This window comes from Stomoxys calcitrans, chromosome 4 (genome assembly GCF_963082655.1).
Source record: "Stomoxys calcitrans chromosome 4, idStoCalc2.1, whole genome shotgun sequence".
Classification (NCBI taxonomy): domain Eukaryota; kingdom Metazoa; phylum Arthropoda; class Insecta; order Diptera; family Muscidae; genus Stomoxys; species Stomoxys calcitrans.
The window spans coordinates 178,383,469-178,455,557 of NC_081555.1; the positions used below are offsets into that span (position 1 = coordinate 178,383,469).

Genomic DNA, 72,089 nt, shown 5'->3' on the forward strand with positions numbered 1-72,089 from the left:
CCGCCTACAATGCCACTTGATCAGGCTTGAGACTTGAGTATATCCTTCTTAGTTTCTTTGCATCCAACAACGGGAATTAAAAATTCCTCGAATTCGGCTGTTCATTAAAAATGCTAAAAGGCAATAATATGAGCCAATTATTCTGTATGTTTTCACTACACTAGAGTGCATAGCTTTATGGTGAACTTAAATTGGGGTGGAATGAAAATCATAATTGGGTTGCCCAAAATGTAATTGCGGATTTTTTAAAAGAAAGTAAATGCATTTTTAATAAAACTTGGAATGAACTTTAATCAAATATACTTTTTTTACACTTTTTTTCTAAAGCAAGCTAAAAGTAACAGCTGATAACTCACAGAAGAAAGAATGCAATTACAGAGTCACAACCTGTGAAAAAATTTTTCAAAGCCGACTATTTTCAAACGTTAATTTGGCTCTCTTAGATGTATACTAGATATTGTTGGAATATTCATCTGGTTTGTGAACAAAACAAAAAACAAAAACGAAAGAAATTTTAACCAAGCAAAGTAAAACAGATAAAAGCTAAATACCATACAACAACAACAAGGTAATAGAAATATTGATCATGTCTGAAATGCCACTCATAACCATTACAACTGAAAACAACAACAACGCATCTCCTCAAGAGATGTTGTTGATGGCGCCAAAAAGAATGAGAGAGGGAGTAAGCATAAGTGAGGGTAACCTCAACAAAACTCCGCGACTCTCCCAATACGATTCCCCTCAGCGCATAATTCATCTGATTGACAAGAGATTTGAGAGACAAACAGAGCTTCTTAAATCTTTGTTAAAAGAGAGTGAATCTCGTCTCTTAAGTGTCATTGATAAGAGTATGGTTGACATAAAAGAAGAGATTGGCAAACTGAATGAAAAATATGTCAAACTGGATGACAGGGTTCAAAAGCTTGAGACACTGGCGGATAAAATTGAACATAAGCAAAGTGAAATTACTGATCTGCGTAATGAGATGTATGCAATGAAGGCTAATCAGCAAAAATTTGAGAATCAACAGGTAGCGTGCGACCTGCGGATAAATGGTATACCGTATGATAACGGTGAAAACCTTTATCAAATTTTTGCAAATATATGTGATACAATAAATATTTCTATTCCTACGATAAAGGCGATGTATCGTATGAATAATATTCGTAACCAAAATAGTGCGGCAGATCCTGTGATTATTGTGAATCTAACTACTCCGTCTGACAAAAATTTTGTCCTGAAAAACATTGCACGTTTTAGAAAATCGAATAATTCGAAACTGATTTTAACTCATGCCGGTTTTGATTCAAATAAACCATTTTATGTAAATGAAAATCTTACGAGTCACAACTACAAGATTTTTCAAAATGCATTGAAATTGAAACGACAGAAGCACTTGGAGTCCGTTTTTTCACTTCGTGGATTTGTTTATGTTAAACGTACTGGAACAGATCCTCCTACTCTAATAGAGAATAACGAGCAGTTAACACAACTTTTTCGAGAAACACCAGATCGCACCATCAACGATAACTGAAATGAATCTTGCAATATCTTATAATAAGTCCCAATTAGTTTTGTTAATTTTATGTTTCTTCTTGTTATTAAGAATTTTTTATTATACTCAAAAATTTTATATGTGTTGTACAACTATATTTATTAATGCTAACTTTAATAGAGCTCATAACTACGAAGAACAAATATATACATTACCAGCATTGCTTATCCAATTGACTTGTGATGCCAAGTAATACTGCTTATGGTTCCAGAGATAATCTAAACTGTATGATTAGAATTCTTAAAAACCAGAAATCAGGATTAACGATTGTCCACATCAATGCCCAAAGTCTAAATAATAAATTAGATGAACTTCGTGATATATTTGTTAACTCTGATATACAGGGTGGCTGATGAATATTGCTACAATGATGAATATTGCTACATTTTTTTTTCGGTGTATGGAATACATTTTTCTTTTATTCATGTTAAATTAAATTATTAAATTAATTATTAAATTATTATTAATTAAATTAATTAATTAATTAATTAAATTAATTATTAAATTATTATTATTAAATAGAAAAAAAGTTATTACATTTTTTTTTGGTAGCGGCTTTCATCAGCCACCCTGTAGATATAATATGTATATCCGAAACCTGGTTCCATCCTGAAATATCTGACAATTTGTACTCTTTACCGGGATATAAAGTTTTGAGAGCTGATAGGCACTCCCATGCTGGTGGAGTTGCAATATATTTAAAAAACTGTATCCACGGTACTATAAAACTGAAGTCTGAGCAAGGCAACTGTATTGAATACCTCTTTGTTGAAATAACTGGCATTTCTAACTCGTCAATGCTTATTGGATGTGTATATAGGCCCAACAGCAGCACACCGTTTGACATGCTGATATCGTGCCTTGAAAGAATATCATTACGATATAATGATATTGTTATTGCGGGAGATTTTAACAGCAATATTTTAATTGAAACGCAATTTTCTGATGCTATGGAACTTCTTGATCTGGTACCTACTAACCGCTCTGTTCCAACCCATTTTACTAATCATTCGTCTACTCTTTTGGACATTTTCTTTGTGAACTGTGAGTCAAAGGTTCTTTTATATGACCAAATTGCTGCACCGGCTTTTTCTAAACATGACTTGATATTTCTTGTGTATGACTATCACATAAATCAACAAGACGAGGCAATTACATTCCGTGATTTTAAAAAACTGAACTATAATCTTCTTAATAGCCTTACTGATAATGTCGAATGGGATTCTATATATCAGTTAAATTCTGTGGATGACCAAACAGCATTTTTGCAGCATTATATTAGCTTAATATATAGTCAATGTGTTCCTGAAAAAACCATTACCATAAAAAATCAGCAACCCCCATGGTTTAATGAACAGCTACGTGCACTAATCGATGAAAGAAATATTGCATACAAACGATGGAAACGATACAGAACAACACAACTGCATGAGCGCTTTAAGTGTGCCAGGCGAAATGTTGGGAAAAGCATAAACGAGGCCAAAACGCTATTCTTTCGGAAAAAATTTCTGAATGCTGTTAACAGCAGATCTAAATGGAAGGAAATTCGTAAAATTGGCATAGGAGCGAAAACAAACACCAACTTTCCGCCCAATCTAAACATCAATGAACTGAATGAGCATTTTGTATCTGTTTGCTCTATATGTCCCCATGAAAATATATATGAAAATATGAACACTGTACAAGTGGAAAATCCATTTTCCTTTTGCTGTGTAGACCAAACTGACGTTTTGAACAGCATACTCTCAATAAAATCTGATGCAACTGGAACTGACGGAATAAATCCAAGATTTATCAAAATTATCATGCCAAAATTGCTGCCATATGTAACATATATTTTCAATACTGTTCTGACCAAGTCCACCTTTCCGCATGAATGGAAGCTCGCTAAAATCATACCGACTAGAAAATCGAATAATGAATACCGCCCCATTGCAATCTTACCGTTCTTATCCAAAGCGCTAGAATGCATAATGGCGAATCAAATCGAACAATTCCTGTGCACTCAAAATCTATTATCAGAATGGCAATCTGGTTTTAGAAAAAAGAGAAGTTGCACATCTGTCTTAATAGACGTTGTTGAAAATATTAGACAAAATATGGACAACAAGATGGTATCTTTTCTCCTTCTATTGGATCACAGTAAAGCATTTGATACTGTAAACCATCAAATTCTTGTAGTCAAGCTCTCAAAACTATTTAATTTTTCCCGAACTGCCTGTCAACTGATATCATCGTACCTGTCTCAAAGATCTCAGTCCGTATATTGTAATGATATCTGGTCAAATACGCTTCATGTTCCAAATGGTGTGCCCCAAGGCTCAATCCTGGGCCCATTGTTATTCACCATGTACATTAATGATCTGCCCGATGTACCTTTAACATGTAAGATACAAATGTATGCTGATGACGTTCAACTGTATACCTGCACGAAACTGAATGACTTTCAAACATGTATTTCTAATGTAAATAATGATTTGAATTTAATATATTGTTGGGCTGTTAATAATGCCTTACGTTTAAATCCTACCAAATCTAAGCTGATCATCATACACAAAAGAAGTGTAACAATCCCTGACCAAGTTGAAGTAAAGATTGAGAACACGATTGTAAACCGTGTTCAAGCAGCAACAAACTTGGGTTTAACATTCAACTCTACCTTAACTTGGACGAATCATATAAATGCAGCTGTGGGAAAAGTTCGTGGTATGCTGCGGAATATGTGGGCAGCTCGTCTGTCAACTCCTTTCGAAATTCGTATGCTACTTGCTAAATCTTACTTAATCCCAACTCTTCTATATAATTGTGAATTATTTGCAAGTTGCAGTGCTGATGACAATAGGAAAATCAAAGTTGCCTACAATGATATTGCACGATATGTATACAACAGACCACGGTATGACCACATATCACAATTTGCTTATCAGATTTTTGATCTTTCAGTTGAAAATTTACTAAATGTTAAATGCTTGCAATTACTACATAAGGTTATTTATAACAAAGAACCTGAATATCTTTACAAACACCTACAATTTGCTAGATCAAATCGAGGGCGCAAACTGATTCAACCTAGATTTGAATCTCAAATCACTGAAAGGCAATTTATTGTAAACAGTATTCGTCTCTGGAACACCCTCCCATCATATATACAACTCATAAGCAATGCTATTGAATTCAAAACGGAGCTACATGATTATTATAAGTAGAAATTGTATGTAGTCTAGTAGTATAAGTTATAATTAAATTATTTATTTATTTTTTTATAAGTTATAGTTTATAATGGAATTAATTGATGAAACTGCACTGTTGTGAACCAGCACAGTAAAATATAAGATATAATCTTGTTGTGCTTGGTGTTAAATAAATGAAATGAAATGAAATGAAAAAATGAAATGAAATGAAAAATCCGCAATTACTTTTTGGGCAACCCTCCAAAAATTTCTACTAAATTCACATTTTTATACCCACCACCGTAGGATAGGGAGTAAATTAATTTAGCCATTCCGTTTGCAACACATCGAAATATCAATTTCCGACCCTACAAAGTATATATGTTTCGGATCGTCGTAAAATTCTATGACGATTTAACGATGTCCGTATGTCTGGCCGACTGTCAGTCTATCCGTCTATCCGTCTGTCCGCCCGTCTGTTGTAATCACTTTACAGGCTTAAAAAATTGAGATATTGAGCTAAAATTTGGTACAGATGCGTCTTTTTGAAGCACGCTGGTTAAGTTCTTGAACGGGCCAAATCGGACCATATTTGGATATAGCTGCTCTATTGGGTCTTTATGGGTCTAATGCCCATAAAAACTTAATTGTCATCCGATTTTGCTGAAATTGATAAAAGTGAGTAGTTTTAGGCCTCCCGACCCAAATATGGTTCAGATCGAACCATATTTAAATATAGCTGCCATATAGACCGATTTGCCGATAAAGGGTTTGAAGCTCATAAAAGCTTAAATTTTTAACCGATTTCGCTGAAATTTAAAGCATTGGTTTATTTTAATCCTCCCGACAATCTGACCTAAATATGGTTCAGATCGGACTAAAATTAGATACTAGCCGAACCGTGCACACTCCGCTGCGCCTTCTTTAACTCTCTAATATCTTTATAGGGTGGAGACACTTTGCCCTGAAAGCGGATATCGAATTCGAGCCATTGTAGCCTATGACGCTGAACCGGTTCGAATCCTGCTTAGAACATCGGACAAAGCGATGTTTATCCCCTCTTAATGTTGGCGACAATGCAATGCATGGTCATTTAAAAAATTATCCCCAAAGATATGTCGCACTGCGGGACGCCTTTCGGGCTTGGCTATAAAAAAGATCCCTTATCATAGAGTTTAAACTTGAATCGGAAAGCACTCATTGATGTGTGAGAGTTTGCCCCTTTTCGGTTCCTTGTGGTAATGTTCTTCCTCAGGGTAATGTTCCAATTAGGGGAGTGATGGCACCTCAGACATTTCGATTGAAATATGGATATCAAATTCGTTCTTTACTCCCAAAGGAAATTAATTTCAGTTTAGGGGAATGCTTTGGGCGTACCCCAAAATACTGGGCTCCAAAATTGGATATCAAATTCGTTTTCTAATCTCAAATTACTTTCATGTCATAATGGGTCAAATAACCCATTTGACGTGTCTTTAGGAGAAAAAGCGGCAACTAGACTTGAACGCAAATTTAAATATTCATATTCGTAATCTGCTCCCAATTACCTTTCATTTGAGTCCCAAATAGCCATGGTTGGCTAATATGTCCATTTGGGGGTATTTCGGGGTTGGCGACCTCCCATTACTTGGACTTAATATTTTATGCCATATATGTAATCTACTGTCTAATACTTTTTATTTGAGTCCCATATTGATATGAACTTCGAATATATCTGCTTAGATGAGTTTTGTTGTAAGGGGGGCCCGCTGGGTACTTTGACCCAAATTTTACTATCATATTCGTTTTCTGGTCTCCAATACCTTTTATTTGATAACCTTATTGTGCCTATCGGACCACTTTCGGATATAGATGGCGTTTTTGGGATCAAGGGGAGGGTCCGCCTCCCCCCGATATCTAAAAATTATATAGCCTATGTTTTCTTCCAGACAAACGTACACAATCTATGAACATTTTAAGAAAATCGGTTCAGCCAAGTATCATATAGTCATAATGGGTCCAATGGCGTTTTTGAGGGGTGGCGTGACCCCTAATACTTCGATCTGATTTTGTATGCCAGATTCGAAATCTACTCCCGAATACCTTTAATTTGAGCCCCATATTCAAATTAATGTCCAATATGTCTATTTGGGGGAGTTTTGGGGTTGGGGCGGCCCGATGGGTACTTAGACCTACATTTTAATACCACATTCGTATTTTACTCTCCATTACCTTTCATTTGATACCTATATTGTCCCAATGGGTCCACTTTTGATTTTGGGTTGTGTTTTTGGCATAAGGGGGAGGCTACGTCCCCCTTCCGATACCGAAAAATAATATAGCCTATGTTTCCTTCCAGACCAACCTATACAATAAGCGAAAATGTCGAGAAAATCATTTCTGCCGTTTTCAGTCTGTAGCCATGTCCGTCCGTCCTCCGTCTGTCTGTCGAAAGCACTCTAACTTCCGAAGAAGTAAATCTAGCCGCTTGAAATTTTGCACAAATACTTCTTATTAGTGTAGGCCGGTTGGTATTGTAAATGGGCCATATCGGTCCATGTTTTGAAATAGCTGCCATATAAACCGATCTTGGGTCTATACTTCTTGAGCCTCTAGAGTGCGCAATTCTTATCCGATTGGAATGAAATTTTGCACGATGTGTTTTGTTATGATATCCAACTACTGTGCCAAGTATGGTTTAAATCGGTCCATAACCTGATATTGCTGTCATATAAATCGATCTTGGGTCTTGACTTCTTGAGCCTCTAGAGGTCGCAATTCTTATCCGATTGGAATAAAATTTTGCCCGACGTATTTTGTTATGATATCCAGCAACTGTGCCATGTATGGTTCAAATCGGTTTATAACCTGATATAGCTGTCATATAAACCGATCTTGGATCTTGACTTCTTGAGCTTCTAGAGGGCGCAATTCCTATCCGATTTGGCTGAAATTTTGCATGACGCATTTTTTTCTTACTTTCAACAACTGTGTTTAATAAGGTTCAAATCGGTTTATAACCCGATATAGCTGCCATATAAACCGATCTGGGATCTTGACTTCTTGAGCCTCTAGAGGTCGCAATTATTATCCGATTTGCCTGAAATTTTGTACGACGGATCCTCTCATGACCATCAACATACGTGTTTATTATGGTCTGAATCGGTCTATAGCCCGATACAGCTCCCATATAAATCGATCACTCTATTTTACTTCTTGAGATCCCAAAGGGAAAAATTCTTATTCGAATTGGCTGACATTTTACACAGGTCTCCAACATATGATTTAATTTTGGTCCGAACTGGACCATATCTTGGTATCGCTCTAATAGCAGAGCAAATCTTTTCTTTTATCCCTTTTTTGCCTTAGAAGAGATGCCGGGAAAAGAACTCGACAAATGCGATCCATGGTGGAGGGTATATAAGATTCGGTCCGGCAAAACTTAGCACGTTTTTACTTGTTTTTTGCAAATTTCATATGAGGCACTCTTTGTCTCACTTATGCATACAAGAATATGTTATATGGTTCGATAAGCACACAAAGAAATATAACTGTGAGCTCATTTGCATATGTATGTAGTTTATAAGTTGTGCAACAGTATGTGTTGGTATGGCAATAATTTATGATTGAAGCGAATTCATGCAGCGCTTGACTTGCACACTTTTCAATATCTCCACACAAATCAATACAAACACATAGTCAGTTATTCGGACGTAAGTGTGTGTGTGTGTGTGTGTGCTGACATTCGTTCATATTTCATAAAGTGTTGTTATTTCCTAGTCGCAGCTACTTTGTCTGAACTAGTTCATATCAGCCGGAGGCGAATAAAAACGCATCAACAAACATCAACTTCAAATTTACCCTACAGCCATGGTCAATCGCACATCAATAAAGGGCGCGCGGTTACAAGGATGCTGAGCTCTATTTTTAATCATTGACTTTGACAATATTCATAACAGACTGTCATTTGGAATTGTGATTGTTATGTTTGTGTCCGTGCTGTGTGCTGTGTGCATTCATTTATGCGCTCATGCAGCGGTCTATCTCCAATCATTTAGTCTCTTAGCAGCCACGTAGGCAGACAAACGACATTTGGTCACATCCACTTCAAATCAGCGAGTGTGTGAGTGAGTGAGCCTGGCACCACACATAAACACTGGATGTATATGGGAGGGTGCTAGCTTTCCATTTGACATTTAAATTGATCGACATTCTTGCATTGATTACGTTGCCGTGGCCATTGCCAATGTTGATGACAAGGCATTGTGAGGGTTTTTTTGTTTTCAAAGGACTAAAGTGCAAAGTAGCTTAAAAAAAATGTATCACTTTCACCACCAAAGTCCTCTACAGAGGACATGACTTTCAGAGTCATACTACTTTTATGATTTTTGTTATATTTTTTTGAATGTATTAACTATTCTTAATTTTAAATATAAATAAATAATAGTGGAAAGCTCAGTCTTTTCTCACAAAGTAAAACTAAGTAATTTAACTTTCAATTAACATTGTTTTTCTGTTATTACAAAAACTCTCTTAGTCTTTTTTGCTATTTAGCTAAACATTTGGTGAGTGCTTCTAATATTGACTTGCCTTTCAATGCAAATCAATTCTCTTCACTTTGCTCTCGCAGCTCAGTTGAGTTTCATTTCAGTTCACCGCTGATGTGAACCTGGACATGGCATGGCATTTTGTTTATTTGCAGCTGTCTAATTTGCCACAATTAAATCCCGGTGCACGCATCCCCCGCAACATCAACGAAAAGGCTTCGTTGCAAATATTTCCATATTATCATCGTTTGATTGGAATTGGATAGCAGGCCTTTTGGCCAGAACATAATGAGAAATTGTGTAAAGTAGATCTGCCACCAATAGCGATGCGTATGGTAATATTAGCCATAGTTACAGATGAATAATTTTGGAATTTTACATTCATTGTTGATGATGATTCGACAAGAATGAATGTTGTTTAAAATTTTAGGCCATTATAAATGAAGTGTTTTTGTTGTTGTTTTTGTTTATGGAATGTGAATACGAAGCAAACTGCCAAAAAGTCCCTTAAGAGGTTAATTGAGTCATGCATTGTACCCCTGCAAGAGTGCAATGTGTTATAAAATGGCTTTTATTTATTGATCATAGGCGTATTTTATGTTGAGGGCAAGGATGTAATAACGCAATTGTCAATACAATAGTGGAGTGGTTGAGAATAATTGTCAATGAAGTATATTTAAACAAGTAAAAGCGTGCCATGTTCCCTCCACCATAGATCGCATTTGTCAAGTTCTTTGCAAGGTATCTCTTTAAAGGCAAATAAAGAATTATGAATAAGAACTGTTATGTTAGTGAAGCTATATCAACTTATAGTCTGATTCGGACCATTAATGAATTGAATGCTGAACATTGCAGAAGTCGTTGTGTAATATTTCAGTTCATTCGGATAAGAATTGCGCCTTGTAGGGGCTCAAGAAGCAAAATTGGGAGATCGGTTTGTATGGGAGCAGTATCAAGCCATGGATCGATTCAGACCATATTAGACACGTATGATGAAGGTCACCAGAGAAGCCGTTGTACAAAATTTGTGCCAAATCGGATGAGAATTGCGCCCTCTAGAGGCTCAAGAAATGAATATCTGAGATCAGTATATATGGCAGCTATACCAGGTTATTTACCGATTTGCGCCATACTAAGCGCATTTGTTGGAAATCATAATAAAACACCGCATGCCACCGTAGCGCAAAGGTTAGCATGTCCACCTATGACGCTGAACGCCTGGGTTCGAATCCTGGCGAGACCACCAGAAAAAATTTTCAGCGGTGGTTTTCCTCTCCTAATGCTGGCAACATTTGTGAGATACACTGCCATGTAAAAGTTCTCTCCAAAGAGGTGCCGCACTGCGGCACGCCATTCAGACTCGGCTATAAAAAGGAGGCCCTTTATCATTGAGCTTAAACTTGAATCGGACTGCACTCATTGATACGTGAGAAGTTTGCCCCTGTTCCTTAGCGGAATGTTGATGGGCAAAATTTGCATTTTTTGGATTAAGTTAGGCCCCTCAACATTTTTGTTCACTTTGGTACAGATTGGTCCAGAATTGGATATAGCTGCCATATAGACCGTCCCTAGATTTGAGGTCTAAGGAATTTTTTGTCTGATTTACCTGAAATTTGACATAGCGAATTAAGCCTCTCGACACCCCTCCGCACAGTTAATCTGAGCATGTTACCAATTCGGCTACCAAGGCGATTTCTCTAAAAGTTATCAAAAAACACAAATGTTGGTATTCAAATTCGGGGAAGGTTGCCTAAGAGTCCTGCTCCAACTCCGAAACCCGCTAAATTGATATTTAGACCAATCATGCCAATATGGGACTCAAATAAATCATATTTGGGAGTAGAAAACATTATCTGATATTCAATTGTGGAGACAACTGTATTGGGGGCCGCCCCACCCTAAACAACAACCAAATCGGACAGTTTTACCGGAAATGGCAATGTAGGCTCAAATGAAAGCTATTTGGAAGTGTCCGAGGGGGCCACTCCACACCAAAATCTGACATATTTACCGATTATGGCTCTATGAGGCTTTGATTAAAGCTTTGTGGAAATACTGCATGAATTTTATAATTGATACAAGGGTCACCTCACCCCCAAAACACCAACAAATTCGTAGTTATTTTCTACCATGGTAAAGGTATTTGGGAGTAGAGAATGTGACATAATTTGCTGTCTTTCAACTCGAGTTAATTTAAATAAAAAGAAAAGAGAGATCTCGCTCTTGAATTTAAAAATAGCAAAATTGAATACAATAGTGTACTGCAAAAATAAAACAACATTTTATTTTTATACCCTCCACCATAGGATGGGGGTGTACTAATTTCGTCATTCTGTTTTTACCACCTCGAAATATGCGCCTGAGACCCCATAAAGTATATATACTCTTGATCGCCATGTCATTTGAAGTCGATCTAGCCATGTCCCTCCGTCCGTCCGTCTGTCCGTCTGTCTGTCGAAAGCACGCTAACTTTCGAAGGAGTTAGGCTAGTCGCTTTAAATTTTGCACAAATACTTTCTATTTGTGTAGGTCGGTTGATATTGTAAATGGGCCAAATCGGTCCATGTTTTGATATAGCTGCCATATAAACCGATCTTGGGTCTCGACTTCTTGAGCCTCTAGAGGGCGCAATTCTGGTCCGATTTGGCTGAAATTTTGCACGTGGTGTTTTGGGATCACTTCCAACAAATGCGCGAGGTATGATTCAAATCGCTCCATGTTTTGATATAGCTGTCATATAAACCGATCTTCGGTCTTGACTTGTTGAGCCTCTAGAGGGCGCAATTCTCGTCAGATTTGACTGAAATTTTGCATGAGGTGTTATGACTTTCCATTACTGTGTTAAGTATGGCGCAAATCGGAACATAACCTGATGAAGCTGCCATATAAACCGATCTGGGATCTTGATTTCTTCAGCCAATAGAGCGCGTTCGGATTTGGAAGAAATAGTGTGCAACGACTTCTCTCATGACCTTCAACATACGTGTCAAATATGGTCTGAATCGATCATTAGCTTGTTACAACTCCCATATAAACCTATTTCCCGATTTTTCTTCTTGAGCCCCTAGGAGGGGCAATTCTTATCCGAATGAACTGAAATATTACACAATGACTTCTACAATGTTCACGATTCATTTATGGTCCGAATCGGACTATAACTTGATATAGCTCCAATAGCATAACAGTTCTTATTCAATATTCTTTGTTTGCTTAGAGATACCGCACATAGAACTCGACAAATGCGATCCATGGTGGAGGGTATATAAGATTCGGCCTGGCTGAACTTAGCACTACTTAGCACTACTAAAACAAGCAAAAAGGAGTTAAGTTCGGCCGTGCTGAACTCTGGATACCCACCACCTCTGGTATATATGTAAACCTCATTTTATAAAAATCCGGTGAAAATTGCATACCTTATGTCCCATAGCAGTTAATCGAAATATGTTCCGATTTGGACCAAATACTAACGAGTAAAAGTCATTGTTCAATTGTGTATAACAAAATATTGGTTTTTTTAGTACATATATCTACAAATAAACCGATCTGAACCATATACAATATATATGTCGAAAAGCCTAACATAAGTCACTATGTCAAATTTCAGTGAAATCGGATTATAAATGCGTTTTTTTTTTGGGGCCAAGACTTTAAATCGAGATATCGGTCTATATGGCAGCTATATGCAAATCTTGATAGATCTAGACCAAACTGCTAAAATATGTGGAGGGGCTTAACTTAACTCTCCGTCCCAAATTTCGGCTATATCGGACAATAAATGCTCCTTTTATGGACCCAAAACAATAAATCGAGAGATCGGTCTATATGGCAGCTATATCCAAATCTGGACCAATCTGAGTGAAATTAAGGAAGTACGTCGAAGGGCCTAACACAACTCACCGTCTCAAATTTCAGCAAAATCGGGTAATAAATGCGCTTTTTATGGGCCCAAAACCGTGGGTTCGGTCTTTATGGCAGCTATATCCAAATCTGGACCGATGTGTGCCATAATGCAGATGTATGTCAACTTACTTAACTCGCTGTCCTAAATTTCAGCAAAATCGGGTAATAAATGTGGCTTTTATGATCCTAAGACCCTAAATAGGCGGATCGGTCTATATGGCAGCTATATCCAAATCTGAACCGATCTGGGCCAAATTGACGAAGGATGTCAGAGGGCTTAATACAACTCACTGTCCCAAATTTCAGCAAAATCGGATAATAAATGTGGCTTTTATGAGCCTAAGACTCTAAATCGGGGGATCGGTCTATATGGCAGCTGTATCCAAATCTGGACCGATCTGAATCAAATTGACGACGGATATCGAAAGGCCAAACACAACTTACTGTCCCAAATTTCAGCAAAATCGGAAAATAAGTGTGACTTGTATTTGCCTAAGATCCTAAATCGGCGGATCGGTCTATATGGCAGCTATATCCAAATCTGAACCGATCTGGTCCAAATTGTCGATGGATTTCGAAGGGCCTAACACAACTCACTGTCTCAAATTTCAGCAAAATCGGATAAAAAATGTGGCTTTCATTGGCCTAAGACCCTCAATCACTGTACCAAATTTCTGCAAATGGGATAATAAATGTGTCTTTTATTTGCATAAGACCCGGCGGATCGGTCTATATGGCAGTTGTATCCAAATTTGGACCGATCTGAGCCAAATTGACGAAGGATATCGAAGCGCATTACACAACTCACTGTCCCAAATTTCGGCAAAATCCGATAATAAATGTGGCCTAAGACCCTCAATCGGCGGATCGGTCTATATGGGGCCTATATCAAGATATAGTCCGATATAGCCCATCCTCGAACTTAACCTGCTTTTGGACAAAAAAAAATCTGTGCAAAATTTCAGCTCAATATTTCTATTTTTAAAGACTGTAGCGTGATTTCAACAGACAGACGGACGGACGGAAGGACATATCTAGATCGTCTTAGATTTTTACGCTGATCAAGAAGATATATACTTTATAGGGTCGGAAATGGATGTTTAGATGTGTTGTTTATACCCACAACATTCAACATTTTAGTTGAAACCTTCTTTACTACTTAACTACCGCAGGCAGAGTCGACATAATTTTCTTGACTCCGACTAAGGGCTAAGTTGCTCGACACCGACTCCGGAGTCCAGTTCGGAAAATCTAAGAAATTGTTTGTTTTTGGCAAGAAGTCAATGTGCCAAAAACCCGAAACATGGGGTCAAAAGGTCGTTAACTACAAAAATACCAAGACTTTTAAGTGGACCGATCTATGCGGGGGCTATATAAAGATATTGTTCGATATAGCGCATCGTCCAACTTGGTCTGTCTAGGGTGAATAAATGCAAAGTCTGAAGGATTTTAGCTACAGACAAACATATCCTCTCAACTACTTTAGTAACTTTTTAGGACAAGTACCTGATAGGGTCGGACTCGAAATTTCAATGTGAAACAATAGGATTGGAAAAATGAATTCACTTCTGTCCTTCGGAGGTAGGTATGCAAATGTAGAATGAGGCCATATGCTTGTTGGTATAGTTGGTGTTTACTCACCATCTTAAAGTGATTTGTTAAGAAATGAAAGCTTATTGAATGTAAGCCAAGGGCTTTAATTAATCTCAACCACAACCTCATTTAACTCCAGAGACACCGTCACATTTACCTCACCCTGTCAGGGTGATTAAGATAAAAACTTCGGTAGATGGTTATCAAAGGATAAGACTATACAGCAACTATGAAAATATGTAAATGTAAATAATAAAAATTCTTGTTGTTGTTTGCAACTTCAACCAAATAAAGTTGTTATTTTCGAAAGGACATCCATCCTTTGTTGGCGCAAACTTTTGTTCAATAATTTTCTTGTCATTCATGTAACTATGCATGAGTATGTGTGAGTGTGTGTGTGTGTGTGTGGTGTGTGTCTATGAGGATATTTAGGTTTTATGCGCATATATTATTACAACTCCTATCTCATTTTCCAAAAAGGCAATCTTTATTTACAACATAAACAATAAAAGATATATAATTAAGATATGTGGCGACGGGTAATTTATGCGCATATTCTGGACGATTCAATATGGACGACATTGTCGTTGTTTGGCCCAACGGAAAATGTCATTAATCTCAGGTGGGTACTTAGGTGAGTGTGGCGCTGTGTGTGTGCCAACTTGACCGAACATAATTTCCTTTTGCTGTCCTCTCTGTCTTCCTCTTTACTCAAATCTTATTTATTTTGCAGTCTTTTGAAACATTTGCCCATTCATTCTCTACGCAGCTGCCTATTCTATTCTCCCCTCCATCTACTAGCTGAAGGACTAATTTATGTTTGTTAAATATAACCAAGTGAAGGTACAAAATTCATATGTTTACACAAGATGGCTACATACTCATGCAAGCAAAGACAATTTTTATACCCTCCACCATAAGATGGGGGGTATACTAATTTCGTCATTCTGTTTGTAACTACTCGAAATATTCGTCTAAGACCCCATAAAGTATATATATTCTTGATCGTCGTGAAATTTTATGTCGATCTAGCCATGTCCGTCCGTCTGTCCGTCCGTCTGTCGAAAGCACGCTAACTTCCGAAGGAGTAAAGCTAGCCGCTTGAAATTTTGCACAAATACTTCCTATTAGTGTAGGTCGGTTGGTATTGTAAATGGGCCATATCGGTCCATGTTTTGATATAGCTGCCATATAAACCGATCTTGGGTCTTGACTTCTTGAGCCTCTAGAGTGCGCAATTCTTATCCGATTGGAATGAAATTTTGTACGACGTGTTTTGTTATGACATCCAACAACTGTGCCAAATATGGTTCAAATCGGTTCATAACCTGGTATAGCTGCCATATAAACCGATCTGGGATCTTGACTTTTTGAGCCTCTAGAGGTCGCAATTATTATCCGATTTGCCTGAAATTTTGTACGACGGATTCTCTCATGACCATTAACATACGTGTTTATTATGGTCTGAATCGGTTTATAGCCTGATATAGCTCCCATATAAATCGATCTCTCTATTTAACTTCTTGAGCCCACAAAGGGCGCAATTCTTATTCGAATTGGCTAACATTTTACACAGGTCTCCAACATATAATTTAATTGTGGTCCAAACCGGACCATATCTTGATATCGCTCTAATAGCAGAGCAAATCTTTTCTTATATCCTCTTTTTGCCTAAGAAGAGATGCCGGGAAAAGAACTCGACATATGCGATCCATGGTGGAGGGTATATAAGATTCGGCCCGGCCGAACTTAGCACGCTTTTACTTGTTTGTATTCAAACTCGTATGTGTTTGTGCGCAATGTTGCTGATGTTGTTCTAACCCCGGCGTTCTTCAATATATTTTAATTTGATCCTAATTAAATCAAGTGTTTCCTATGCCTCGCCCGTTTTGTAGCTTCCATCCACTCCAACCGAGCCTTGCTGCACACATCTAGGTTTGCACACACACACACACACACACATCCATAGGCTTAGATGAGGACATGTAGCACAACTTTGTGGCATTAGTAAGCCCTAAGTGTAAGTAGGCGTGAGTATGTGCGAGTATTAGAAAGATTTCCGTTTCCCCTGATGACGTTGCGAAGTGTCTGAGTGGAATAATGTCTGCCTCCTTGCTAGACTTTTTCTCACCATTTCCGTTGTACTCTGGAGTAGAGGCAAATGTTTGGGTTTAACAATAATCACCTGATGTCACTGATGAAATTTCACACCAATAAATCTTATTTTTACTGCTCCATTAATCTTTTTGCCACGGTAAAAACTGGGCTGTGTAACCAGTGCAGTGTTGAGCGAAAGCACAGTGCATTCAATAAAGGCTAGAGGAGACATAAGAAATTGTAAATGGCGCAGGGGGAAACTAATACACTCACATTCTGAATTTCTGAACGGCTCAGCACGAGTTTTCCGTACACTTGCAGACTTTTTACTATAGTATAATCCCGGGAATATTAATCTAGGCCCGTTTACGATCGGCGGCCACAGTTGTTGTAGAGGTAAGATCCGCCTATGGTAGAAGATAGTTTGAGTACCCTTTGGACTCAAGATGAGGTAGTTTTAGTATCTTGTAAACTGGTAAAGGGTAGTTTTAGTATTATTTTCCTTGGATATGGGTAGTTTTAGTCCCCTTTTAATTGGCAAGGGGTAGTTTTAGTACCCTTTTAATTGGCAAGGGGTAGTTTTAGAACCCTTTTCATAGGGAAAGGGTAGTTTAAGTAGGGTAGTATCAGTACCATTTTCATAGGTATAGGGTAGTTTTAGTACCCTTTGCCTTGGAAAAGGGCAGTTTTAGTATCCTTTTCCTTAGAAAACAGAAGTTTTAGTACACTTTCCGCGGAAGAGGGTAGTTTTAGTACACATTTCCTTAAAAAATGGTAGTCGAAGTGAAATTTTTCCTTGGAAAAGGCAATTTTAGTATGCTTTTCATTCGAAAAGGTCTGTTTTAATATCTTTCTCCTTGGAAAAGGCAACTTTTAGTACCCTTTGCCTTGAAAAAGAGTATTTTTAGTACACTTTTTCTTGAAAAAGGGTAGTTTTAGTACAATTTCTCACGGAAAGTGGTAACTTAGGTATCCATTCTTTGGAAGAGCATAGTTTGAGTACCTTTTTCCTTGGGGAAGGGTAGTCGAAGTAGTTAGTACCTTTTGGCTTGGAAGAGGGTAGTTATAGTACACTTTTCTTTTGAAAAGTATAATTTTAGTACTCTTTTCCTTGGAATGGTAGTTATAGTACTCTTTTCTGTGAAATTGGTGGTATTAGCGCCCTTTTCCTTGGCACAGGTAAATTTTAGTACTCTTTCCCTTGGAAAAGGGTTGTTTGGTATCCTTCTCATTGTAAAATTTTAGTTTTAGTATAGTTTTTTTGAAAAAGGGAAATTTTAATACTCTTTTCCTTGGAAAAGGTTTGTTTAGAACACTTTGCCTTGGAAAAGGGAAGTTTTAGTACCTTTTTCCTTTGGAAAGGGTAGTTTTAGTGTCCTTTTCCTTGGAGAAGGAAGTTTTAGTACATTTTTCTTTGGATAGGTTAATTTTACTACGCTTTTCCATTGAAAATATAGTTTAAGAACCTTTTCATTGAAAACGGGTAGTTTTACGTAGTACCCTTTGCCTTGTTTAAGTGCCCTTTTTGGTACCCTTTGCCTTGGAATAGAGTAGTTTTAATACCATTTTCCTTGGAAGAGTGTAGTTTTAATACCCTTTGCCTTGGAAAAGAGTAGTTTTAGTATTATTTTCCTTAGAAAAGGATAGTTTTATTACTCTTGTCCTTGGAAAAGGTCAGTTTTAGTACTCCCTTCCTTGGCGGAGGGTAGTTTTAGTTCTCTTTTTTCTTGAAAAAGGGTAGTTTTAGTACTGTCTTCTTGGAAATAGTATTTTTTACCCACCACCGTAGGATAGGGGGTACATTCATTTAGCTATTCCGTTTGCAACACATCAAATTATCAATTTCCAACCCTACAAAGAATATATATTTCGGATCTTCGAAAAATTCTAAGACGATTTAACGATTTCCGTGTGTCTGTCCTTCTGTCTGTTGTAATCACTCTACAGCCTTCAAAAATTTGATACCGATTTGTGACTTTACGCCCATAAAAACCGAATTCATATACCGGTTTCGAAATTTGGAACAGTGGGTTTACTTAGGCCCTTTGACACCCGAAACTACTATGGTCTAGATCAAACCATATTTCGGTATTTCTATTATATATGGCAGTCTGGCGATTTTGGCTCTTAAGCACAAAAAGTCCTTTTTATACCCTCCACCATAGAATGGGGGTATACTAATTTCGCCATTCTGTTTGTAGCACCTCGAAATATGCGTCTAGGATAAAGTATATATATTCTAGATCGTCCTGACATTTTATGTCCATCTAGCTATGTCCGTCCGTCCGTCTGTCCGTCGAAAGCACGCTAACTTTCGAAGGAGTAAAACTAGGTGCTTGAAATTTTGCACAAATATTTTTATTAGTGTAGGTCGGTTGGGATTGTAAATGGGCCAAATCGGTCCACGTTTTGATATAGCTGCTATATAAACCGATCTTTGGTCTTGACTTCTTGAGCCTCTGGAGGGCGCAATTCTGGTTTGACTGAAATCTTGCACGCGGTGTTTTGGTATCACTTCCAAAAACTGTACATAATATGGTTTAAATCGGTTTATAACTTGATATAGCTGCCATATAAACCGATCTAGGGCTTTGAATTCTTCAGCTTTTAGAGGGCGCAGTTCTTATCCGATTTGGCTGTAATTTTGCATGAGGTGTTTTGTTATGACTTTCAACAACTGTGCTTAGTATGGTCTGAATCGGTCCACAACCTGATATAGCAGGCATATAAACCAATGTTGGACCATGACTTCTTGAGCCGCTGGTGGGCGCAATTCTCATCCGAATAGACTGAAATATTACACAATGACTTCTGCAATGTTCAACATTAAATTCATTTATGGTCCGAATTAGACTATTACTTGATATAGCTCCAATAGCAAAACAGTTCCCATTCAATATTCTTTGTTTGCCTAAAAAGAGATACCGCGCTAAGAACTCGACAAATGCGATCCATGGTGGAGGGTATATAAGATTCGGCCGGGCCGAACTTAGCACGCTCTTACTTGTAATTATCTTAAATTATTACCAGAAGTTGGAGACTAGGACTTGTAACGGACTTCTCGACATCTGCACCAAATTCGATCCACATCGGTCCATATTTGAATATTAATATGGACCGATTATGTCTGTAATAAGTATTTCCTTAATTGGCATAAACTTTTGTATGTCATCCCTCTAAACACTGTTTGTCAATGAGAACCCGTCTGTGGCCTCATGTCCACATAAGCAACCACTTTTCTGTTTGCTGCCATTTCTTACATGTGAGCGAGTTATTATGAAGGTATAACTGTATGTGGCACTTCTTTTCTCCGCTTTATTGGTGTGTTGTAGTTACAGATGATGTTGTTGTTGTTGTGACTAGGGCTGATGTTAGACTGTTGTTTTTCTAAGTAGTGTGCTGTGCTGTTGTTGTTTTTCTTTGTTGGCCTTGTTTTTGGTTAGGCCATACACACAATCACACGCATGCACATATCTTAAGAAAAAAAAAAACAAAATCTATACAATAAAGCAGTCACCGACATGTTAAGTGTGCTTTCAAGGATTTTGGATTTTGTCAAACCATTTCTTAGTAAAAGTTGTTTGTTTATATTCCAAATGAAGACGGATTTTGTTGATTCTGGTGTTTTTGTGTTTTTGGAATTCAATTTTTATGAGGAAACTGGCCAAGGTTAAGAAATGCCTGCTGTGGTATCTTTTGGACATCTGAAGGTCTTCTCTGCCTTTCCCCAAGAAAACAGCATGAAGTTTAGTTCAGCTAACATTTTGCGAATTGGTAACTATGCTTTTAATTTTGGCAAATCAACAGTAGAAATCTGTCATATAACCCTAAAGGAAAACCAGTAAGGAAGAACAAAAGTCGGGCGGTGTCGACTATATAATAGCCTACACCTACCCTACAATTATAAATTCGGGCAATATATAAATATATATGAATATGAGACCTATATCTAAATCTGAGCCGACTATTAAACAGATCGTGGAAAATTGTTGTTACTACGGCCATATAAGTTCAAATCTGGCGATAAATATGTATGGGTGCTACATTCAAATCTGAAGCGATTTTGATGAAATCTCGCACATATATTAAGATCGGTAACAAAACAATCCATGCCAAATTTTGTGTTGATCGGTAACAAATTGTGTTTATTACAGCCTTATAAGTGTAAATCGGGCGATATATATATATATTGGAGCTTGCCTTGCCAAATTTTGTGCAGATCGTTTGAAAATTGTAGCTCCTATGGCCATTTAAGTGCTCACTGGCGATACATATATAGACAGCTATATCTAAATCTGAACCGATTTTGATGCAATTTTGCAAATATATTGAGATCGGTAACAAAACAATCCGCACTAAATTTTGTGCAGATCGGTTGAAAATTGTCCTTACTACGACAATTTAAGTGCAAATCGGGCGATACATTTATATGGGAGCTATATCTAAATCTGAACCGATTTGAATGCAAATTTGCACATGTGTTAAAATTAGCAACAAAACAATCCATGCCCAATTTTGTGCGTATTAGTTGAAAATTGTAGCTACTAGAACTATTTAAGTGCAAATCGGGCGATACATATATATGGGAGCTGTATCTAAATCTGGACCGATTTTAATGAAATTTTGCAGATATATTAAGATCGGTAACGAAACAATCCGTGCGAAATTTTGTGCAGATCGGTTGAAAATTGTTCTTACTACGGCAATTTAAGAGCAGATCGGGCGATACATATATATGGGAGCTATATCTAAGTCTAAACCGATGTTTATCAAAATCAATAGCGTTTGTCCTTGGGCCAAAAAAGTAATATGTGCAAAGTTTCGTGACGATTGGACAACAAATACGACCTGCACTTTGATTACAAGAATATATGGACTCACAGACGGACAGACGGACATGGCTTAATCGAATCAGAAAGTGATTCAGAGTCGATCGGTATACTTATCTTTGGGTCTAGCTCTTCTACTTCTTAGCGTTGCAAACAAATGCACAAATCTATAATACCCCGTACCACAGTGGTGGAGTAGGGTATAATGAGGGAGAGACTTATAGAAATGTGGAATTTAGAAAATTTTAATTTAAAACAAGTAAAAGCGTGCTAAGTTCGGCCGGGCCGAATCTAATATACCCACCACCATGGATCGCATTTGTCGAGTTCTTTTCCCGGCATCTCTTCTTAGGTAAAAAAAGGATAAAAATAAGTTTTCCTCTGCTATTAGAGCGATATCAAAATATGGTCCGGTTTGGACCACAATTAAAATATATGCTGGAGACCTGTATAAAATGTCAGGCAATTCGAATGAGAATTGCGGCCTTTGGGGGCTCAAGAACCAAGAATCAGACCATACTTAACACGTAAGTTGATGGTCATGGGAGGATCCGTCATACAAAATTTCAGACAAATCGGATAATAACTGCGACCTTTAGAGGCTCAAGAAGTCAAGATCCCAGATCGGTTTATATGGCAGCTATATCAGGTTATAAGCCGATTTGAACCATACTTGGCACATTTATTGGAAGTCATGACGAAACACGTCGTGCAGCCAAATCGGATAGGAATTGTGCCCTCTAGAATCTCAAGAAGTCAAGTCCCCATATGTGTTTATATGACAGCTATATCAGGTTATGAACCGATTTGAACCATACTTGGCACAGTTGTTGGATATTATAACAAAATACTACATGCCAAAATTCATTAAAATCGGATAAGAATTGCGCCCTCTAGAGGCTCAAGACGTCAAGATCCAAAATCGTTTTATATGACAGCTATATCAGGTTATGGACCTATTTAAACCATACTTAGCACAGTTGTTAAGAATCATAACACGTCGTGCAAAATTTCATTCCAATCGAATAAGAATTGCGCACTCTAGAGGCTCAAGACCCCCGGATCGGTTTATATGGCAGCTATATCAAAACATGGAGCGATATGACCCATTTACAATACCAGCCGACCTACACTAATAAGAAGTAAAGGGTGATTTTTTTGAGGTTAGGATTTTCATGCATTAGTATTTGACAGATCACGTGGGATTTCAGACATGGTGTCAAAGAGAAAGATGCTCAGTATGCTTTGACATTTCATCATGAATAGACTTACTAACGAGCAACGCTTGCAAATCATTGAATTTTATTACCAAAATCAGTGTTCGGTTCGAAATGTGTTCAAATTTTGACAAATTTTGTTCAGCGATGAGGCTCATTTCTGGTTGAATGGCTACGTAAATAAGCAAAATTGCCGCATTTGGAGTGAAGAGCAACCAGAAGCCGTTCAAGAACTGCCCATGCATCCCGAAAAATGCACTGTTTGGTGTGGTTTGTACGCTGGTGGAATCATTGGACCGTATTTTTTCAAAGATGCTGTTGGACGCAACGTTACGGTGAATGAACACATTTCGAATCGAACACTGATTTTGGTAATAAAATTCAATGATTTGCAAGCGTTGCTCGTTAGTAAGTCTATTCATGATGAAATGTCAAAGCATACTGAGCATCTTTCTCTTTGACACCATGTCTGAAATCCCACGTGATCTGTCAAATACTAATGCATGAAAATCCTAACCTCAAAAAAATCACCCTTTATATGTTCGTCCGATTTTCAGTAATAATGCAATAAAATGGTCATTTGTTAACCGATTCTCTCGAAATTTGGCACGAAGGACTTTTTTACGATTGTCGACATTACCGGTGAATTTCACGGAAATCGGTTCAGATTTAGATATAGCTCTCATATGTATCTATCGCCCGATTTTCAATCCTAGAGCCCCTGCAAGCACATTTATTGACCAATTTTGCCAAAATATTGCACAACGCTTTCCTCAATGACTATCACAATATACATAGAGTTAGGTCAAAATCGGTTCAGATGAGATATAGCTCCCATATATGTGTTTGCCCGATTGCCATCAATATTGCAATAAAATGATCTTTTGTTAACAGATTTTCTCGAAATTCGGCAGGAGGGATTTTCTCTTGCATTACCTGTGAATTTCATGGAAATCGGTTCAGATTTAGATATAGCTGTCATATATGTATATCGCCCGATTTTCATTTTAAGAGCCACTGTAAGCGCATTTATTGACCAATCTTGCCAAAATTTTCGACGACGACCACATTATCTGAGAAGTTTGCTCGGAATCGGTTCAGAATTAGATATAGCTCCCATAAATACGTTCGTCAAATTTTGGGTTATTTGCCATAATGTTGTCATTCCACACACCTAGCTATTTTTTAAATGTGTACCAGTCAAAAATTCTTCCTCCCTCTGATAATCCTATCGTGTTTTTAATGAAAACATGCTCAATTGGCCCGATTCAAAGAAATCTTTGGTTTGCCCTCGTCCTAAAATAGAGTACGAGTATAATAAAAGGTGTCAAAAACGAGTACAGTCAATGCGCTCTATGGGTGCTACCGGTTCGTTCGCCTTGGATGAGGCCTTCCTAGGATATTCGCCATCTTTCTTATTTCTCGAAATATTATTGTGTAAGGAAAGATTAGCTTTCCATACAAATTCTTAGCCATAATTTGTTGTGTGTTTCCAGTTGCGTCTAATTTCGTGCATTCCTATGAATATTTATTAGGTTTTCGCTTGTGATGAGTTCACAAAGTATCGTTGAAGGCCCACTTCCTTGAATCGTACCACTTCTTATTTGCCTTCTGGCCACATCATCTTCGAGTTTTGCTTTGATAACCCTGCCCATAAATCTTACCCCTCGAGATGAATGCATCCCGAGGGGTGAGATTAACATACGCCCATATACTGACAAGTCTACTCTCGTTTTTCCGTTTGTAACATCTATGGTCTCAGATCTTTGTACATATATACTCTTGATCGTTGTGATATACCATATCGATGCAGTCCATCCGTCGGACATTCTATACAAAGTCATAACGTTATATAGCGATTGTTACTTGTTTCAAACCTTTTGTTAAACTTTAATCACTTTGTATTGTTGTGCATTTGCATTTTAGAGAAATAGTGATGTTGAATTAACAACTCCTTTGCTGAGACAAAGAGATTACAAAGGCTGAATTGAATTAAATCTTAAATATGTTGTATAACTTCTAGTAATTTGGAGACAAAAGCTTTCAAGACTCAAATTGAGATTTCAAAATCTATTCTTTTAATGTTGCTGTTCATTGAATACAATACCTGATATGCCTTCAATGCCATTAATTGGGAAGCCCTTCATAATGCTAAGTTGGATTTAAAATGTATTGCATGGTTTTAAGCCTTATCCCATTTAGTAAATTTAGAGGATATCAAACATTTGTTACCGTTTCAGAAGAGGATTTCAACCGAAATACTCTTACACTGAGGTCCTGAATATAAGCTGAGCAGCAACCACAATAGAATGTTATCAAGTCGTTGTGTGGCTATGGATGTGCTGTCATCACTTTCTATTGCCTTAAGTTTGTAATGAAGAGGGGAGGGTTGGGAGATGCTGAGCACTCGTAGGAGACAATGTGGCACAAAATACATGCACACATGCATACGCAAACAACTACATTCATAAAGTTTGTGGTTGACTCTTTCAGTGAATGGTACTCACACGCTACATTAACGCATGTTGAGTGTGTGAGTTTGGGCATGGACATGGGCTTGGGCTTGGTTTCGTAAGCCTACTGCTACCAATATCTATAGTGTCAATCAAGAGGGTAGCAGCATATGTTCCAGAAGCATGGATAAAATGGGTCCAATTATTAAATCCTTTTTATGGCCACCAGAGGAGAAAGGGGGCTCATAGATTTTGTCATATCGTTTGCAACATATCGAAATATCCGGTCCCGACCCTATGGGTACTTCAGTCTGCTGAAAATGCATTACTGTCTTTAAAAAAAGATGGACTATATATCGATGCAAATTGCAAAATTTTGCCCCAGAACATTCCACTAAGGCACAGGGGCAAACTTCTCACATATCAATGAGTGCAGTCCGATTCAAGTTTAAGCTCAATGATAAGGGTCCTCCTTTTTATAGCCGAGACCGAACTGCGAGCCGCAGTGCGACACCTCTTTGGAGAGAAGTTTTACATGGCATAGTACCTCACAAATGTTGTCAGCATTAGGAGGGAAAAACCACCGCTGAAAAATTTGATTTTTCTGATTGGACAAAATTGAAGTTTTGTCCTTAACTATTTACATGAATTTGAACTATTTAAATGAAATTGAATTTCCTAACGTCTGTTATTGTGAATTATCTAAGAGATGTATTTAAATTTCCCTACCACATATGCTAAGTGGTAATAGAATAGGCACTTAGTTTGTAAGTACTAAAATATCTCCCTTTCGTATGTGAAGTTACACTTGCTTCACTTCTGGCACAACCACGAAAAGGTGAGCATCTCTTCTCTTCTCTACCTTTTTATTACTTTAAATAAAATTTATAACGTTGAAAGTTGAACTCATACGGCTATTGTTTTTTTGTTTTATCATTTTGGGCAACTGCTACAACGACGTTATTATTTCTCTCTATTGAGAAATAATAACTTCCAACAACAACAAACCCTACAGTCCACTCTTCTCCACTAGGAATCTTCAGAGTTATATTTGGTGGTTCCCATCTCTGCACACTGAAAGATCCCCCCACGTTTCTCCATGGTCCTTCGAGCCGGATCCATCGCAGCCGTCCATTGGAAACAGGCACAAGTTATTCATTTAGCATTGCCCTTAATGGTAATTAGTCGTATAACAACTGCGGTAAGTGCGCATTCACTCCCTTTTGTGTTATCTGCTGACCGTCGCGAAACAGTCAGACACACCCACGTTGATCGTCGTAAAATAGAACCAAAAAAAATCGGTAAAAATTACTAAAAAAACCAAAAAGAAGAAAAAAATTATTAATAAAATGCTCAGAAGATTTTTAAAATATTTGTTGTCAAGTTAAACATCAAAAAATATAATTAAGAAAAGAATCCACAAAAAATCGAAAAAAAAAAAAAAAAAAAAAAAAAATTATATATGTCTCCATTGGATATCTTTTACAAAGGTGTATTTTTTTTGTTCGTTAGAAAACCAGAAATTTTAAAAATCACGAAATTCACAAAAAATACCCTTTAAAAACAAGGAATCCAACAAAAAGAAACCCCAAGTGCAATATGATATCGAAATTTGTGATGTCCGTCCGACAGTCGTGTTAAAATTTACCCAATGTCTGAAAACGGGAAAATCCATATATTTTTTGTTGTTTTGCAAAAAATTTCATATTCTTCGCCAAAAGCCTAAAATTTTTTTTGTCTCAGTGATTTACTGCTCCTAACGGTTTTTTCTTTACACTTTAAAGAAAACAGATAAAAAGAAGTAATTTAATCCGGTCTTATGTATAACAGTTTTCCTATTGGTTGGTTTTTTCGAGTTTAAGCTCTCCTCTTTTAGTTGATTTGTAACTCGTTCGTCGTTTATTTTTCTCTCATTGGAAGCCAGTTAATAGGACAAAAAAAAAAAAGGAAAAAACCGCCCACGACATGGGAATAGAGAAAAGTACGACAATGCAAATTAAAGGAACGAGAATATTAAAATAGGAATAACGAGTAGTAACAAGACAAGGAAGACAAAAAGAAGTAAGAAAAAAGTGAACAGCAAAACAAAATAAAATAAAAAGAAAGAGATTAAAACTTTCTTTTCAATATTTAAACCCATTTGAAGATTTGAAGATACTTGGAAAATTTTTCTAAATATTTATTTTAGAAATTTGCCTAAATAAAATTTTGAAAAAAAAAAAAAATTAAAAGCAATTACTTAATGAAAATTTGTGAATAGTGTGAAAATCTATTTTGAACAGAAAACAGTTTAGGCTGAATGCAACAAAATCAAAAATATGACATTTCCAACAACCAGGTAAATTGTTTACATTTATCGCCTTATTCCTTATTATTCATCTCATTTATCGCCTTATTATGGCCTCTTTGCTAACAAATGTAGTTTATATAACATTAAAAATTTCACATTGAGACATCACATCATTAACGACATCACACATTTCCTCCCTTATTGCACTTCCCTCATATTTATCATATTGCACTGCCTTCATACATAATCAGTTCATGTAGTACTGCCATCATATTGGAATATTCCAAGAAATCATATTACAGAAAGTTATGATCAAAACAAATCATGGAGAAAGAATAAATGTAAACAAAATCGAACAATTTGAACATCGCTTAGATACATTTACTGTTGTTATATGATCAGCTGAGATGAAACTCTACCATACACTCGAACGAAAATCTCAGTTCGATTGAACATATGCATGGCCGAATAAACAAATTCGAAGTGAAGTTTGCACAGATAGTAATAAAATATAATTTACAACGCACCTACGAATAAATATAGAAATGTACATGCTTTAATTAGACGTCTTTGATTTATAGACCTTGAATGCTTTAAAGTGGCAGATTTTTGCCTGAATAACGTATACATCGTTAAGTACACTATCCTTATTGGATTTTGATTAGACTGAATGCAAATATTTATCACATTTAATTTATTCGGATTCACTTCCGCTAATTTGTAAAATTTTACTATTGAATCTGGATAATCTCATTTGTCCACGGTCCGGTCCGGCAGTCTTTACTTATATGAATTGAAATTCATTACTCAAACGTAACTTGGCCTCGAGTTTTTTGCTCTGCATCTCTACTCCGCCTTAAGTAATCATTTCCGACACATATCGTTCGGATTTGTAGTGGACTTCGTCGTTCTGAAATCTACGCACTTACGGCATAAGTTATTGGATATAGCTTCTTTATACTCATTGTGTTAAAAGAAAGTGCCCTGCTCTTTCTGCCAAGTTTATGTTTAGTTTTTTTTTTTATCTTTCTTGATAAGAAGATTTTATACCTACATATAGATCGATCAGATTGTCGGAACTTGCGTTCTATTTTTCTTTACGTTTGGGACACTTCAAACTTGTACGCTTCGCCAATCTTCTGCTGGCAATTTTTTTTTTTGTTGAAGAACGGGATTGTTGTGGTTCCTAGGCGTTTTATGTCTGTTGGAGACTGTGAGATTGTCTCGAATCATCGGTTTCTGTCTTTTCAATAGAGGCGGTTTTCATCACTATTCCTTAGGTACGCAAGATTTTCCGGACACCAAAAGATCTATTCGATTCTTCTTTTATTTTCCGTTGACGTTGCTTCGTATAGTCTTATAACGGAAATGAGCACAACAGAGGCGAGTTCCGACACTATGTCGAACGCAAACGCGTCTACAGATGCATCGGGATCGAAAGGAGCATTTAACAGAATTCAGGCTTCGCCCGATCAAGAGAAGTTTTTATTCAATTGTGACCATCTGGTCGCGTTTTGCACACAGTTCGAGCAAAGCGATATTGCGGATCAGACTGATTCGGTTTTAGAGGTGAAGCTGGAGGACTTGGAGAATCGTTGGAGACGATTGCAGGAGACCTATGAGGGTCTAATGTTGTCACCACGGGCCTCTAATACGAAGGATTTCCGGGAAAATGCAAAAATTAATTTTCATGCCAGTTCTGAGGCATATTATACCGCCAGGTCCCAGATTCTGGATATACTCAGAATATCCGGTGGGTATTCTCGTCAAAACACACGGCACAGTCTCGTTCCGGAATATATACCCCAAAACCAAAATGTGTCCCACAACTCGTCTCAAGATATTTCGAATATCTGCATTAAAGTGCCACCCTGTGACACAGAGGTGTTTAAGGGCGGATACGAGCAATGGCCCTCGTTTCGTGACATGTTCACGGCCGTATATGTGAACCATCCGAAATTGACCCCAGCTCAGAAACTTTATCATTTGAGGAACAAGACTCAAGGGGGGGCAGGCGCAATAGTTAAGAGATTCCCTCTCTGCGACGAAAATTTCAGTCTAGCGTGGAGCGCATTAAAATCCCGGTACGAGAACAAGCGTGTGCTGGTAGATAATCAGTTGAAAGTGCTGTTCAATATTCCTGTCGCAATGGTAGAGAACAGTGAATCTATCCAAAAGATTCAATCCACAACCAACGATTGCTTGTGTACCTTGAAGACACTCGGCGTGAATATTGAGAGTTGGGATCCATTGCTAATTTACCTAGTGTCTACCAAGTTGCCTGACGAGACTCTGGCACTTTGGGAACAATCCCTTAAATCCCACCGCGAGTTGCCAACTTGGAGCCAACTCGATGAGTTTTTGGTTAACCGATTTGAAGTGGTCGAAAGAATTCATAGTATAAAATCCACTAAACAAGGAAATACACCTCCTACCAAAAGTCCTGAGAAAATTCAGACATATCATTCACAGGATAAACTCGACCAGTCTCCGTGCCCCCTATGCGATTCGAAACACAGCATAAGATCCTGTCAGAAATTCCGGGAATTCACTGCTCAACAACGAGTTGATTTTGTTTATGCAAACAAAATATGTGGCAACTGCCTATCCTCAGCTCATCTCAAATCAAACTGTAGGAGTAAGAACAAGTGCATTATATGCCACAAGACTCACCATACCCTTCTTCACCTTAAAGGTAAACCACATAAAGATAGTGGCACGATAACTGAGAAATCAGAAACCGCCAGTGAAACTCGTCCTGCATCTAACGAGGTAAGGACAAATATCTCGTCTCAAGCTGAGGCTCCCGCTAGTTCACAACGCTCCTGCTCTGTCCAGGCTAATTTGGCTTCAAACAATGACATGATTCTTCTAAGGACTGCATTGATCCAGATTGCGCATCAAGGAGAGCATTTCACCATAAGGGCTTTGATCGATCCAGGTTCTCAACGAACGTTCGTTTCTGAAAAAATGCTAAACCGTTTACAAATTCCAACTTCAAAAGCCCATTTTCTGATAACGGGTATTGGCAATCAAGAGCAATCGTCCGAGAAAGAATGTCAACTGACCATTGTGTCAGAAAAGCATGGTATAGAGTTTGAAGTTTCTGCCATTGTCTTACCTAAAGTCACAAAGCGATTTCCTTTGAGATCTCTAATCCATCTGAGCTTGATGGGCTGGATTTAGCAGACCCTTACTTTAACAGATCATCTCAAATAGATCTCATTCTTGGAAACGACTCTGAACGTTTCATAAATCTAGAAGGTATTAAAAAGAACATTTGTGGCGAGACATCAGCCTACAATACCATATTCGGCTGGGTACTTAGTGGTCCAATGCGGACTGAAACGTATCACTCATTCTCTACCAACGTAATAGAATCGGAGGAGGTTGCGATCAGTCAACTCCTGAGAAGATTCTGGGAACAAGAACAAGTTCCAACCTCTCATCTCGTCTCTGAATCGGATTCATATTGTGAGGAACTATTCGAAAGAACTACCACAAGGTCCACGGACGGACGCTATATTGTTCGGCTTCCATTCAAAAAGGAATTTCCTGGGTCCATTCATCTTGGTTCGTCCCGATTTCTAGCTCTGGCTCAATTTAACCGTATGGGGAGAAATCTCTCTAAGGAACCCGATGTAGGATCTCAATACTGCTCTGTTTTGAATGAGTACATTTCCCTCGACCACGCGGAGGAAACTTCGTCACAGGAAATTTCCGAGAGTGGAAAGTTCTTTTCATTCTACTTACCCCACCACGCGGTAATTCGTCCCGAACATAGAACCACAAAATTAAGGGTGGTTTTTAATGCCTCTCGCAAGTCCAAGTCAGGCTATTCGCTCAATGATGTGCTACACACTGGACCGGCTCTTCAATCTGACTTGATCTCCGTTATTCTTAACTGGCGCAAATATCAGTATGTGTTTTGTGGAGACATACAGAAGATGTATCGTCAAGTCCTTATACATCCGCAAGACCGGCCTTATCAGCGAATACTCATCCGCCCGGGCATCAATGACCCCGTAAGAGATTTTCAATTGAAAACGGTGACATTCGGGATAAATTGTGCACCATTCCTGGCCATTCGCACTCTGCTCCAATTAGCCTCCGATACTGAAGGCCAGTTTCCCAAAGTTGCGGATATTCTTAGAGGCGAGACATATGTGGATGATATATTATCCGGAGGATTTTCAATTGATGAGGCTATTGATGCTCAGAATGATCTGAAGACAGTTCTATCCAGTGCCGGTTTTCCTTTAAAGAAAATTGCCGCAAACGATTCCAGATTGCTTTCTCAGGTGGCAAAGGAGGATTTGCTTGATTCTGAATTTCTTCAGTTTGACGAGTCCAGTTCTACTAAGACTCTTGGCGTTAAGTGGAACGCAATGAGCGATAAATTTTCTTATTCCCTTGGATCGATCTCTCCAGACCGGACCACTACAAAAAGGAAAGTACTTTCAGCTGTTGCACAATTATTTGATCCCGCGGGATGGGTAGCCCCAATTGTCATTAGGTCTAAAGTGTTGATGCAACAGCTTTGGCTGGAGGGGGTTAATTGGGATGAAACTCTCAGCACCGAATCTCAGAATAAATGGGATGCTCTTGTCTCTGATCTGAGCCACATCGACTCCATTTCAATCCCAAGATGGCTACAATATAACCCTACTGACATGGTGGACATCCACGGATTTTGTGATGCTTCACAATCTGCTTTCTGTGCTTGTGTGTACGTGCGGTGCACAGCTTCAAATTCTGTGGTTTGTACGAATCTATTGCTTGCAAAGAGCAGAGTTGCCCCCCTCAAGACTGTAAGTTTACCACGCTTAGAGTTAAATGGAGCGTATCTTTTGGCAGAACTTGTTAATTACGTCGTATCGACTTTTGACTTTCGAATAGGTGGTATTACCTTATGGACGGATTCCACTATAGTGCTAGGCTGGCTAATGAAACCACCATGGACATGGGAGACCTATATAGCGAATCGGACGTCCAAGATACACGATCTTATACCTGGTGGAACTTGGCGACATGTTCCTACCCATGATAATCCTGCAGACCTGGGAACTAGGGGATGCAGGCCCCGCGATCTGACTGATAATACGTTATGGTTCAATGGACCCACTTGGTTAAAGGAGGCACCGTCAGAATGGCCAAACAGGAGCCCATTGATCATCCCTGAGATAGGAAAACGTCCTAATGTTCGGGTCATGCATGAGGTCGTTGAGGACTCGGATATTTTGATTCAATTTTCTTCTTATTCTCGGGCATTGAGAGTTATTTCCCACATGTTTCGTTTTTACAATAACTGCCTAAGTAGATTCAGGGGTAAACCCAGGAACACATCTCCAGTCCTCATCCATTCCGAAGCTTTATTTACGAAAAATCGATTGATAATGTTGGCTCAGCTCAGGTGGTATGCCGAGGAATATAGACAGGTCAGTAAGTCTGAGGAGTTGTCTAAGAAAAGCTCCTTGAAATGCTTGAACCCTTTCATGGATCAGAACAATGTGTTACGTGTGAACGGTCGACTCGCCTCTTGTTCCCTGCCGTACAATGAAAAATTCCCTATCATTCTTCCTGGGAAATCACGTTTTTGTCAATTATATCTACTCTATTTGCACTCTATTCTTGTCCACGGCGAATGTATATTGATGTGTCGAATGGTGCAAACAGAATTCTACATCTCACGTCTCAAACCTAGGGTTAAAAGTATAATTCGCAAATGCAAGACGTGCATTATTTTCAGGAAAAAACCCTGTGTTCAAGTTATGGCTCCACTGCCTCCGGAGAGATGCGCATTAACTCCTCCCTTTCATGTCACTGGCATAGATTTTGCCGGGCCTTTTGAGCTTAAAAGTTCAACTCTACGGCGGTCTCCTCTCTTAAAGGGCTATGTCAGCATATTTGTATGTTTCGCCACAAAGGCCATACATTTAGAACCTTGCTCAGAGCTTTCCTCGCTGGCCTTTGAGGCGGCCTTTTTCAGATTTTTGGGGAGGCGAGGACTACCTCGCAAGGTAGTATCTGACAATGGAAGGAACTTCATTGGTGCAAGTCGGAGGATGCTCAGGGAATTCAGGAGCTTTATTCAAGTCACAGCTGTAGATATCTCGGAGAAATATTCGACACAGGGGTTTGAATGGCAATTTATACCCCCCCATGCTCCACATATGGGGGGACTCTGGGAATCGGCAGTTAAGAGCTTCAAACACCATTTTAGGAGGATAGCAGGGGCCCACTTGTTCACATTCGAACAATTTGCTACAGTTCTGGCTCGTATTGAGGGAGTTTTGAATTCACGCCCTATCTCCGCTGTGTCAGAAGATCCGAATGATCTCACAGCCTTGACTCCAGGCCATTTTTTGAAGGGGTCTCCCATAATGTCGTTTCCGGAACCGATTGCACAAGACATCTCTGTAATAAATAGGTGGCTTAAGCTAAAAGCTATTCATCACCAATTCTCTATACGTTGGAAGGAAGATTATCTAAAAGCGCTGCAGAAACGATATAAGTGGAGAACCAAGTCTCCGAATATAAAGATCGGCGAGCTTGTAGTCGTGATGGACGACTTGTTGCCCCCAAGTGACTGGCGCTTGGGACGTATTGTGAAGACATATTCTGGGTCTGATGACAATATCCGCATCGCGGATATTCGGGTATCTTCTGGGACGATAACCCGCCCCATCGTGAAGCTATGTCACTTGCCAATTTTAGATTAGCCTTTGACCGTTTTTTTTTTTTTTTTTTTTTTTTGCAATATTCTATCGCTTCATCCGATTCATTTAACATATCCAATAACATGTCATTTCAGACTCCCCACTCTAATAAAATTAGGCATTAACCTACTTTCTTATTTCAGATCATCAAAAGAAAGTTCAAAATGCGCGTACGTGATATATACACCTGCATGTTGTGCAAGATGCGTCACTCCTTACGGTACTGCCCTAAATTTGTAATGATGAGTGTGTCAGACAGAAGGATCGTTATCCGCAAATTTAAATACTGCATCAATTGTCTTGCGAGGAGCCACACGATAGAAAAATGCCATTCCGAGGAAACGTGCCGCAAGTGCAGGTATCAACATCATACTATGCTGCATCCGAAGCCTACTCGAGAGCCTAAATCCGAGAGGAGCACAGAAGTCAGCATAAATCTCCGTTCTAGACTGGGTCAGCAGTCACAAAAAGTCAATAAAACGTCGCCTCAAGGTCAACAACGATCTACAACCTTAAGAAAGACCAAACAACAACACAGCAAGGTACAAAAGACGGCCAAACGATACCCCAAGACAAGAAAAAATAATTTACCCAATATTATGCAACCAGATCCGATGCTTCTTTCTGAGGCCATAAAGTCTTTGGCGTCCGTGCTTTGTGCATCTTCTGTTGCACAAGTGCAAGGCCGGCGCCATGGACAAAATTGAAGTTTTGTCCTTAACTATTTACATGAATTTGAACTATTTAAATGAAATTGAATTTCCTAACGTCTGTTATTGTGAATTATCTAAGAGATGTATTTAAATTTCCCTACCACATATGCTAAGTGGTAATAGAATAGGCACTTAGTTTGTAAGTACTAAAATATCTCCCTTTCGTATGTGAAGTTACACTTGCTTCACTTCTGGCACAACCACGAAAAGGTGAGCATCTCTTCTCTTCTCTACCTTTTTATTACTTTAAATAAAATTTATAACGTTGAAAGTTGAACTCATACGGCTATTGTTTTTTTGTTTTATCATTTTGGGCAACTGCTACAACGACGTTATTATTTCTCTCTATTGAGAAATAATAACTTCCAACAACAACAAACCCTACAGTCCACTCTTCTCCACTAGGAATCTTCAGAGTTATATTTGGTGGTTCCCATCTCTGCACACTGAAAGATCCCCCCACGTTTCTCCACTGATGGTCTCGCTAGGATTCGAACCCAGGCGTTCAGCGTCATAGGCGGATATGCTAACCTCTGCGCCGCGGTGGCCTCTTTTGATACATCCTTTATAACGCAACCAATTGGAGATTTTTGCCACAAACGCCGCATTGATTATCCGCTTACGCTACATTTTTGAATAGTAAGGTCTTTCGAAGCACATTTCTATACCCATATAAGCTGACTTATATTCCATTCTTTCGACTTAAGCTCTAAAGGTGCGCCGCTTTAGGCGCAGGCGAAACACAGGATATATGTGGACAGGTTGGCGGCCCTCCAGGCCGTTCGAACACCTTCTCTACTCTATATAGGGGTACTGGCTATCTGTCCTAGGCGATATTATTAATGCTTCTCTGAGGGGTTTCCCCAGATATGACAGGATATGACAGGCTTGTTTCGACGATGGATGCAGAGAGTACCAATGCTTTGCACTTGGTGAGTGAATATTTGAGCGTGGGCCGACGCTCTGGGGAAGCAATTGTGTGGTGGCACAGTGATGAATAGGCGCATGCTTCCTATTTTATTCTTACTTTTCTTGTATTCATATCACGTCACACAGTGGGCCAAATGGCAAAAAAATTGGAAATAAGTCTACAACTTTTTATCTGTTGATTTTAGCCATACAAAATGTTCTAGACATTTGTAGAGGAGGACATAGGCTTTCAGAAAAGTGCTGTTGTTGGTCCATATCTTTAATACAGGGTGAGCTACAGGGTGTGAAAGTTGACCACTTTTGACTTCTCCAAGCTTCTGGGGGCCATAACTTTTGATCTACTCAACCGATTTACATGATTTAGGACTCTAGAGAAAGAGCTTGACAAGATCTAAAAAACTTATGCATAAAGTACCATGCCATCGTGTACTGTTAAGGAGTTATGAATTGTTTAATTTTAAAATATGAAAATTTGGCCTTGGTTTTTTTCAGTGTTTTTTAAATAACTCCGTCAATTTTAAAGCTATAAACTTCATACTTCACACAAATTATGCCAGCATATGTGTGCATAAAATACAAAAGGAATCACGTGAATATCTTTGGCGGTTTAAAAATGGCATCGTTTTCAATATGAAAAATATTTTTTTTGTCAAAAAATTGCAAAATTTTTCAAAAAAGATACTCCCATTTCCTTTAAGTTTTCGCAAACTTTGGCCGTCAAAGCATTATCATTTCTTTCCATTTTCACAAAGTCGAGGTATTAAGAAAAGTTTTAAGTGCTAATTTGGCTAATTTCGATATCAAACAACACCGTTATCTTAAGACCAAAATGGCCAATTTTTTTACTAAACTTCAAAAGTTTCTCACTGGAAAAAAAGTTCCACGGGGATTTTTTCGCTTTTTTTGAACTTAAATGAAAGCTTAAAATGTTCCCAACATTTTAAGGTATGTCTCGCCATATCCTAGCCATAAATGAGATCGTAGCGATCAAAATACTGAAAAAAGTCAATTTTCAAGTAGTGCTATATTCATTGCTAAAAAACAAGTATTACGTCACATTTTATTGCAAAGATGTTAAATAAACTTTTATTTGGTAACACTTCTTCTACAAAACACAAAAAGAATCATGGAAATATCTCTATTCTATTCCATTTTATGGAACCGGCAATAAAAAAGTCAATTTTTCAAAAAAGTCGAATTTCCCAAATTTTGTTTTTGTTGTCCTAATTGCACATGACACACTATAGCCATATTTACGCAACATACCTTATCGTAAAGGAAATTTTCATACCTTTCCAACGATGTATAAAACATTTCTCAACTCGGATTCTATCTACTCTAAAATTCATTTACACTTCATTAAACTCTATATAAAAATGTCTATTTGTGAAATGGAACCTTATATGGGGCCTACACTAAAACATTGATAGATTTGCCCAGGGTTTACAATACAAATGTGTTAGAATAAAAAAAGGTCTCCTGCCAAAGTTTAAAAAAATTGGAATAAAAATATGTGTTTTAGAGCGAAAACACTTCGCATCGGCGTGCGTTTGTATAGTACCTACATCTATTTTTAATGTAAGCTGATGATTTTTGAATAAAAAGTAACCTAGAAATATACCTGCATATATATATATATTTGTGTTAAGATTTGATGCAGACAAATGTTACCTGTTTCGCTATGTCGAATTCCCAGGAAATCCACCGTATCAATGAATGTGAAAAAACCTACCCATAAAAAATTCATTGTCATTTTTTTTAACCAAATTCGAGTCCAGGTAAATAATTATAGAAGAGTAAGTAAAAAGAGGCACTTTGGACCCCTTTTTACGATTGCGTCTGATACCTGAAATGGGTCATTAATTGTGAATATATTGCATAAATATTTGAACAAAATCCAAATTTTCTTCATTATATTTTGTAGAGGCGTAAAGGACATTTATAAGTTATGGAAGTCATACTGAAGTATTCCACTCTTTCGAAAATTGTATGGGACATCAAAAATGATTCCAAATCATACACGGAGTCATTTAAGGAACTTGTTTACACTTTGGACCACATATATGGAATAAGGCTAAATAAAGACGCTTTAGACAAACTTGAAAAATTCTACAAATCATTTGAGAGAAGGTTGCCAGAATGTTCATTCGCAAAAATCAAGTTTTTCAAAATGTATGAGAAGTGGCTGAAATCGGATCTACTTATTGAAATTAAACCGCTGATTCCCGGCCGGCCTAGCAAAGCATACGACGAAGTTACGGAGAAAACCAAAAAGAAAAAACAAGAGGAACTATTGGCGGCACATCCGCCAAATTTAATAAAAGATACGTTCAAAACAGCATTGTTAAAAACACAACCAAAAAATGTTGGACGAATTGTCGATGTTTTACCATTAGCATCTCCGAAAAGGGTAAAGAGAATGGTAGAAAGTATTCCAACTCCAAAATCGACTACAGAATTCACGGAGGAAGATGCACTGGCCCTGATTTTGAACCTAGGCCTCTCAAGAAACAAATACTCAACAATGAGGAAGGCTCTTCGTGAAAAAGGATGGGGTTGTTTACCCTCAAAACATAAATTGTACAACACCAGGACGAAAATGGTGCCATCAAATATATACGTGGACGAATTAAAAGCAAGAGTGAAACTTGCTGATCTTGTTGAAAATACAGCTGTTAGAATTATTTCTAATTTTACTGAAGAACAGTTGAACACATGTAATAATTCCGAAGTGGTTTTGATCAGCAAATGGGGTTGTGATGGATCATCTGGATTTTCCGAATATAAGCAACAAACAGAAATAGATACCAACTTCGCATCAATTTTCATGGCATCATTAGTACCATTGAGAATGAGATTGTACAAGGACCAATCTTCATCATCGGAAGAAAATGCATTTCAAGATATATGGATAAATAGAACACCTGGGTCAAAATATTTATGTCGCCCAATTCGGTTTGAGTATACAAAGGAAGACCGGAACACAACACGATCTTTGGTGAACGAAATAAAGGAAGAAATTGCTGCATTACCCATGATTGTTATAAACCAATTGGGAAGAAATATAAAAGTTTCGTTTCAACTACAACTCACTATGATCGATGGAAAGGTGGCAAACGCATTAACTGGCGTTATGTCCAATTGGAGATGCAATATTTGTGGCAAGAAGAATGGGCAATTCGAGGACAAGTCTGATGAAAATTTAGTAAACGAAAATGCGCTCAATTTCGGTATTTCGCCCCTGCACTGTAGAATTCGATTCATGGAGTATTGTTTGCATTTATCGTATGACCTTAAATATCGGACTAGCCCTGGAAACCGCGATGTCTCTGCTAGAAACAACCAAGATCTTCACAAAATGAGGCAGGAAGAGAAGAATCGAATCCAGTTGGAGTTTAAACAAAAGGGACTTATAATAGATAAACCTCTTTACGGATACGGAAGCACAAATGATGGCAACTCGGCAAGGCGGTTTTTTGAGGACCCCGTATCGACATCTAAAATAACCGGTCTTGATGAACACTTGCTAAGACGATTCAAAGTGATTTTGGCTGTAATCAATAGCAAAAAGATGATAAATTCAACCAAATTTGAAGCTTATAGTAATGACACAAAAAACATTTTATCTGATTTATATTCGTGGAAAGCTTTAACACCGACAGTACATAAAGTCTTACATCATGGCAAGGAAATTGTGGAATACAACATACTTCCGTTAGGAGAACTTACAGAAGAAGCTCAGGAATCCCGTAATAGAGATGTTAAACAGTTCCGGCTTTTCAATACCCGAAAGAGCACCAAATTTAACCAAAATTATGATTTACTTCAATATTTATTGTTATCGTCTGATCCGGTACTATACAGCATCAGAACTAAATGGCTACCAAAAATATGTGACGATATAGATAAGGACGATCCCGATGCCATTCAAATTAAAGAGCTTTTAAATTTTGATACCTTAGATTATTTGGTAGAGAATAAAATCAAATAATACAAAACTAAAATGCTTTTTTATTTTGGGAGTAGCTAATATACATATAAACGCACGCCGATGCGAAGTGTTTTCGCTCTAAAACACATATTTTTATTCCAATTTTTTTAAACTTTGGCAGGAGACCTTTTTTTATTCTAACACATTTGTATTGTAAACCCTGGGCAAATCTATCAATGTTTTAGTGTAGGCCCCATATAAGGTTCCATTTCACAAATAGACATTTTTATATAGAGTTTAATGAAGTGTAAATGAATTTTAGAGTAGATAGAATCCGAGTTGAGAAATGTTTTATACATCGTTGGAAAGGTATGAAAATTTCCTTTACGATAAGGTATGTTGCGTAAATATGGCTATAGTGTGTCATGTGCAATTAGGACAACAAAAACAAAATTTGGGAAATTCGACTTTTTTGAAAAATTGACTTTTTTATTGCCGGTTCCATAAAATGGAATAGAATAGAGATATTTCCATGATTCTTTTTGTGTTTTGTAGAAGAAGTGTTACCAAATAAAAGTTTATTTAACATCTTTGCAATAAAATGTGACGTAATACTTGTTTTTTAGCAATGAATATAGCACTACTTGAAAATTGACTTTTTTCAGTATTTTGATCGCTACGATCTCATTTATGGCTAGGATATGGCGAGACATACCTTAAAATGTTGGGAACATTTTAAGCTTTCATTTAAGTTCAAAAAAAGCGAAAAAATCCCCGTGGAACTTTTTTTCCAGTGAGAAACTTTTGAAGTTTAGTAAAAAAATTGGCCATTTTGGTCTTAAGATAACGGTGTTGTTTGATATCGAAATTAGCCAAATTAGCACTTAAAACTTTTCTTAATACCTCGACTTTGTGAAAATGGAAAGAAATGATAATGCTTTGATGGCCAAAGTTTGCGAAAACTTAAAGGAAATGGGAGTATCTTTTTTGAAAAATTTTGCAATTTTTTGACAAAAAAAATATTTTTCATATTGAAAACGATGCCATTTTTAAACCGCCAAAGATATTCACGTGATTCCTTTTGTATTTTATGCACACATATGCTGGCATAATTTGTGTGAAGTATGAAGTTTATAGCTTTAAAATTGACGGAGTTATTTAAAAAACACTGAAAAAAACCAAGGCCAAATTTTCATATTTTAAAATTAAACAATTCATAACTCCTTAACAGTACACGATGGCATGGTACTTTATGCATAAGTTTTTTAGATCTTGTCAAGCTCTTTCTCTAGAGTCCTAAATCATGTAAATCGGTTGAGTAGATCAAAAGTTATGGCCCCCAGAAGCTTGGAGAAGTCAAAAGTGGTCAACTTTGACACCCTGTAGCTCACCCTGTATTAAAGATATGGACCAACAACAGCACTTTTCTGAAACCCTATGTCCTCCTCTACAAATGTCTAGAACATTTTGTATGGCTAAAATCAACAGATAAAAAGTTGTAGACTTATTTCCAATTTTTTTGCCATTTGGCCCACTGTGCGTCATCTACCTGTCACTCCCTCGGGTAGGAGCAGGGGTCTAGTCTTGTTTTTATACCCTCCACCACAGGATGGGGGTATACTAATTTCGTCATTCTGTTTGTAACACCTCGAAATATGCGTCTAGGATCCCTTATAGTATATATTGGGTTGCCCAAAAAGTAATTGCGGATTTTTCATATAGTCGGCGTTGACAAATTTCGGTCGGTAGGTCGGTTGGGATTGAAAATGGGCGAAATCGATCCATGTTTTGATATAGCTGCCATATATACCGATCTTGGGACTTGATATCTTGAGCCTCTAGAGAGCGCAAGTGTTTTGCCATGACTTCCAACAAATATGTCAAGTATGGTTCAAATCGGTCCATAACCTGATAAAGCTGCCATATAAACCGATCTTAGGTCTTGACTTCTTGAGCCTCTAGAGGGCGCAATTAATATCCGATTTGAATGAAATTTTGCACGACGTGTTTCGCTATGACTTCCAACAACTGTGCTTAATATGGTTTAAATCGGCCAATAACCTGGAATAGCTGCCATATAAACCAATCTTGGGTCTTGACTTCTTGAGCCTATAGAGGGCGCAATTCCATTCCGATTTGATTTGCACGTGGTGTTTTGGTATCACTTCCAACAACTGCGATCAGTATGGTTCAAATCGGTCCATGTTTTGATATAGCTGCCATATAAACGGATCCTGGTTCTTGACTTCTTGAGCCTCTAGAGGGCGCAATTCTCATCCGGTTTGACTGAAATTTTGCACATAGTGTTCTAATATCACTTCCAACAACTGTGCAAATCGGTTCATAATCTGGTATTGCTGTCATATAAACCGATCTTTGATCTTGACTACTTGAGCCAATAGAGCGCGCACTATGGACGAACACCTAAACCAGTAATCGGCTTATTGTGCGCTCTAAATACAAAAAAAAAGTAACCTCGAAAAAGAAAATCCCTAATTGTTTGCCATGTCTCTCCCCTAAGTTGGTTCATATCTGGTATAGTGTCACCACCTAAGGCCGGTATCTGTTAGACGCGAAAGCCGGGTAATGACATAGGAAATGCACCAAAGTATAAGATAGCCATTTCGGCTATGAGACTAAGGCGATGGGAAAATGGATATAGGCTAAAAGCAGTGTATAGACACCGTGGAATAATCGAGGCGACGATAGTATTCTTTGATAGAATGGGAGAGATTAGCATATCTGAGGCTATACTTGAGGTCAAATCCGAGGCTTTGCTGCCAGCGACACTTTCTTGGATTGAGAGAGCGAGAGTTTTTTAATCTGAAAGTTCTTGCTAGACGGATCAAAGTTGGGGGACAGAATGGGCCTGGGATCTACATTTGCAAGCCTGGGGCTGAAATCTGTTTCCGACGGCCAGACCATAATATGGCTCTGCAAGTGGAAATCCCATTATTCAAAGAATGCGTGAGGAAGTACGGTCTTGATGTGAAGACATCGAGCGTGAACATCTTTGCAGGTGGTTAAGGTCTCAAACAGTATAATGCATACCGCTTTTTCTGAGGATGCTACGAATCGTTTGTTGGCAGGGTCATAGCGCTGTGTGAGAGGAACAAAAGGTCACATGAATTGACCAAAGAAGACTGCCAGCTGTAAAATTCCTGAATGTGAAGCCTTCCGAGGCTACGCAGCCTGAGTTAAGAGCGTTTGTGGCACTGTGGAACGACGGATTTTTTAGTGAGAAGACTAGGCTATTACTGACAGGAAGGAAGAAGGAGTATGGCTTTCGATGTCATAGTTTTGGGAGCAGCAAGTGAGAACGTGTGTAGAGCATGTGGGGAACATTTTCTAAACTTATATCTCTCCTACACTTGGGTGCGGATATGATACCAGACTTAAACAAACCCGGTAGCATTAATTGGTTAACGATTAAGGATTTTATGAGCGGCATGGAATTTCTGATATAGGTCTTTCTAGGTTACTTTTTATACCCACCAAAATAAAATGAGGGGTATATTAATCCATCTGTCCTTCCGTCTGCCATCCGTCTGTCTGTCTGTCCGTCCGTTCGTCCTTGAAAATCACGATTGCGGTTGAACGCGTAAAGCTAGCCGCTTGCACAGATACTTCTTTCTGATGTAGGTCGTCGGCGATTGTAAATGGGCCACATCGGTTTAGATTTGGATATAGCTTCCATATAAACCGATCTCCTGGTTTGACTGCTAGAGCCCCTGGAAGCAGCAACTATTGTCCAATTAGGATGACAGTTTGACTGCTAGAACCCCTAGAAGCTGCAATTATTGTCCTATTAGGCTGAAATTTTGTTATGACTTTCAATAATCTTCTTATTATGGTTCGAATCTTTCTATAGCCTGATATGGCTCTCATAAAAACCGATCTCCCAAATTGACTCGTTGAACCCCTAGAAGCCGCAATCAACTTAACCTTACCTAATCAAAATATAAATCTTTGGCGGTGGGTATCCACAGTTCGTCCCAGCCAAACTTAATGCGTTTTACTTGTTTCGTAACACAAAGAACTTCAAATTGTTTAAGCGACTCTGTAGCAGATTTCACCAATAGTTAAGTAACTCATAAAGTGTAACCTGAAGACAGGTTTGTTAAAAGCTTTATCCGATTGGTCTAGCTCAGTTTTTTGCTATCGCCAAGGCCTGTTAAGCATTTTTGTTTAGAAATTTCTTCGATGTTAAAATCTCTTATCAGCCCGTAGTGGGCTGTTTATAATGGTGATTCAAAGAAGTGGCAATAGGATGGCACCGGTGGCATGCCCTATGCGTTTTTATCCCTTATCCATATGTCATGGAACCGGCTTATCCAGTCTATAAGGACCCGCTCCATCCGTTACTGGTCTAAGGATTGGATCAGAGGGTCGGTCCTCATATTAAATATTAAAAGGCCATTGGATGTCAAGATATACCGGCAATGTTTACACCTTGACATCGAAAAATTCTTCTAATCCATGCACAACATGTTGCAGGGAGGTCTCCACCGACCTCCCCTTGTATCTTAACAATTAAATGTGTGCTCTAATGGTAACCACTTTAAGCTCAATGGTTTTGAGTAGCCTGGAAATTTCTCTTTTTTCGATCCCTTACATATAAAACTTCTTAAAAGTCTCTTAAGTTTTAGTTACCTTAGTTATGCTTGCGACTGTTCTTTTCGTTTTCAAACAATAAAGGATATGTTGCACAAATACACAAGAACTCTAATTTAATCTATAGGCATGTGTGTGTGTACGTGTGTGAAATCATGGTAAGTGGACCACCTTGATTCGTTCCACCATTATTGTCGGTTGCTTAGGAAAGCAGAAAGCTACTAAAGTAAGCTGTCGTCCAAATATTTGAGGTCTGGCCAAGTATTTTATGTGGTTACGGAACGGCAACTCAGACATTGTCACCTAACACACTGCCACCGCGCACCCCACTCTTTTCCCCTGGGGGTCGGAGGGCATTCGCTATCCAAAGACATCTTAATAATGGTCAAAGGCAGTCCTGGCAAGCATATGCATATGTGTGTATGTATCGGTGTTAATGTGGTTATTTTTGGCCATATAAAATATTTGGAGAATTTTCTAATTTTTCCAAATATTCCACAAAATTGGCCTTATTATGAAAATAACATTCGCCCCTTCAATGTTTAGCAACATATCGCGTTGCTCTTTTCCGTTCATAATACCGTTGTGTATTTCACTTCTAATAGCGACGCTCCGACTAACGTCTGCGGCATGAACATAAAAATATTTAATTTTTAAAAATTAGTTTAACCAAGGGGACACCAAAAATGACCGAGTTTATGGCTTAGGATGTCATTTAGTTTCTAGCGGAACTGGCATGGAAAGGATTGAACTCTCAAACACCCCATAATTGTGGTTAGCGTTTCAAAGTAACGTGTGTGTCTGTGTGTGTGTGTGTGCATGTGTGTGCATGTGAGTGCATGAGAGTGCGAGTGTGTGACATTTTAATGACAAGTATCCCTAAAATAGTTGTAGTCCCAATGAGAATATCAAAAACTTTTGTAATGTTAGACACAGCAGTTCGTGGTGCGAAATGTGGTGAAACCGAAAGTTCAACCTAAAAAACAAAAAAAAACATTGGGTGTTGCTGTTTGCAGCAAATAAAATTATATATTTGAGATGTAAAGGGTGATTTTTTTGAGGTTAGGATTTTCATGCATTAGTATTTGACAGATCACGTGGGATTTCAGACATGGTGTCAAAGAGAAAGATGCTCAGTATGCTTTGACATTTCATCATGAATAGACTTACTAACGAGCAACGCTTGCAAATCATTGAATTTTATTACCAAAATCAGTGTTCGGTTCGAAATGTGTTCAAATTTTGACAAATTTTGTTCAGCGATGAGGCTCATTTCTGGTTGAATGGCTACGTAAATAAGCAAAATTGCCGCATTTGGAGTGAAGAGCAACCAGAAGCCGTTCAAGAACTGCCCATGCATCCCGAAAAATGCACTGTTTGGTGTGGTTTGTACGCTGGTGGAATCATTGGACCGTATTTTTTCAAAGATGCTGTTGGACGCAACGTTACGGTGAATGAACACATTTCGAACCGAACACTGATTTTGGTAATAAAATTCAATGATTTGCAAGCGTTGCTCGTTAGTAAGTCCATTCATGATGAAATGTCAAAGCATACTGAGCATCTTTCTCTTTGACACCATGTCTGAAATCCCACGTGATCTGTCACCCTTTCTTCAAATTTTCACACATTCCGGTTTTTATACCCTCCACCATAGGATGGGGGTATACTAATTTCATCATTCTGTTTGTAACTACCCGAAATATTCGTCTGAGACCCCATAAAGAATATATATTCTTGATCGTCGTGACATTTTATGCCGATGTAGCCATGTCCGTCCGTCTGTCCGTCTGTCCGTCTGTCCGTCCGTCCGTCTGTCCGTCCATCCGTCTGTCTGTCCGTCCGTCCGTCCGTCTGTCTGTCCGTCCGTGTGTCTGTCGAAAGCGCGCAAATTTTCTAAGGAGTAAAGTTAACCTCTTGAAATTTTGCACAAATATCTTTAATTAGTGTACGTCGGTTGGGATTGTAAATGGGCCATATCGCTCAATAACCTGATATAGCTGCCATATAAACCAATCTTGGGTTTTGAATTCTTGAGCCCCTAGAGGGCGCAATTCTTATACGATTGAAATGAAATTTTGCACGAAGTCTTTCGCTATGATTTCTAACAACTGTGCTAAGTATGCTTCAAATCGGGCCATAACCTGACATAGCTGTCATATAATCCGATCTTAGGTCTTGACTTCTTGAGCCTCTAGAGGGCGCAATTCTTAACCGATTGAAATGAAATTTCGCACGACGTGTTTCGCTATGACTTCCAAAAACTGTGCTTAATATGGTCTAAATCGGTCAATAACCTGGTATAGCTGCCATATACACCAATCTTGGGTATTGATATCTTGAGCCTCTACAGGGCTCAATTCTTATCCGATTGGAATGAAATTTTGCACGACGTGTTCCGCTATGACTTCCAACAACTGTACTAAATGCGGTTCAAGTCGGTCAATAACCTGGTATAGCTGCATATAAACCAATCTTGGGTCTTGACTTCTTGAGCCTCTAGAGGGCGCAATTCTTATCCGATTGGAATGAATTTCGCACGACGTGTTTTGTTATGATATTCAACAACTGTGTTAAGTATGGTTTAAATCGGCCCATAACCTGATATAGCTGCCATATAAACCGATCTTGAATCTTGACTTCTTGAGCCACTAGATGGCGCAATTTTTATGCGATTTGAATGAAGTGTTGCACGAGGTATTTTGTTACGATACCTAACAACTGTGCTAAGTGTGGTTCAAATCGGTTCATAACCTGATATAGTTGTCATATAAACTGTTCTGGGGACTTGATTTCTTGAGCTTCTAGAGGGCGCAATTCCTATCCGATTTGGCTCAAATTTTGCATGACGTATTTTACTGAGATTTTCAACAATTGTGCCAAATAAGGTTCAAATCGCTTCATAACCTGATATAGCTGTCATATAAACCGATCTAGGATCTTGACTTCTTGAGCCTCTAGAGAGCGCAATTCTCATCGGATTTGGCACAAATTTTGTACAACAGCTTCTCCCATGGCCTTCCATATACGTCTGCAATATGGTCTGAGTCGATCTATAGCTTGATACAGCTCCCATATAAACCACTCTTCCGAGTTTGCTTCTTGAGCCCGAATCGGACTATAACTTGATTTAGCTTCTCCTCCGTCCTTACTCATAATCTGTCCTTGAAATGGTGTTGGATCTTAAAATTTGAACGATTGAAAATATTTCTAGCAGATGGAAAGAATTTTCAGTAAAAGTGGTTCTGTATAAGAATATATTGCGCCTAATCTTGGAAAACCGCCTTCATGTATTATTCCCACCACCGAAGGATGGGGGTATATTCATTTGGTCACTCCATTTGCAACACATCAAAATATCCATTTCAGACCCTATGAAGTATATATATTCTTTATCAACGTAAAAATCGAAGACGATCTAGCCATGTCCGTCCGTCTGTTCGTCTGACTGTTGAAATCACGCTACAGTCCTTAAAAATAGAGATATTGAGCTGAAACTTTGCACAGATTCTTCTTTTGTCCATAAGCAGGTTAAGTTCGAAGATGGGCTATATCGGACTATATCTTGATATAGCCCCCATATAGACCGATCGGCCAATTTAGGGTCTTAGGACCATAAAAACCACATTTATTATCCGATTTTGCTGAAATTTAGGACAATGAGTTGTGTTAGGCCCTTCAACATCCTTCGTCAACTTGGCCCAGATCGGTTCAGATTTGAATATAGCTGCCATATAGACCGATCCTCCGATTTAGGGTCTAAGGCCCATAAAAGGCACACTTATTTAAAATTTCTTAAAATTAAAATTAAACTTAAAATTTCATCTCAATCGGACAACAATTCTAGGGGCTCAAGAATTAAGAAGCCAGATCGGGAGCTCGGTTTGGCGGTATGAAATAATGCCCCCAATGAAGCACCACCAACGCTTCAGTTTGGACATTGGGTTTTTAGAGAAATTTTTTATCATGGGGGAGTTTGTAACGCTATCGACCTGTACGCAGATATGCTTTGTTTTTACGCTCTGAACATCTTACAGCTATGCCATTTTTGAGACCCTATCGGTTCTATATTCAAATTTATGAAATTCGGTATGCCTTATAATTTCAAATCTGGCGCATGAAGTTATAGTCCACTTCAAAAGCAAACACCGATTTGCCATAAATGTAAGTTTGATTTTGGCAAATTCATTTCTCTGTTACTGTTTCACTTTATACGATAAAGGAAGGACCTGAAAACCTGCACTCACTGACACTCACGCATTCCCTTACATGCACCACGATTTCCACCTGTTAAAACTTGGCCCAATTTTGTAAACTGCTTAGTACTAAGTCCTTTTAAGTTGTGAAAATTTAATTTAGTGAAACTTGGCAAAGGGTTGTAATTGTTTGATATTACACTCAATTTTCGCAGTAATTGTTCTAATTTTCGGAAAAAGCTGTTGACAATTAAGCGTAAAATGTTCATAACTACTTCATATTAAGAGCCAAGTGCCGTGAACAAAGTTCTTCTTAGGGCTCAGCACTGCAAATACCTGTTAAATTTAGTATTTATATGGAAAATCTACTGTCGACAGCCTGCCCCACAGACAGCCATTCCTACTTGCCACACATTGTTAATTAGGAATCCATTCATATTTTACAATGACTCTTCTCGCGCTCCCTCTCGCGCTCATAACTTGGCAGCATGTCTTAAAATGCCTCCACAACCCACTAAGTACTCAGCCAATAATGAATTGACTTTCATGCTCGAGGTGTTCATTTGCGGCTCTTTAATTGAAATTTCGCCAGTTCATGCTGCATCAAAGCTGAGCCACACAAACGGGTTGGTTGGTTGGGGAGTGTGGGTTTGAAACACCAAAAGGGTCTTTGGACATTAACACTCTGTTTAGAAGCGGCAGCATATTGGACTAAGTGTCCTTGTGCCCAGAGAGCCCTTGCCTTCATCACCTCGTCTTCTTCCTCGCACATCCTAAAATCATGATTCGGACATAAATTTCCATTAAAGTGTCAACGAACATCGTATGTTCGTCTTAGAGGAATAAATTTTATAATTCGCATCAACAAACGCCTGGTTAGTGGGGTCCTTAGGAATTTGATAATGGTCCTTTGGGTAGAAAACTCAGCAGCTTGGCTCCATGGCGCCGTTCTTACTGTTAGCCCGACCCTAAGTGCAGGGAGCAAGACAGCAAAATATTTTGAACTGCGCCGTAGGGAATTTGTTTGCATTTAAGGAAATCAGCTTAAAATTAACAATTTATTACTTTTGCTACTTAAAGCCATTCTCATTTTCGTTCTCGTTTGCATTCCTCATCGTCGTCCTCATAATCATCAAAGTCTTTTGCAGTGGTAAGCATTATTCAAAAAAAAAACTTTTGCACTGTGTTTCGTTGGCTTGACATATTTTTGGTTAAAGACTTGAAAATAAAATGAAATAAAAAATAAAATAAGATAATAAAAATAAAAAATGAAACAAAATTAAGAAAATAAAATAAAATAAAACAAGTAAAAGCGTGCTAAGTTCGGCCGGGCCGAATCTTATATTCCCTCCACCATGGATCGCATTTGTCGAGTTCTTTTCCCGGCATCTCTTCTTAGGTATAAAAAGGATATAAGAAAAGATTTGCTCTGCTATTAGAGCGATATCAAGATCCGGTTCGGTTTGGACCACAATTAAATTATATGTTGGAGACCTGTGTAAAATGTCAGCCAATTCGAATAAGAATTGCGCCCTTTGTGGGCTCAAGAAGTAAAATAGAGAGATCGATTTATATGGGAGCTGTATCGGGCTATATACCGATTCAGACCATAATAAACACGTATGTTAATGGTCATGAGAGAATCCGTCATACAAAATTTCAGGCAAATCGGATAATAATTGCGACCTCTAGAGGCTCAAGAAGTCAAGATCCCAGATCGGTTTATATGGCAGCTATATCAGGTTATGAACCGATTTGAACCATATTTGGCACAGTTGTTGGATATCATAACAAAATACAACGTGCCAAAATTCATTCAAATTGGATAAGAATTGCGCCCTCTAGAGGCTCAAGAAGTCAAGACCCAAGATCGGTTTATTGACAGCTATATAAGGTTATGGACCGATTTGAACCATACTTGGCACAGTTGTTGGATATCGTAACAAAACACGTCGCGCAAAATTTCATTCCAATCGGATAAGAATTGCGCACTCTAGAGGCTCAAGAAGTCAAAACCCCAGATCGGTGTATATGGCAGCTATATCAGGTTATGGACCGATTTGAACAATACTTGGCACAGTTGTTGGATATAATAACAAAACGCGTCGTGCAAAATTTCATTCCAATCGGATAAGAATTGCGCACTCTAGAGGCTCAAGAAGTCAAGACCCAAGATCGGTTTATATGACAGCTATATCAGGTTATGAACCGATTTGAACCATACTTGGCACAGTTGTTGGATGTCATAACAAAACACGTCGTGCAAAATTTCATCCCAATCGGATAAGAATTGCGCACTCTAGAGGCTCAAGAAGTCAAGACCCAAGATCGGTTTATATGGCAGCTATATCAAAACATGGACCGATATGGCCCATTTACAATACCAACCGACCTACACTAATAAGAAGTATTTGTGCAAAATTTCAAGCGGCTAGCTTTACTCCTTCGGAAGTTAGCGTGCTTTCGACAGACAGACGGACGGACGGACGGACGGACGGACGGACGGACGGACGGACGGACGGACGGACGGACGGACGGACAGACGGACGGACATGGCTAGATCGACATAAAATTTCACGACGATCAAGAATATATATACTTTATGGGGTCTCAGACGAATATTTCGAGTAGTTACAAACAGAATGACGAAATTAGTATACCCCCCATCTTATGGTGGAGGGTATAACAAGTAAAAAAGGCATAAAGTTCGGCCTGGCCGAATACACCACCTCGGGTGATTATGTAAACCCCCTTTCGCCACAAACTGGTGAAAATTGGATAACTTATGCACCCAATTTCGGTACGGACATTGAGTGGTCTAATTAATATAAGTCACTGTTCAATTTTCTATTTCAAATTTCAGCGAAAGCGGATAAAAAATGAAGCTTTTATGGGCTTCAGCCCGTTTATAATTGTCTTAGAATTTTACGACGATCCGAAATATATATAATTTGTAGCGTCGGAAATTGATATTTCGATGTGTTACAAAAGGAACGACTAAATGAATATACCCTCTATCTTACGGTGAAGGGTGTAAAAATAATAATAAAAAAATAATGACAAAAAAAAAAGTAAAAAGCGTTGAGTTCGGACGGGACGGATGTAATCCACCTTTCATCATAATCCGGTGAAAAATGCATAATTTATGGCCCCATAGCAGCTTAATCGAAATATGATCCGATTTGGACCAAATTCGACACGGATATTGTGTGGTCTAATATTAACAAATCATTGTTCAATTTTGTAGAACAAAATATTTGTCTTTTTCGTAGCCATATCCAATTATAGACTGATCTGAACCATCTGAGACAAATTGAAGAGGGCTATCGAAGGGCCTAACACAACTCATTGTCCTAAATTTCGGCGAAATCGGACAATAAATGCCCCTTTCACGGGCCCATAACCTTAGATCAAGTGATCGGTTTATATGACAGCTATATCCAAATGTAGACCGATCAAATTACAGAAAAATGTCGAAGAGACTATCGCAACTCACTGTCCCAAGTTTCAACAAAATCGGACAATAAATGGGCGTTTTATGAGCGCAAAACCTTTTATCGAGAGATCGGTCTATATGTCAGCTGTATCCAAATCTCGACGGATCTGAGCCAAACTTAAGAAGAATATTGAAGGGCCTAAAGGAACTCACTGTCCCAAATTTCGGCTATATCGGATAATACATGCGCCTTTTATGGGCCCAAAACCTTAAATCGAGAGATCCGTCTATATGGCAACTAAATGCAAATCTGGACCGATCTGGGCCAAATTGACAAAGGATGTCGAAGGGCCTAACACAACTCACTGTCCCAAATTTCAGCGAAATCGGATAATAAATGTGGCTTTTATGGGCCTAAGACCCTAAATCGGAGGATCGGTCTATAAGGCAGCTATATCCAAATTTGGACCGATCTGGGCCAAATTGACGAAGGATGTCGAAGGGCCTAACACAACTCACTGTCCCAAATTTCAACAAAATCGGTAAATAAATGTGGCTTTTATTGGCCTAAGACCGTAAATCGTCGGATCGGTCTATATGGGGGCTATATCAAGATATAGTCCATCTTCGAACTTAACCTGCTTATGGACAAAAAAAGAGTTTGTGCAGAGTTTCAGCTCAATATCTCTATTTGTGAAGACTGTAGGGTGATTTCTACAGACAGACGGACGAACTAGCTCGGGATCGAAGCCATGTTTTGTCCATGTTTTGATATAGCTGCCATATAAACCCATCTTGGGTCTTGACTTCTTGAGCCTCTAGCGCAATTCTCGTCCGATTTGACTGAAATTTTGCACGTGGTGTTTTGCTATCACTTTCAATAACTGTGCTCAGTATGGATGAAATCGGTTCATAACCTGATATAGCTCCCTTATAAAGCGATCTGGGGTCTTTACTTTTTCAGCTGTTAGCGGGGTCGTTTTTTAACCAATTTGGCTATAATTTTGCATGTAGTGTTTTGGTTTCACTTTCAATAACTGTGATAAGTATGGGTCAAATCGGTTCATAACCTGGTATAACTGCCATAAAAACCGATCTAGGATCTTAAGTTCTTGATCCTCTGAGGGCGCAGTTCTCATCCGATTTAGCTGAAATTTTGCATGATGTGTTTTTGTATCACTTCCAAAAGCTGTGCTAGGTATGGTTCAAATCAGTTCTTAACCTGGTGTAGCTGCTATATAAACCGATCTTGGATCTTCAGTTCTTGAGCCGCTAGAGGGCGCAGTTCTCATCCGATTTGGCTGAAATTTAGCATGAGGTGTTTTGTTATGACTTCCAACAATTGTGTTAAACATGGCGCAAATCGGTACATAACCTAATATAGCTGCCATACAAACCGATCTTGGATATTGACTTCTTGACCCCCTGGAGGGCAAAGTTCTAATCCGATTCGGCAGACATTTTATACGATATGTTTTGTTATGATTTTCAACAACTGTGCAAAGTATGGGTGAAAACGGTGCATAACCTGATATATTTGTCATATAATCTCTTAAGCCTTTAGAGGGCGCAAAACCTATCTGATTTCGCTTGCATGACGTGTTTCGTTATGACTTTCAACAACTGTGCAATTTATGGTTCAAATCGTTTCATAACCTGATATAGCTGCCATATAAACCGATCTGGGATCTTGACTTCTTGAGCCTCTATGGGGCGCAATTATTATCTGGTTTGGGTGAAATTTGTACAACATGACCTTTTCAACATACGTAGCAAATATGGTCTGAATCGGTCGATAGCCTAATACAGCTCCCCTATAAATTTATCTCCCTATTTAACTTTTTGAGCCCCTAAAGGGCGCAATTCTTATTCGATTTGGCTGACATTTTACACAATGACTTCTACTATGGTCTCCAATATTCATTTCATTATGGTCCGAATCTGACCATATCTTGATCTCTAATAGCATAGCAAGTATTTTCTTTTATCCCGTCCTTTACTTTGTTTGACTAAAAAGAGACACTGGGAAAAGAACTCGACAAATGCGATCCATGGTGGAGGGTATATAAGATTCGGCCCGGCCGAACTTAGCACGCTTTTACTTGTTTTTTTATTTTTAACTGCATGAAGGCACAGTGCATTGCCTTCTTAGCCATAATTTTGGTTAGACTTTTAAGTTGGTTTTCTTTTTCGCTTGCAGTCAGCTTGTTATTGTGCAGTTTATTGAATTTTTTTCTTGTGTTCTCTGTTTGATCATTTCATTGCCGTTTGGCCAGGAGGCCCTGTGTCTTGCACTGCAAATGGTTGGCAAGTTTTAATGGGCTTTTTCGTTTCGTTTCGTTTCAATTTCTATTTTCATTTTCATATTTTTCCAGTGCCCATGAGTCAGAGTGAGGGCATGTGTGTGTGTGCGCGAGCTTGAACGTCTTGACGTAAGCTCACGTATGTCGTTGCTTCTTATAGGGGGGCTTCTTGGTGTCCATGTGTGAGTGTGTGTGTGAGTGTGTGCTCGCTCTGTTCGTTTAAAGGCAGTCAAGCAATCAGGAAAAAGGAAACACTTGGGTAGTATATGACAACTTCCGGCCATGAGCATAATTTAGCGTTTTAAATTACATCCAAAATGAGCTTAAATGGTTCATGACACATTTTCCTCGAAATAAGCAATTTTCGCAAATATGCCAGCCAGCCCGCTAGTCAGCCACCGAAAGGAGAGACAAAGGAAGGAAAAACGAACACAAGGCTCAAATTTTCGTCTTCCTATGCAAAGGTATTTCCACCTCAAGCAGCCGTTGGAAAATCGCAAGCGATAAGACGATGATAGAGGGGACAAATTGTGATGTTTCATAAAGAATGTATGTCTATGTGCAACAACAGTATCTGGGGGACACATACGCACACACACATGGTCAGATGTGACTAAGGCAGCAGCAACATCAGAGAAGCTTCTTGTAAGAACTAACCTGGGCTACAATAAATATGACTATCCAAATTGTTTGCCTCTTCTTCTTCATCATCATCTTCTGCTTAATCTGCCTCTCACTTATTTTTGCAATTTTCCCATGCTTACGGCTAAAAAGGATATGTTCATGCCGGTGCTGCTGCTGCTGTTGGTTGTGCGGGGCTGACGCTGCGCTGCTCCTTTGATGGGCTTATACGAAACGAATAGTGATGATATAATTCTGCTCCGTATTTATGAGGAAATCACAAGGAAACTCATGACATTATCCCATTCTATGGCATTATTACTTTAGCAGCATTTCTGTCGTGTGCAAAATTTCACAGAATTATTCGAATGGAAAATGGGATAGTCTGCACAAGGATTTCCGTCAAAATGTTAAGCTGTTCTCTAAAATTTTCCTTTTTGCAAAATTTAAAAAAATGGCTTTATTTTTGATAGAAGTTGTCACACTTGAGTGTTTTTTTTTTTGGACGATTGCTGAATTGACCAGAAATAAAATATTTGATTTATGGAAAAATTCAAACTAAACAATGTCAAATTGTAAATCCGATTTTGGATTTAGAAATGTTTACAAAAGCTTGGAAAGTGTAAGACTGTGAATCATTGCAAGAAGTTGGTTCAATGAAAGAGACAAGTGGTCCGATTGAGACCATATAGGGCATAGTTCTGAAAGATCCTTCTATATGGCATCTGTATCCAAATAGGGGCACTATTACAAATCGCCTACTACCTGAGGATTTCAGAAGCTATACTGGTAAAACACGAACCGATGTTGCAAATATACAATTCGCCACTCCAGATAAAATAGATAGAGAGAGAAAGGGAGAGAAAGCCATTGAAAAATAACTAATTTTAAGTTATTTTAGCCAACTTAACACACTGTCCCAAATTTCCGCGACATCGGACAATAAATGCGCCTTTTATGGGCCCAAAACCTTAAATCGAGAGATCGGTCTATATGACAGCTATATCCAAACTGGACCGAACTGAGTGAAATTGAAGAAGAATGTCGAAGGGCCAAACACAACTCACTGTCCCAAATTACGGCGACATCGGAAAATAAATGCGCTTTTTCTGGTCCCAAAACACAAAACCGAAAGATCGGTCTATATGGCAGCTATATCCAAATCTTGACCGATCTAGGCCAAATTGACGAATGATGTCGAAGGGTTTAACACAACTCACTGCCCAAAATTTCAGCAAAATCGGATAATAAATGTAGCTTTTATGGGCCTAAGACCCAAATCAGGAACGGTCTATATGGCAGCTATATCCAAATCTTGACCGATCTGGGCCAATTTGAGGAAGGATGTCGAAGGGCCGAACACAACTCACTGTCCCAAATTTCAGCAAAATCGGATAATAAATGTGGCTTTTAGGGGCCTAAAACCCTAAATCGGCGGATCGGTCTATATGGGGGCTATATCAAGATATAGTCCGATATTGCCCATCTTCGACCTTAACCTGCTTATGGACAAAAAAATAATCTGTGCAAAGTTTCAGCTCAATATCTCTATTTTTGAAGACTGTAGCGTGATTTCAACAAACAGACGGACGGACATATCTAGATCGTCTTAGATTTTTACATTGATCAAGAATATATATAGTTTATAGGGTCGGAAATGGATATTTCGATGTGTTGCATCGGTGGTGGGTATAAGAATTGAATCCTCTTTTGTCCTTTGTATTTTGTGCATGGACAATGTGGCGTATGATAAACATACTAACTCAATTTTCCACAAGTATACGTCACATTGTCCGCTCCAGCTATGAGCATGAAGCTGCTGTTGACTGCTATCCCATCTGAATAAATCGCATCGCATCAAATAGCCCATGAAAATGCAAAAATAGCATCTGCAACAAGAAGTCATAATTATCACTACTCATATAAAAATATTTCTCTTGATGATAATACACTGCTGGAAATGGACCCAAGGAAAACACAGCTTTTTTTTAATATGCACTAGTATATGTGATATGAAAAAGAAAAAAAAAATCCAACAAGATATTCGCTTCTTACTCGGTACACTCACAAATGCGTGTCTTGTTGAACTGTCGCGTGGCAACCTCATGTTTATGAAAATGTGTAAAAACACATTTCAATTTTCCACATGAAAAATATTGTCGATTGCTCTTCGAATCAATTTATGACATCCGTATGAAAATAAACGTTCTTTAATAACATTGAACTCCATACTCGCGCCTTGCAATTCACTTGCCCTCACTCTCACTCGTGGCCGCATACACCACACAATTGTAGGCAACTACTTTGTTTTTTAATGGAAATCCGATTGAATGTCATACAAAAATACAGTGAAAAAATTTTTTTAACAAAACTTAATAAGTGTATATTTTGCATTTTTTTTGGTCAAAAACAGTATTTTCATTGGTTAGTCGTAATTGAAAAAAACTTGCTTAAATAACTTAATTTTTCTTTTTTTTGTGAAGAAGATATTGTAGATTTGTTTTCAGTGAAGCTTGAATAAGAAATGTTAATTAAACGGCATTTTCTTTTATTAAAAAACCGGAAAACCCCCTCGAATTCTCAAATTCCAAAGCTAAGATCCCTCAATTGGGCCCATGCAAAAAATGTTTTGCACCTAAGAATATTTGTACCCGCCACAGCAAATTTTCTAAAAAAAAAAAAACAAATTTGTAACCATTTTTGCCCGAAATGGGTATTTTGGGGATTTTGGTAAAAAAATGCGGGCTGAATATATTTTTGGTTTTTAGGGACACTTTTGTCTGAAGAACACGGAAAAAAAGTTATGAGGATATCTGTATTCGCTTCTTCTCTTCTGATTTACAGCTTGTATTGTAGTTTTCAGATAAATGGAATATATCTCCCATTTTTGGAATGAATGCCAGAGGCACGAATGTGGAACATGTTTTTATACCCACTACCATAGGTTGGGGGTATACTAATCTAGTCATTCAGTTTGTGACACCTTGAAATATTCGCCTAAGACCCCATAAAGTATTTATATACTTGATCGTCTCGACACCCTAAATTACCTAATCCAGGTCTCTCACTGGCGACACGAACTCCGTCTAAGGCAACAAAACATGGCATCCATTGGTCAGCGCCGGTCGCACCATCGCCGAGTACAGCCAGTGCATCTAGTTTGCAGACTCCATCTACTACCAATAAGCTCCGAGAAGGCCCTTCTTACCCTAGACTTCAGATTAGAGCCCCCCGATGGGAAGAATAACCATGTTCTCAGCATAAGCGCACACCCTGACCCCCAACGGCAAGTCCCCACAGAATCCCACCGATCACAAGATTCGATAGCAAAGGCGAAATCGGCCCTGTGGCGTACTGGTCGTCGCATTTTCTAACACAGAGTTGACCCCAAAACAGGCTGTGATCTTCCTATGCAGAAGTATACTCATTATGCAGCCCTTAATGCGCTCTTCACACCCCCATCTCTTAAAGCCACCCCTATGGTGGATGAAAGCATCATATTAAGTACCTCCTCTAGTTGTTTTTCATGCATACACCATAATTAGACAATCCCATGGCATAAAGGTGAGGAATATGTTTCGCAATTATAGAAACCAATTCCATTCAGCTTTTTTCCTTTTGATCTTAATGAGCACAATTTATGGTGAACACTAACACGTGCCACCACAATGCCCAAAATTGTTCGTACAACATTCTAAGGAATCCATTTGATTGCAATTCGAACATAAAGTAAGCATTTCTAAGGAACTTATCGTTAAAACATTAATGATAGTCTGCTCCACTACTGTAGCAGTGAAGTAGTGTAGCGATATAATTAAGGCATGTCTTTTTTCTGTGTGTTTTTTTATACCCGCCTCTACAGGATGGTCGTATACTAATCTCGTGAAAGCGGTGGAAAGAGGGTCTTCTTCAAATTTACTAGTATTGTCCTTAGCGAAGAGGGAATCATCTTTAACTTCCCTGTTAAAGGAGTGCATTAATAATGTCCTTTAAAACACTAAATACCCAAAATAGTTTATATATTCTTGAACGTCTTGACATTCCGAGTTAATTTAACCACGTCCGTCCGTCTGTCGAAAGCACGCTAATCTTCGAGGGAGTAAAGCTGGACGATTGAAATTTTATACCGATTTTGCTGAAATGTTGCACTTGGCGATTTGTTTTGTCTTCTAACGACTGTGCCGAGTATGGTCAAAATCGTTCTATGACCTGATATAGCTGTCATATAAACCGATCTACCGATTCGTTGCCTGGAACCTCTGGGGGGCGCAATTCTTATCCGATTCGGCTAAAATTTTGAACATGGTATTTTCTTATGCAGTCATGACAAGTGAGGTCCATACCGGATCATAAGTTGATGTAGCTCATATATATTTGAAAAAGTCATTCACAGAACCATTGTGGAGGGTATAAGAGTATTGCTTTTTATATTTCGGTATTAGAGAATATAAAAACAAATATCAATCATCAAAAATCACTTTATTGTTTTACAAAATGATCCCCATTCAAATATTTACATGCGTTTGAACCAATTGTCGAAATACTTTTGCCACTCCGATTGAGGTATCTCCAAAACATGCATTCTGAACGCATCAACCGCTTCTGCAGGTATCGAAAAATGCTCACCTCTCATTTATTATACCCACCACCGGAGGATGGGGGTATATTTATTTTGTCATTCCGTTTGCAACACATCGAAATATTTACTTCCGACTCTATAAAGTATAGATATTCTTGATCAGCGTAAAAATCTAAGATGATCTATACATGTCCGTCCGTCTGTCTGTTGAAATCACGCTACAGTCTTTAAAAATAGAGATATTGAACTCAAACTTTGCACAACTTCTTTTTTTTGTCCATAAGCAGGTCAAGTTCGAAGATGGGCTATATCGGACTATATCTTGATATAGCCCCCATATAGACCGATCTGCTGATTTAAGGTCTTAGGCCCATAAAAGCCACATTTATTATCCGATTTTTCTGAAATTTGGGACAGTGAGTTTTTTAGGCCCTTCAACATCCTTAATTAATTTGGCTCGGGTCAGTCCAGATTTGGGTATAGCTCCCATATAGACCGATCCTCCGATTTAGGGTCTTAGGCCCATAACAGCCACATTTATTATCCGATTTTGCTGAAATTTGGGAAAGTGATTTTTGTTAGGCCCTTCGACATCCTTCGACAATTTGGCTCAGATCGGTAGATAGCCAACCAAGTGTGTTGCTTATTTTCGGCGTGCATTTTATAGCCATTTTTTGTGGCAATTTTATTATCAACAAATAAGAGCGTGCTAAGTTCGGCCGGGCCAAATCTTATATACCCTCCACCATGTACCGCATTTGTCGAGTTCAATGCGCGGTATCTCTTTTGAGGCAAACAAAGAATATTGAATAGGAACTGTTATACTATTGGAGCTATATCAAGTTATAGTCCGATTCGATTCCGATAAATGAATTCTGAACATTGTAGAAGTCATTGCGTAATATTTCAGTTCATTCTGATAAAATTGCGTCTTGTATGGGCTCAAGAAGCAAAATCGTGAGATTGGTTTATATGGAAGCTGTATCAAGCGATTGATGGATTCAGACCCTATTAGACACGTACGTTGAAGGTCATGAGAGAAGTCGTTGAACAAAATTTCTGCCAAATCGGATGAGAATTCCGCCCTCTAGAGGCTCAAGAAGTCAAGATCCCAGAACGGTTTATATGGCAGCTATATCAGATTATGAACCGATTTAAATCATACTTACCACACTTGTTGGAAGTGATAACGTAACACCACGTGCAAAATTTCAGTAAAATCGGACGAGAATTGCGCCCTCTAGAGGCTCAAGAAGTCAAGACCCAATACAGATTTGGGCCACACCAGCACAGTTATTGAAAGTCATAACAAAACACCTCATGCAAAATTTCAGCCAAATCGGATGAGAATTGCGCCCTATAGAGGCTCAAGAAGTCATGACCCAAAATCGGTTTATATGGCAGCTATATCAAAACATGGACCGAATTGGCCCATTTACAATCCCAACCGACCTACACTAATAAAACGTATGTGTGCAGAATTTCAAGCGCCTAACTTTACTCCTTCGAAAGTTAGCGCTCTTTCGACAGTCAGACGGACGGACGGACGGACATCGACTTAAATGTCATGACGATCAAAAATATATATACTTTATGGGGTCTCAGGCGCATATTTCGAGGTGTTACTAACAGAATGACGAAATTAGTATACCCCCATCCTATGGTGGAGGGTATAAAAACGGGAAACTCCGTCGTGCTGTTGCAATCTGACACCAAGAATAACAGTTTTCCTATAAACTAGTTTCCAATGCTCATCATTCAGCCGTTTTTTTTTTTTAGGTACCAATTGGTTTCCGCAATGGCTACATTATACAGCCCTCATTGTGGACGGTGCAGACAACGTATCCTTTGTTTGCAAAACGTATTCTTCGGAGCTTGCTTCTTCCTCTAACGGAATTTTAATTAATTATCAACCACTTCAAGATTTCGGCAGTTTGGCATGGAAATTAGTAATGGAAATTGGTAATGGACTGGAAGAACGCTCTAACGATCCGGCTATGATTAAGCCAGATGTGAAGAACAGCTAACTTACCTTTCGTGATTGTAAGTACAATTCCGGCTATGGCTAAAACGATTCTATAGAAGCTGTAACAGGTCCATAGTTAACATTGCATGGTTGCTGGGATTTCACTCGAAGGCCCAGCTCCTGATTGGTTACATTCCATTACGCTATTGCCTCGTTAGCCCTGTGCTATCATCTTTAGTAAGATTAGCTAACGGCAACAACCCCTATCTTCCTCTTACTTTGAAGGTTTCTTTAACCCTCAGGAAAAATGTGGAATCAGTCAAAGAGATAACGTCATTATCGCTGCTCATTCCCACGCCTGGCAACGCATCCAAAACAGACACTTTCTCACTTATCATTCATTCGAGCGGTTTGTATTGATTTTCATTTTAACCATTTTAGATGGTTATGTAGTTCAGAACTACAATGTTTAAGTTCTCAGAACTCTGAAGAGCCCTAAAGAATTTTGGGCAAAAAAAAAAAACAATGTATAGCAAAATGTTGACATGTTGTCATTTTAGAGTGTACATGAATTCAATGTGCAAACATAAAATCCTTGAAATAAATGAAATACAGTGATGACTATAATTGCAATTCATATTTATCTACAATTACAGATTCATTTACATATGGGCAGTATAAAAACGACAACATATGCAGGCGAGGGCTGATGAGAAAGTAAAACTCAAAGTTTATCTCAATTTGTATATTCGACGGAACATCAACACTATTAGCAACTTAATCGATAATAGTTCGTAGACATGGGACTCAAACATAAAAATTATGAATTTAAAATTAACAATGATAACTCTACTTTAAGCTTGGAATAACATCCCTTCATAAATTTTGTCTGATAATTTGAACTTCCCCAAGTGATCCTCGTTTATATATCCTAAATACTGCCAATGCTAATAAACTCTATGAGTGGATTTTTTTTTATGTTTGCTTCTAATCTTTTATTTCATTTTAAAACCCTTAAAAAACAGTACAATCAATATTTTACAAAATTGATGACTTACGTGATTGCGTCCGAAAGTGGGTCAATATGGGATATTGTTATTGTATTTTTTCTCTGGTTGCATAAAAACTAACATAGTTTTAAGTCCTGACTTGATATGATACCTGTATTGATTGTTTAGCATTGAATGCATTTACCATAATTGAACACAAATAATGGAAATTTACTATTAACATAAAAAAAGGAATCATACAAAAGGCTAAAAACAGCAAATAATATTTACATATAAATGGGGAAGTTTAAATCAAAACAAATAATCAACAATCATTAGACAAAACCTAGAACATTAAATTTTTCAATTAACAAATGCAAGTGTGAAATGAACAAAAAAAGTAGAAGCGTGCTAAGTTCGGCCGGGCCGAATCTTATATACCCTCCACCATGGATCGCATTTGTCGAGTTCTTTTCCCGGTATCTCTTTTTGCCCAACATATGATAAAAGAAAAGAATTGTAAAATTTCAGACAATTCGAATAAAAATTGCGTCCTTTAGGGACCCAAAAACTGAAATAGGGAGATCGGTTTATATGGGAGCTATATCAGGCTATAGACCGATTCAAACCATAATTTACACATTTGTTGAAGGTCATGAGAGAAGTCGTTGTACAAAATTTCAAGCAAATCGGACAATAATTGCGACCTCTAGAGGCTCAAGAAGTCAAGATCCCAGATGGGTTTATATTGCAGCTAAATCAAGTTATGGACCAACTAAAACCATATTTGACACAGTTGTTGGAAGTCATAACAAACCACTTCTTGCAAAGTTTCGGCCAAATCGGTTAAGAATTGCGCCCTCTAGAGGCTCAAGAAGTCAAGATCCCAGATCTGTTTATTTGGCAGCTATATCATGTTAAGTGCCGATTTTCACCATACTTAGCACAGTTGTTGAAAGTGATACCAAAACACTATGTGCAAAATTTCATTTCAATCGAACTAGAATTGTGCCCGCTAGAGGCTCAAGAAGTCAAGACTCAAGATCGGTTTATATGGCAGCATTATCAAAACATAGACGGATTTGAACCAAACTTAGCGCAGTTGTTGGAAGTGATACCAAAACACCACGTGCAATATATCAGTCATATCGGATAAGAATTGCACCGCTAGAGGCTCAAGAAGTCAAGACCCAAGATCGGTTTATATGGCAGCTATATCAGGTTATAGACCGATTTAAACCATACTTAGCACAGTTGTTGGATATCATAGCAAAACACGTCGTGCAAAATTTCATTCCGATCGGATAAGAATTGCGCCCTCTAGAGGCTGAAGAAATCACGACCCAAGATCGGTTTATATGGCAGCTATATCAAAACATGAACCGATATGGCCAATTTACAATCTCAACCTACCTGCACTAATAAGAAGTATTTAAGCGGCTAGCTTTACTCCTTCGGAAGTTGCGTGCTTTCGACAGACAGACAGACGGACAGACGGACGGATATGGCTAGATCGACATAAAATGTCACGACGATGGAGATATATACATATATACTTTATGGGGTGTCAGACGAATATTTCGAGTAGTTACAAACAGAATGACGAAATTAGTATACCCCCATCCTATGGTGGAGGGTATAAAAAAAAGGCGTTAAGTTCGGCCGGGCCGAACTTTGTATACCCCTCACCTCGGGTATATATATGTAAACCACTGTTCGTCACAATCCGGTGAAAAATGCATAATTTATGCCCCCATATCAGCTTTATCGAAATATGGTCCGATTTGGAACAAATTCGACATGAATATTATGTGGTCTAACAAGTACAAACCTATGGGTAATTTTGTAGAACAAAATATTGGTCTTTTTGGAAGCCATATCCAAATATAGACCGATCTGAACCGTATACGACACGGATGTCGAAAAGCCTAACATAAGTCACTATGTCAAATTTCAGTGAAATCTGATTATAAATGTGCCTTTAATGGGGTCAAGACTTAAAATCGAGAAATCGGTCTATATGGCAGCTACATCCAAATCTGAACCGATCTGGGGTAAATTACGGAAATTTGCCGAAGAGCGTAACGCAACTCACTCTCTCAAATTTTGGCGAAATCGGCAATAAATGCGATTTTTATGGACCTAAAACCTTAAATCGAGAGATCGGTCTATATGGCATCTATATTAAACTCTGGACCAATCTAAGTCAAATTGAGTAAGACGTCGAAGAGCCAAACACAACTCGCTGTCCCAAATTTCAGCGGTTTCGGACAATGAATGCTCCTTTCATGGCCCCAAAACCTAAAACCGAGAGATCGGTCTATATGGCAGCTATATCAAAATCTGAACCGATCTCAGCCTAACTGAAGAAAGACGTCGAAGGGTCTAAGAAAACTCACTATCTCAAATTTCAGCGATATTGAACAATTAACGCGCCTTTTATGGCCTCAAAACCTTAAACCGAGAAATCGGCCTATATGACAGCTATATCCTAATCTGAACCGATCTGGCCCAAATTGCAGAAATTTGCCGAAGAGCGCAACTCACTGTCTCAAATTTTGGCGAAATCGGACAATAAATGCGCATTTTATGGGCCCAAGACTTTAAATCGAGAGATCGTTCTATATGGCAGCTATATCCAAATCTGGACCGATCTGGGCCAAATTGAAGAAGGATGTTGAAGGGCCTAACGCAACTCACTCTCTCAAATTTTGGCGAAATCGGCAATAAATGCGATTTTTATGGACCTAAAACCTTAAAACGAGAGATCGGTCTGTATGGCTGGTATATCCCAAGTTGTCGAAGAGAATTGCACAACTCACTGTTCCAAATTTTGGCGAAATCGGACAATAAATGCGCCTTTTATGGGCCTAAGACCTTAAATATGACAGCTATATCCAAATCTGAACCGATCTGGGCCAAATTGCAGAAATTTTCCGAAGAGCCTAACGCAACCCACTGTCTCAAATTTTGGCGAAATCTGGCAATAAATGGGTTTTTTATAGACCTAAGACCTTAAATCGAGAGATCGGGCTGTACGGCACCCATATTCATATCTTGACTGATCTGTGCCAAATTGAGGCAAGATTATTGAAGGGCCTAAGCAACTCACTGTCTCAAATTTTGGCGAAATCAGACAACAAATGCACCATTTATGGGCCTAAGACTTTAAATCTAGAGATCGGTCTATAAGGCAGCTATATCCAAATCTAGAACGATCTGAGCCAAATTGCAGAAAGTTGTTAAAGAGCATTGCACAACTCACTGTCCCAAATTTCAGCAAAATCGGATGGAAAATGCGCCTTTTATGGGCCTAAGACCTTAAATCGAGATATCGGTCTATATGACAGCTATATACAAATCTGGACCGATCTGGGCCAAATTGAACAAGGATGTCGAAGGGTCTAACAAAACTCACTGTCCCAAATTTCAGCAAAATCTGATAATAAATGTGGCTTTTATAGGCCTGAGACCCTAAATCGGCGGATCGGTCTTTATAGTCCGATATAGCCCATCTTCGAACTTAACCTGTTTATGCACAAAATAAGAATCTGGGGAAAGTTTCAGCTCTATATCTCTATTTTTAAGGGCTGTAGCTTGATTTCAACAAACAGACGGACATGGCTAGATCGTCTTAGATTTTTACGCTGATCAAGAATATATATATATTTTATAGGATCGGAAATGGATGTTTTGATGTGTTGCAAACGGAATGACAAAATGAATAGATCCCATCCATCGGTGGTGTTATAAAAAGTTATGACATTGTACAATCGAATATTGTACGGCCGATAATTGGCCGGCTGCACACCAAGTTAGGCAGAAAATATATTTTGCTTTGTAATAGCATTTGACTGGTTTCCTAGATAGTAATTCCGTTTGATAACACACAAAACTTATCAGTAGAATCTATCAAAAAGTTTTGGCTTCTACGTTGACAATATGTTCTTAGGAGTATTTTCCCTTTGTAGCGCGGCGAGAAATAAAATTTCTCCACCTCATATATTTCTACCAAATGAAGACATCCAACAATTGCAACAAAACACACTTGCCCAACTGTTACTCTAAGCAATCGTCGTTTGCCAAAGAGTAAATATTCAGTGTAAACATATTGCAGCCTAAACTGTTTGTGGCGTGCCGTTCCATTCATTCATACGTTTTAATTCAAGGTGGACTAAATTTACAGCAAAACATGTGGATGAACGAAACGGCACTCCACAAACAATGTACGCTGCAATATGCTTACTTACTTTACTTTAATTGGCTATGACAGAATATTTGTTCCACTAGCCGAACGTAGAATAGCGTTCCAAACGCCTCGATCTTCTGCGCTCATTCTAAAATCTCTGACACCAAGTTTCGAGTTGTCTCCCGCAACTTGATCTTTCCATGGGGCTTTTGGTCTTTCCGATTTGCGTGTACCACCGTATTTGCCTTCAAAGGACTTCTTTGCTGGAGCTTCCTAATCCATTCTGACAACATGACCTAAACAACGCAGCAGTTGTATTTTGATGCGTGTGACTATGCTATCGTCGTCATACAGCTCGTGGTTCATACGTCGCCTTTATTCTCTATTAACGCAAACTGGTCCATATATTTTACGAAGAATCTTTCTCTCAAATACTCCAAGCACTTCACTTCACAAGTACCCATGCTTCAGAGCCATATAACAACACGGGTAGTATCAGTGTCTTGTATAGTGGAATCTTCGTCTGTCGAGTGGTGGCCTTGTTTCTAAACTGCTTACTAAGTCCAAAGTGGTCTCTGTTTGCCAGTATTATTCCTCGCTTTATCTCAAAACCGATGTCATGTTACGGCGGTTACGGCGGTGCCGAGGTAGATAAAGTTGCTGACTATCTCAAAGATGTGATTCCCAACTTTCTCCATTTTCTTTATCTGCTCGGTTGTACAAGTCGTTTTGGGAGTTGAAACCATCCATTTCGTCTTATCTCCATTTATTGCCAGACCCAATTTGACTTATTTACTATTCATTCTAAATTTAAATCTTTAAAAAATGTGGTTTCTCTAGCAGCTTGAGAAACTAGAGCTGCATTTGTTCATTATTTCTGCATAACCATATGAATTTCCTACTGTTTTAAACTTTTTCTGGTTTTTTTTTACTTTTGTTTATGTTTAATTAGAAAATATTTGCCATTCATTTAAAAAGAAAAAGTGGGTGAAATCCGTATCGCTAATCTAGGCGCAAGTGGGCTGTTACAACTGCTATTTTGTGGCAAATGGGACACAATTGCAATCGCATGACTTGCCTGCTATGTGACGGGCAATGAATGCACTTTGGAGAGTTTGTCGAGTGGCAGCAAGTGTGTGGGGCCCCAACTTCATTTCTTTGCTCCACATTTATGAAAGGACTCAACATAAGTTACTGCTTCTGGAATTAGCGACAGTACTTTGCCACCAGATAGTTGCTGTGATTGTGATGTGGGTTAGTTGGGCGAATGTGTTCGTTCCTACTCGCTCGCGTGCTCAGGCTCGTTGTCGTTCCTTTTCCCTTTTTAAATTGCTTATGCATCCCCATGGCACTTTCGTAATGTGTCCCAAATGTATGAACATTATTAACACTAATTGCAACGATTGCCATAAAGGGGAGAATGGCAGGCGTGTGTGTGTGTGTGGATGTGGCACCATCACTGCTTAACCATTAAGCCCGCCTGGCGGCCAACGCATGAGGCAGTGGGTCTTAGCGGAGGTTTTTCCATTTCATTTCGGCCAAACAATGACACCGACTTCGGGGACAACAGCAGCCGCCATCATTTGCCACTCGACTTCACAGCTTGAATGGCAACGGAGTGTCGATGTCCTCCCTCCTCGTCTTGTGCATTGCCTACAACCACAATTAGCTGAAAAGTCAAGACCTTTTGGGTCCAAAAACATATTTGTGGCATTCGTATTGGCAATAAGTGTTCGTGGTGGCACTGTTTTGCGGCCAGAGAGAAGGATGTCGTGGTGTTGTCATAGTCATTCTATCAGACACCACACTGGTGACATAGGACCTGCGTTTGCGTGTGGGTGTGAGTTGGATCGTTTGTCTTTGCATACTGAAGTGTTGATGTTGCTCTTTCGTCGACGGATATTGACATTGGAAATAGAATTTTACCAACGCAAAATATCAAAATATTTGTGTGTTTATTTTGTTGTCGTGGCTGCTTATTTGACTGTTTGTTTAGAAGTATTTACAAGGATTTACCCACGCAAGCACGCATAGAATTCACACTGGGCGATTTTTGACTGAGTGACCAAATATATAAAGACCAACAATTTCTTCTAGTAGTTGGCATGTCAACATTTTACCAAAAATACGAGTTTTAACAGAAGTAACACGAGTGCTGTTGCTGGTTTGGCAGCAATATGGCTGCGAACCTGTTACGAATATTCAGAAGATATTTTACTTTCAAAATTTAGAGTAAATGGGTGTAGATTGCGCATAGAATGATCCCATGTGTGATCATTCTATGCGGTCTGAGTCTTGAGCTCATAAAATGCTTGAATTATTTTAAACCTCTGTTTGATTTTTGCCGATTTAGCTTAGATGGGACTTTATTTGGGCATTGCTTTATCTAAACCGATATCGCGAGTGTATTCTTACAAGTAGCATGTTTTGTCCGACGAAATTTGGATTGGATGTATAGATATAGTGGTGATTTTATTTTGCAGTTACTCGATTTTTTTTAATATAATTCTTATAATTATTCCTTTGCGCTTCTCTAGTTTGGTCACAAAATTTAATTTTAATGTTGGTTTAACCAGCTTAGACCAATGTGTTTTTATTTCTTGCTTCTATTTCAAAACAAAACAACAAAAACTCTTTAAAGAGTCTCATTATTTGTGGTGTGTTAAATGTATCAAGGGGCGGGCTACAATGATAGTGATTTCGGCCTTTGCCAGGGGCCTCGTCAGACTGCTATGCAACCAAAAGATAGCATGTAGTCTTTTGGGGGCATAGCAGTCTGAAGAGGCCCCTGGCAAAGGTCGAAATTTGTTTTTGTTCCGTATAGACTCAAAAACGGCTGAAGCGATTACCTTGAAATTTTCACAGGTTGTGTAGGTTGGTCGGGAAGGAAACACACCCCTTATAATTTTTTGATATCGGGAGGGTGGGCGGACCCTCCCCCTTACCCCAAAAGTACTTCCCAAAAATAAAAGTGGACCGATCGGGACAATATGGGATTCAAATGAAAGGTATTCAAGAGTAGAGTACGAATTTCATAATAAAAGTTGGGTCCAAGTACCTGGGGACCGCCCCAGCCCCAAAACTCCTTAAAATAGGTTTATTTGACGATTATAGCAATATGGAACTCAAATGAAAATTCGGGAGAAGATTACTAATATGGTCAGGAACTGGGAACAGGCTTGATAATTTCTTGATAACGGAAGGGGGCGGACCCTCCACCGTTACCCCAAAAACACCACCCAAAATAAAAAGTGGACCGATAAGGACAATATGGGTATCAAATGAAAAGTATGCGGGAGTAGATAACGAATTTGGCATACAAATTCATGCCGAAGTATAGGGGGTCACCCCACACCCACAAAAACGCCCAAAATTTGCACATTAGCCAATCACGGATAAATGGGGCTCGATTTGTTTGTTCGGTAGAGACTGAAAAATGGCAGAAAAGATTTTCTCGAAATTTTCGCATATTGTGAAGGTTGGTCTGGAAGCAAACATAGGCTACATAATTTTTCGGTATCGGAAGGGGAACGGACCGTCCCCCTTATGCCAAAAACACAACCCAAAATCATAAATGGATCGATCCGGACAAAATAGGTATCAAATGAAAGGTATTGAAGAGTTAAAGAAGGCGCGGCGAAGCGGCCCGATTCGGCTATTTTTAATAAAATAATCATTTCCCTTTAGATCATGGATGGTTTAAACAATCAGTAAGTTTTAAGCGTGAATGTCATAGGAAAGGGTCAATTGACCCTCGCTGGGCAACTTTGAGTCGGCCATTTCACCAGTATTAACAAATCGGGTTGAAAAATCACTCGAAAGCTCCCAAATGTCAGCAGAATGAAATACCTCTTACGGCTCCAGCATATCTTCAAGCATTAGTGTGTGGCTCTAAGGCAAAACCTTGTTCGAATTTAGTCATCTGACACTTATTTCTTTCTTAAGGCTTGTTAGTGTCAATGGCAATGATTTATCACCCACTGTGCATGTTCAGCATTTATCTCCATGTTGGCTTTACAGTCTTTGCATATTTATATGTGGTTGGTGGAGTATAAAACTTGGCCAACATTTAAACCCTAAAGTGTTGACAGTCAATCAATCATTTCGGGTGTCCTGCAATATTTAGTTTTAGGCCATATTTTCTTGCCTTTGATCTTCTTGCCTTTTGCCTTGCTATTTACAATGAATTACTATGGACGTAGCACATCCATGACACAAGCATTTAACTTTTCATTTGGCACTTGGTAGTTTGATGGTATCCACATTGGGTAAATATGTTCACTAAACTTATGGTTCACACACACACAACCGAATTCCAGGATAAACACACACACAAACAAAGTTTTATCAATATTTAGCCTCTGAGTTGTTACTTAAATTTCTATAAACTACGTGATGAGATAAGAGCGAGAAGTGAGGATTGCAGTAAAGCCTACTACTTGTAGCGTATGGCAGGCTAAAGGAAATTTGATACAATGTTCCAGTATGTCAACAATAGCCATGAGGTATTGAATTGAATGCTATGCTAAATTGACAAACACTTTTGTTTTGTGTCTAAGTTAAAGTTAATGAAGATAATTAACAGCAAATCAAAACTGCTCAATTTTACTCTGGGAGGCTTAGTTTAGCAGATATGGCCATTTGAGTTTTTCGAAACAAAAAATTGATATTTTGAACGATTTACATTATATTATAGAATTTTTGGAAGTGAACACGAATTAACCATGCTTTGGCTCAAGACGACGCTTAATTAAGGAGATGTGGCAATTTTGACACCCACCACCATAGGATAGGGGGTATATTCATGGAAGGGTTTATTCATATTTGGATATAGCTGCCGTATAGACCAATCTGCCGATTTAGGGTCTTATGCGCATAACAGTCCCAATTATTATCCGATTTCGCTTAAATGTGGCACAGTAAGTTTTCTTAAGCCCCCTGTCAACGCAACCCGAATATGGTCTAGATTGGACCGCATAAAGGTATAGCTGCTGTATAGACAGATCTGCTGACATAGGGTCAGCAGGATTCTTCTTTCTTCTGTCAGTTATTAGCTGTTACTTTTAGCTTGCTTTAGAAAAAATGTGTAAAAAAAGTATATTTGATTAAAGTTTTATTAAAAATGCAATTACTTTCTTTTAAAAAATCCGCAATTACTTTTTGGCAACCCAATAGTATCCATCAATGGATGTAATTTGTATTAACCATCAATAGTATCGATAGTGCCATCGATATTTTGCCAGCTCTAGGCCAAGCACACCCCAACCCCA

The 72,089-nt window shown here is 38.5% G+C and overlaps 1 protein-coding gene across 2 annotated transcripts; it reads left to right on the plus strand.

The window, feature by feature from the left end:
- Positions 1 to 26,466: 26,466 nt before the first annotated feature.
- On the plus strand, positions 26,467 to 35,342 carry LOC131997318 (uncharacterized). Of its 2 annotated transcripts, none has more exons than XM_059368110.1 (2): positions 26,467 to 26,544; positions 34,496 to 35,342. In XM_059368110.1, exons 1-2 carry the CDS (start codon positions 26,518 to 26,520, stop codon positions 35,057 to 35,059), a joined length of 591 nt encoding a protein of 196 aa, XP_059224093.1. In that variant the 5' UTR covers positions 26,467 to 26,517; the 3' UTR covers positions 35,060 to 35,342. The 2 variants fall into 2 exon arrangements, with proteins under 2 accessions (XP_059224093.1, XP_059224092.1); XM_059368109.1 differs by lacking the exon at positions 26,467 to 26,544 and adding an exon at positions 27,545 to 27,681.
- The last annotated feature ends 36,747 nt before the right edge of the window (positions 35,343 to 72,089 follow it).

Coding starts and splice junctions, on each gene's coding strand:
- LOC131997318 (XM_059368109.1), top strand. CDS start 27,643: ATGCAACAAAATCAAAAATATGACATTTCCAACAACCAG. Junction 27,682..34,495: donor ATGACATTTCCAACAACCAG/GTAAATTGTTTA, acceptor TTCTTATTTCAG/ATCATCAAAAGAAAGTTCAA.